This window comes from Ursus maritimus, unplaced genomic scaffold (genome assembly GCF_017311325.1).
Source record: "Ursus maritimus isolate PB19 unplaced genomic scaffold, ASM1731132v1 scaffold_18, whole genome shotgun sequence".
In the NCBI taxonomy this organism is placed as follows: domain Eukaryota; kingdom Metazoa; phylum Chordata; class Mammalia; order Carnivora; family Ursidae; genus Ursus; species Ursus maritimus.
In genome coordinates, this window is record NW_024424230.1 from 38,855,372 (window position 1) to 38,917,872 (window position 62,501).

Genomic DNA, 62,501 nt, shown 5'->3' on the forward strand with positions numbered 1-62,501 from the left:
GCACACCCAGGCTTCCCTGTCACTCTTAAAATATGGTCCCCCAGCTGAAGGCACCACTCCACGTAGGGTCTTCACCATTGAAAATAGCTTTCTTTTGCGGTTATTTTTTGTTCTCTGGACGTTTAAATCCTTATGCTAGTTTCATTCAGTTGAATAGAAGCCAAGGCAAGCATTGTGTTTGACGCATTTCTTCTCACCTCAGACTTTTGGATGGAAATAGAGTCACAGGTGCGGGTGCTGCAGTCTTGTCACATGGCACAAGGACGACAGGCACGAGGCCCCCATTTGCAGCCCTCCCGCCACCTTTTCCTGCTGCAGACGTGACTCACCATTCACATGACCTGTTGGTGATGAGCCTAACCATGGCTTAAGAATTTTTCTCACCGTAAATATCCAGGCACCCACTCACAGTGATTTTCTCGTTAGTTTAAAAAAAAAAATTATATATTTGCCACCTCTACTACAACCTTTTAAATCATAATTCACATATGTGTCATTGTCAATGTATTTTACTAACTTAAAAACTTTTTTTAAAACCTGGTGAAGTTAGCAGGTATTTTATCGAATTCATGATAAGAAATACTGCCATTTTTCTTCCTAACCTTCCTTTTCTATTCAGAAGTGACATCCGGGGGATAAGGGTCAGCTTGATATTTGGCTTTTACTTTTTTCTCACCTCCCTTTCTGTGTTTGCTTTTAAGCAGCGTTCCTAAGAGCGACACGAGTCCTTCCGAAAGCGCTCCTGTGTCCTGCTATCCCTGTACCCGCGTGAAAACTGATTCCGTGGACCTGAAGTCCCCAATGGGAAGTCCCTCTGCTGACACTCTCTCCTCCAGGCTCTCGTGGCCCAACCATTACTCGGGAGCGTCGGAGAGCCAGACCAGGAGTGACTGCCTGCTGGGTCCAAGCAGGAGTTACAGTTACCCCAGACAGAAGACACCAGGCACACCAAAGAGAAACTGCCCAGCACCCTTCGGTTTGGACGGCCACGAGCTCTCGGCCAGTCCCCCCGGCTCCGTCACTTCAGAATTCAGCGGCAGCGTCTCTGCCTGTCCCAAGTCAGCCAGCTACTCTGTGGAGAGCACAGACGAGAAAACACTGGCTCCTGGCCCAACAAAGCAGAGTATTTCGTGCCCTGCCTTACCCCCCAGGGCTCCAAAACCGGTGGAAGAGAAGGCCGCCTCGGACACTTCTCCTTTGCCTCTGAAAATTGATGGTGCTGAGGAAGACCCCAAGTCTGGGTCGCCGGACCTCTCTGAGGACCAGTACTTTGTTAAAAAGGGCATGCAGGACATCTTCTCCGTCGCCTACCCTTTCTCATCTCCGCTCCACCTCCAGCTGGCCCCCAGGTCCTGTGGCGACGGCTCCCCGTGGCAGCCGCCCGCTGACCTGTCGGGACTGTCTATCGAAGAAGTGTCCAAGTCGTTACGGTTTATTGGTTTGTCTGAAGATGTCATATCATTCTTCGTTACTGAAAAGATCGATGGCAATTTGCTCGTCCAGCTAACGGAAGAAATCCTCTCGGAGGATTTCAAATTGAGCAAACTGCAGGTGAAGAAAATAATGCAATTCATTAATGGCTGGAGGCCCAAAATATAGCCAAATAACCCCAGCTAGCATTGAACAAAACGGACAAGCGTGTGTGCTAGAAGGGGTGGGCTGGGACACAATTCCATGTTTTTTGCACTACAAACCTTCTCTGTAAATAGGGATAAGAGAAACTCTTACTATGCAGACTACGTTTTTGAATGGCGAACATGCTATTTTGTACATCAATAAAAATGCTGTACAGAACACTTAGAGGTGTGCCTTGTACGTCACTCAACACTCAACAGCTGCTAAAAGACAAAAGGCATGTTCAGAGAAGTAATTCTCACCCAAGTAGGTTTATGCGAGAAGGTATGATATTTATTACAAAATAGCCAAAGCTGAAAACCATAAGAATCAAAAAAAACAAAAAAAAAACAAAAAACTTTAAAAAAAAAACCAGTTTTTGAGCAACAGTTCTCTCCTTTGGGGGAATCGACTTTAGACAATTAACTATTCTGTGCTCTGTCGTTTGGATTGCTCAGTGCTAATTGTTTTACTCTTGTGCCTGAAAATGTTAGTAATATGAAATGACACTTTACTGTTTGTTTTATGCTTGGTGGGGATCTTTTCATCAAAAGGCATTTTCCAAAAGTCGTGTGTTGATAGAGGATGTATGAAATAATACAAATCATGACCACAATAATTCATCTGTAACTGCTGCTAATTTTATTGAGCAGTGGGGGGGGGGAAAACCCAGAACATATGCATATATGTGTATATATGTATACACAATACAAACATATGTTTTAAACATCACTAGTCTGATATTTTAGATAACATCTGTTCACTTTCAAAGATCCATTGAGGTTTGGGGCCATTAACAAAGTTGATTCTCTTAGGAAGAGTGGACAGAGTGATTCCAAAGATTCTCAGAACCCTTCCCCTCGAAGCTCAGTCTGACTCGGCTTCATCACTGCAAGCTTGGAAGAAATCAGCAGAGGGTTTGTATTAAAGAATTAAATTTGATCTTAAGCCCATGGGCGGTGGTTTGCATATAACACTTGGCATGCCGATGTCTGGGAAAATGGTAGTTTCTTGTCAGAGGGCAATTCATCTCCAGCTTGAGGGTCTTCTTTTCCTGGTGTCTAACAGCGAGAGGTCTGGAGAGCATTTCTCGGAGCGTGTTAGGTGGTCTCCACATGTTTGTGCTCCAGGAGAGCTCAGAAATCAGACTGACGACCTTCATCTTTTGAGTAATTTTTTTGTAAAGTATCAGTAAGTACACTTGTTTCGTTCATAAGCCTCTTCTTTCCTCTCTTCCAAAGAAACTACATTATCACCATACTTTTATTCCAAGAATTCCAGGACGTGATTCTGACGGGTTTTGCCAAATGTGATTAAATGTTCCAAAATATAATGGCCTCATCATCATTGTTGACTTTTTGAAGGAATGTAAATCTTAGAGAAGTGCTAGTTCTTCGAGCAAGCCGTCAGCCATAGCCCTGCCTCCCCCAGTCTGATTCTGGATGTGCGGACATCTGCGACTGAAGTCGGCCAACCAGCGGTCAATATGACTTGCAGGATTGGCTTCTATCTTTTTATCCACCTTCCTGCTCACCAGAATAAATAAACAAATGTAAAGACAAGATCCACGATCGCACAACAGGCAGTATGCACTATGGCTTTGTTTCTTGACGTTAAAGATGTTCTTAATCCATCTCCTGGTTTAGAATTGAGGTGAATTGATACCTCTTCTCATTTTCCATCCTAAATCTTTTTTTTTTTAAGGCATTTTTTCCCCCTTAACACATGTCCCAAAATGTAAATACTCTAGGTAAAATGTGTCCCATAAGGAGAGTATCCTGTACAATTTGTCAGACTGGTTAGTGCCCCTTCAGAAGTAACTGAAAAATCTATATGGAAGTGTCTGGTACTGCACTCACATGACATGAGACCCGTCAGTAATTTTCACGTTTAAAAAACATCCTTCTGTGTGAGCAAGCTTCCATAGCAGCATTAACCTCTCAGTGCTTTCTTCGAAAATAAAAACAGACAGGATGCAGTTGAAACACTGCATGTTTTTCTTTAGCACCTGACCCTTGGGCACAATTCTCAAATTCAGGTGGGAGGAGGCGTGGGTTCGGGTTTACTATGAAGGCTGCCCCACCTAAACAGCTGACTCCTTGTATGTTTCTCTTTTCTTTTTGTTTTTTCTTTTGCAAACACTTGACACAAATAGTTTCTGGGTTTTGTCCTGGCATGTTTCTATCAAGTTTGTATTGGTGGCAACATAGCGACTACTTGGGGGCAGGCGCTATGGCCTTTGGGTCATGTATTCAAATTTGTTGAGCACCTTTTATTGCCAGGCACACTGCTGGTATGACTCGATAATGCTGAAAAAAAAGCCCTCTTGGAGCTCATAATGTTTATATTTAAAAATCACAGTTGCTGAGACTGCATATGTCTGAGTGAGAGAGATGTGAAATCTTCTGGGCAGTTCGATGTATGGAGAGTTAAGTGTGTTCTGTCTTTAAAGAAGCCACAGATGGGAGAAATGGCAGCCTCTATTAAAAGGGGTAGGAAAATCAACACCACGTGATCGTGAAAACTTGGAATATGTTGGAGGCAGAAAGTATCTCAGACTCCCACTGGCTGATGTTCTCTTTGACCGATTCGGAATGTTTTTAACCGTGATAACTATCTTCTGGCATCTCTAAAGGCATAGATAGATGTAGTTGTCGTTCCTGAGCTGAACACTTGTCCGCAGAGGACCTTGGCACCCTGACTAGACAAGGTACGCACAGGCAGAGAGAATCATGGCAAGAAACGCAGCGCGGAGACCGGGAGGAACCAGCCTTTCCCTTCCAAGAGCTGCAGCTGCGCAGTGAGAAACCATGTAGAGAGATCCCCAGAAGCAGGACGTATTCTAACCAACCAGGTCAAGACTGAGCAGATCTGGCAGGTTCCTTCCAGTCAGTACGGTGACTGTGGGGCTCGGGGGAAAGTGTTTAAACAGGGCCCTTCTTGGGGTTTAAATTCATGGCCCCCATCAGAAAAGAAAATCAGCAATAAGCCAAACCAAGCAGCTAAGGTGTAGACTAGGGACCTAACTCATGCTGGAAGGGAGCACTCACGCACTCCCAGACCAATTCTTTCTCAGAATCTTGAAGTTGAGCTGCTCAACTTTATGAACTGTGAAATTTACATTTAGACTCTTTCACCCACACATACCATTCAAGTTTATGAAGTTGCAGCAAGCTGCCCATTCGACTAAATTGCTGTGTTTATTCTTGTCTCGTGTAGAAATAAAACAATCTTATGGGTAACTGTTATGACAATCCATTCCAACTGTTTTCAGACACATGCACAAGCACCCTCTGCTCACATTCCAGAACCACCTGCACACCATCCATCCAATTCCTTGAGAAGTTCAGGGGGTGGATGTGGATGGATAGAGGGTCCTTCATTTTCCAAACACTTTGTGTAACAAGTCACTACTCATCATGCCTAAAGAGCATAAAATTAACATTCTGAATAACAAACTGGAAAAACGGTTTTCCAAAGTACCTCGTGAACCATTGAAAGGAAATTTCAAGGTCAGTCCCCCAGGAAAGTTACATCTGCTGTTGGACACATGAGACTTTCAGAAACTATGACCATTCTGTCAATTCCCACTCTTGATCTAGTAATGTTAAGGCAATGGGCTGCTAGGCAAGAAGAGTAAAATGCCCAGACTGCAAATGATGGAAAGTGGGATTTTTATGCTGTGGGGTTGTAATATTGTGGAATTCTCATGGCCCCTTCTTGCCAAGTCACATTGCAGTTTAGTCTTTAAAACTTGGTGTTTTAAAATTTATCTCATTGTGAAAACCAGAAACAAGGGGTAAACGTGATTTCAGTTAAAACTATGTACAAATATGTTCTGTAATTTTGCTGCTCTAATTTTTAGGCTATGAATTTTGTAATGAGCTTATCAGATTACAAATTTCCTTTGTTTACAATCTCATGTAGTCGGGCTCAGATAATTTCTTAGTTGTCAACCTCTTCTCCCATTTTCATATTAAGTTCCGTTTAAAATATTGTTTAAGCTAAGCCTAAAAATTGAACTCAATTAATTAAAAATTGGGGGAGTTTTCCTTGATTTAAATGGAAAGGGTATATTCTTTTCAAAGCATTTTGTAACCGTCTTTATAGTTTCTTTGCTTGGAAAACTGGGGGTGTTAACTATCAGTTAACAGTTGTATTACTTTCCAGAGCATTATCTAATGGGCCCAATGTGTACCTCAAGTAAACATGGTATGTTATGTCTAAAAAAATTCATTGTTGATTTACATGGTTCCGAAATGTCTATAAATAAAGAAAATTTAAAAGTTGCTCCTCTTGCAATTCCTTAGTGAGTCGGACCTAGTGCATAGCTTTCTAGAATTCTCTTCCCCATCCTCATGAAGGAGATGAGAACGCATCTGAAGGGATTCTTAATGCTGCAAGCCCATTCGTTCCGTACTAAGAGACTGAAGACAATGGCTATCGAACAAAGAAGCAGCTGGGAACCAGGTCACTTGCTGGCATTCAAAGGAAACCCAGTACCTGTGTGGTCAGGAGATAGAACAAAAGGAAATACAGATGAACTGCCGAGCTTGAAGAAAAAAGAGAAAGAGTCCATGTTTGTATGGGGGACAGAAACAATACACATTCCTCTCTCTGGGGCTTAGACACAGTTGAATTTATGTAATTACAGCCAGCATAAGTGGTGAGAGATGGTGGGGGTTACTGGAGAAAGTCTTGAGTCTTCGGCTTGCTGCGACATCCACCAGTGAGTTTTACAGAGAAGCTGGCAAATGACAAGTGGGGGTTGCTTGGGAGAGCCTCTATTTTACTCGAAATAGCATGAAATAGCCTCAGACCATTTTGTGGAGAGGCTTTAGGGGAGGGTCAAGGGGTTGAGAGGCTAAAAGGAACCCATGTCCTGGGCCCAACAGGAACCCCCACCACCACCCAGCTTCATAATCCACAGAATCTTCCTGACTCTTTTACTAGACAAAGCATTCTCAAATCATCTTCTATTTAAGCCTTCAATCCTCTGTCCGGTTTCACAGGGGATAAAGCTTGTAGCTAAATCCATAGGTGGCCACTTCCCTGGATTTTGGGGATATGCACTGGAGGAACGTGTAGGGTTGAGCCTGTAGGATGGGGTTAGCTAACACATGAAGGATCTATCTCAAAGTCCTAGGAGTACTTATATAGATGGACACTAGTACATATGACTCCCCCAAACTGAAAATTGCAAAGTAAATTTGCGTTTAGAAATAAGTGGGGTTAGAGTCAAATATCCTGACTTTAGAAAAAGCCGAATCATTGAAAAGAATGATTAACTACTGGATAAATTCTCATTTCACTGAAATGAATTTTCACTGAATAAATGATAAATTCTCATTTCACTGAAATGAATTTCCCCTGCTCCTCCTTGCTTAGCTGACTCATACACTTCCTTCTAGATTTACCAGTACCATCCCCCAAAGCTGATTAGGTTTCACTCTGTGCTGACGTAGCTTCCGTGCCCATCTCTGTCCCTTTGTAAGCTATAAGCTCTTCGTATCAGGGCTTATGTCTCCATTGTTGTGTCTTCAAAAGTAGATGCTACTTGGGGTTCTACTGAATGACAGCATGAATACCCCTCACANNCCTGCTGCCAGCCAGGCTTTGTGCCATCAAGATCAAGAAGGAAAAGGGGAAAAAGGCACAAATGAAACTTGTATTGATCATAAGACTTCTGAATAGACTTTTTAAAAGAGGGCAAGATATGATCTCGTTTAGAGTCCCAGATCATTTGCATCGTTTGCCAATGAATTAATTTCCTTCTAACAGTTTAATTAAGCCAATGACTTCAATCTTTAATGGATATAAAACAAACTAAAAAAGATCAGTGTGTGCCCACAGACTGAGTGAAATATTGGTTCTAAAAGACACAGGCAATTGAATAGTAGATATGGTAGAGTGACCTAAGCTACGGTTTATTTTAGGACTACCAGCAGTGACGGGTGAAAATAGTCCGGCACCTGGCTGGCTCAGTTGGTGAAATGTTTGACTCTCGATTTCAGTGTTGTGGATTCGAGCCCCACGTTGAGTGTAGAGATCCATCGAAAGAAAAGGAAGGAAGGAAGGAAGGAAGGAAGGAAGGAAGGAAGGAAGGGAAAGAAAAAGGAAGGAAGGGAGAGAGAAAGAAAGAAAATGGAGAGTTTCTGTGTCCAGAAGCACAACTGTGCAGGGCATAGAACCTTGAAAATGATCTGGTCCCATCTTTTAACTTCATTTATTTTAAGTAATCTCTACACTCAATATGGGGCTGAAACTCACGACCCCAAGATCAAGAGTTACAGGCTTTACTTTCTGAGCCAGCCAGACACCCCCAACCTCTTAACTTTATAGGAATGAAGCACAGGGAGGGTAAATGACTCCCCCAGACCACATATGGTTTGTGACAGAATCAGAGCTAGAAATAGTCTCCTGGTTCCCCATTCTGTATCCATTCTATTACAACATTGTCTCCCAATTTCCTCGACTTTCATTTTTTTTAAATAATATTTAATTTTTTCTTGGGGGCACCTGGTAGAGCGTACAACTCTTGATCTCAGGGTCATGAGTTTGAGCTCCATGTTAAGCATAGAGATTACTTTTTTAAAAATTAATTTTTTTAGTGCAAAGAATTTCCTATCCTGGTCCTCCAACTTCTCTGTCTTCTAAGATCTTAAACTGATGATACCCAGCCAATGCTAGCTGGAAATCAAGAAAAACCTCTCCTACTTATAAAATGGAGGCTTTGAGCATGTCTCCTGCTTCTTGATCAAAAGAGATGACTCCATGGAGATAGTGAGACAGGTATAAAGTGAAAAAACGTAAAAAGAAAAAAGAAAAGAATAAAAGAAAGTGAGAAAGAAAGAAAAAACAGAAAACAAACAACAACTTACACATGGTACACACACCTTTCATCCCATTGTATCCAACATGCCAGCGCCTAGGAAGAGTTTACAAATTAGGACATGTAGTTGGAGAAGCAACTGTAGTACTAAACATGGCCACAGGATGTCGGGCTTTTCCAACCAGCTAATGACTATACAAGGCTTACTCCAGTCAACTCAGAGGGAGTGCAACAGTGAGGCAAGGACTAGTACAGAGTAAAACTTTTAGTCCCGCCGGTATTGGTGGTCTCCAACTTCCCCTCATTCAGTTTTCCAATTTCCTTAGCCAAACACATTGGAATCCTGAAGTCATGGAAACAGAAAGAAATGGCTCAAAAAAGATAAGAAATTTGAAAGTGGAGCGCTGTCGTTTTTCCAAACCATATGTAGGGAAGGAAAAATTCTTCCTCTACCCTTTGAAGTCTTCCAGCTGGACTAAGAACTAAATTTAACAGATTAACAGAAGAAAGAACCAAATTTGTATTATGTGCCCACAGAAGCCCCATAACAAAATTGAGACCTAAAGAAATGACCAAGGCTGGCAGGTTTTGTACTTTTTAGATAAAGAGACCATAAGTTGTAAGGACTCAATTAACTTTGGGAGCTTCAATTAGTAGGGAATTCTGAACAGAATTTGGACTGGGGCAGTAAATTAATAAAAAGTAACAAAGGTGCTTTTTTTTTTTTTTTAACTGCCTTCTTGGCTCTAAATTTCCCATCTCTGGTGATAAGGATGTCTCTTTATCTCCTGGCATGGGAAAGTAACTTTTTCATGGGAGACATATTTCCTGCTTTCAGGGGACAGCGGGTCTGACTGTCCTTCTTGCACCAGCTGCCTCTTACGTATTTAGAATAATCAGTATGCTAAAGTGGCACATTTTGGGGTGGCCTGCCCGTGGTTCCTACACATTTGTCCACTGCAGAGGGGTAGAGGAATTTTCAAAGTGCAAAACTGACTTGTCAGATGCCTTGCCCCTTCTTGGTTCTGAGTCTCTGGAATTTTGAAAGTGAATGGTGCTCATGAGTGAAAAAAAAAAAAAAGCTGTACCTCTTTTTTTTTTTTTTTTAATTCCATCAGTTGGTTTTGAGCCACAAAACTCTCAACCAGAAATAAAATCTATCAAGTATCATTACGTTAAAGCTGACTTCCAAGATAAGATTGGAAAAATAAATCTCCTTCAATTCTCCTTCACCTTAATCAAACCGTGAACCTACCTAATTGGTCCTGGAAGGAAGAACAAAAAAAAGATAAACTTTAACAAAGAAAACATCAAACTTCAGCTCTTGCATAAATATGTTTATGCTTCATTCTCTGTGCTTTTTACTAATTTTCAGTAGCACAGTTTTTGACAAGGTAAAGGAAGTCTCTCAATTCAACTTTTAAGGAGATGAACTTACAAATCTAGTGAACTACCAATAATTTCAATTTTTTATCCAAAGAAAACAAAAACACTAGTTCAAAAAGATATATGCACCCCTATTTTTATTGCAGCATTATTCACAACAGCCGAGTCATGGAAGAAACCTCAGTGTCCATTGATGGATGAATGGATAAAGAAGAAATGGTATGTGTGTATATATGTATATGTGTATGTATACATACACATATATATATAATGGAATATTACTCAGCCATAAAAAAGAACGAGATCTTGCAGTTTGCAACAACATGCATGACCTTGAAGGTATTATGCTAAGTGAAATAAGACAGACACAGAAAGACAGATACTATATTATTTCACTTACATGTGGAATCTAAAAAAAAACAAAGCAAATGAACAAGGCAACAAAAAAGTAGAAAGATACCCATAAATAGAGAACAAACTGCAGGTTGCCAGAGGGAAGGGGTGTGGAGGGATGGGCAGCGTGGGTGAAGGGGAGTGGGAGGTACAGACTTCCAGTCACAGAATGCATAGGTCACTGGGATGAAGGGTACAGCTTAAGGAATACAGTCTATAGCATTGTCACAGTGACGTATGCTGACAGATGGTAGCCACGCTTGTCATGAGGATAGCATAACATATAGACTTAACAAATCAGTATGTTGTATGCCTGACACCAATATAACATTGTATGTCAACTATACTTTAATAAAAAATAAAATAAAATTTTAAATAGATAAAATAATTTCAGTTTGAGTTTAGGTTGCCATCTTGAAATAGAATAATTGCCCAAGTTTTCATATAACCACCCTTCCCTGTTTTTACCACATGTCAGTGATTGGAGATGAAGGGCCATGGGACAATAGCTTTGTTCTGAGAGTTGGGGCACATGTCGCAGAAACACTGTTCTTCACATTGTAAAATGATCAGCTCTCCTGGTTTTGTGTTTCTTTTTATGTTACCCCTGTCCAACACACAAAAGCTCACACTTTTGGTTTCTCATCCACGTGAAGACTGTAGAATGAAGCCAGTTCACATACACCCTAGCTGGCCCCTTCTAAAGTTGAAAAAGTCTAGCAATGTAAGGTATCATTTTATCATTGAAGCTAATGCAATTCGGAGAGGTGATCTGACTGATCTCTCCTTGGGCTAGGATTACTCATGAACCCACTCAAAGTCTGAGTCCTGGACAGGACTTTAAAGACCCTCAAACACTGTCATGATCTATTTATACACGTAGAGATCTCCAGAGGAGAAGTTCCCGTTTCTACGTCGTACGGTCCTGGGTTCTTCCTTTTCTGCCTCATTTTGCAAATTAAATTGTCCACTCAGCTTTAAGGTATGTAAGTTATATCACAATTTTTTTAAAGCTTACCTATTCCTCCATGTGATTAATTATGAGTCGGGCCATTTTCTATTACATTCTTCTCCGGCCTGAGACTGTTCCTGTTCTTCCTAGTTTCCCATGATGAGAACAGCCCCTGACTTCTCACCAAGGTACAACACTGTTGTACACCAGTTATCTGGGGCACGGTTTGAAGACGTGAGATTTCTCTATACTAATTATCCTGGACGATAGAAGGAGGTGGAAATTATATGTGCTGGAAGAAAGAAAAAGACAACCTGTAGAGATATCACTATTTTAGTAACAGAAAGTACTGGGATCCATGAATTAGTTAATCATTGATAGTTTGTTATTTGGGAGGTTGAGATAACTCATTTATCTTTCACAGATAACTAACTATAAAAGAACAGCTTGAAATATGGAATGGAAAATGAAGTACATGTTCTCCTTATTCAGTTAACTATTTTTTTATATCTCACCAGAATTCAGGCTCGATGAAAAAAAAATGCTATTATTTAACCCTTGCCAGCTTTTTTGAGAGATGTGTTGTTTCTTTATATTTTTAGTCTTACCCTGGTGCCAATATTGGCCATTTTTAGAGCATTCATCTTCCATCCATAGGTTTTTATCTCCTCCTGACTATCACTCGGTGTCAGGGCTGTGTTTTGGTGTAGAAGATTGTCAAGGGCAAGTGGGCAGCGGTTGCTGGAGACAAGGATTCGATACCCACATCCAATTCCAGAAGCCATGTTCCGAGCTGTGGATTATCTCCCTACCAGAATTGTTTACCTTCTCACCTAGCTCACCTGCTCTCCTCACTGACCACTGCGGGTCTTACTGTTCACTGAAATAAAGGACCCCAGCTACTCTGTCTTCCCCCATTCTGGGTTTCTTCTCACACTTCTTTTCCTGGACCTTCTTAGATCTTTACCCAGACTTAGCCCGAATTTCACATTTCCCTGAATTCCTTTTAGGCCCTCTCGTTCTATCTCCAATTAGCTCATGAGGATGCTTTAAAACATTCTCTAACCTGATTTCATAAACATGTTCTTATCACAGCCAAAGAGGCCCACCAGGCAAACACTGGAGACTGGATTGATCTCATGGGCAAATGGAAGAAGAAAGGGCGATTGGTGTGGCATTGGATGGGTTCATTAACTGAAGTAATTTGGGGGAAGTGCCTACCATCATTCCCAAGAGGTAAAATTTTGCCTTTTAGGTACCAGATATATGAATGCTACAGTCAGGTCTGAAATTACTTTCGGTATCAAAAACATATTCACCAGCCAGCCCCTGACCCTTTGGCATGCCCCTAAGACACATGCCCAGTGTGTTTAGGGGAAAATGTGTCTCATTTGCTCCTCGGTTGACCAGCACTCAGTCATCCTCTGAGTCTCAGCCCTGGCGAATGCACCATGCCTGGCCAAGGCCACAGGATCGCTTCCTGCTACTCACCACCGCCTGGAGCTCCTGGGCACCACCTCTGGTTAGACAGCTGCTTCTGCAAACAGTTGTCACTCAAGATGTGCATACAGGCATTTCCTGTCCTCTTCTGGACCTTCCTCTCCCCAGCAGCATTATAAAGGGTCAGTGTCCAGGCTGCTCCATCAGCATGAGTTACAGGTGTGCTTTCTTATAATCCCAGGTGTCCAGCAGGTAAATACACATAAACATACACCCACACACGCGCTCTAGACAAATGTGCTCTCAAAGACTCACAGTCTAACCCATAAGGAAATAGACCCAATAACAAACCACAGACCTCTTCATAACTGCACCCTTAGCTACCCAAATGCTCTGCGAAAGCTCTGATATGCCACGCATAGAGACGTGATTATATTCTCGCACATGCTTCCACCCTATATCTTGAAGGAGGGTGTCTTTTTCTCACTTTCTTATTTTTATTTTAAGTAGGCTCTGTGCCAAATGTGGAGCCCAGTGCAGAGCTCAAACTCATGACCCTGAGATCATGGCCTGAGCTGACAGCAAGAGTTGGACACTTGACCTACTGAGACACCCAGGCGCCCCTCTAGTGAGGATAATTTTACACCTATGGAGTCACCTAGTCCTGAACTTGGATCAGAGCTTTGCTCCTTGTTATCAGTGTGACGACTGGCCTCATTATCTTACCTACAAAACAGAAATGGGAACAGCTCCCTCTTAGAGTGGTTATGGGAATTAAATGAGTTGATATATGTGATACCACTTAGTTCCAAGACTTCATTCTGTTTTAAAATAGAACTAAACCTGTTTAGAAATGAGAAAGAAGGTGGAGATGGGAATAACTTATATTTTTCTCCTGGCCATCCATTCATTTAGCAAGTGCTTTTTGAGCATATATTAAGTTTTTAGTACAGACCTGAGAAAGTCGCTCCAGTGCACAAAACACGTCCTCTGTCTACAAGCTGATGGTTTACAGTTAGCCCAGTAATAAAATCTTTTATTGAGTACTTAATGTGTTCCATTCATTGGAACTTAGGAAATCACACACATTATCTCATTTAATTTACACAGAAGCAGCAAGAGGTAACGACTACTGTTCTTCCCATTTTTATAGATGAGGAAACAGAGTCTAAAAGGGTCACTCATCCAAGACATCCATCACATAGCAAGTAAACGGCCGATCCTGGGTTTAAACCCACATCTTTCTGACCCAGCGCCCATGTTCTTATGAGAAGATGCAAGAAGGTGCTCTGGCAGCAAATAAGGAAGAACACCACTGTGTCTTGACTCAGTGTCTGAGTCATAGACTAAACAAAGGGAATATTAACTCTATGACTAATGACTGTGCTCCAGCTAGAATCTTTGCTGGACCTCCTTCTTCGTCAGGCAGCATCCCTCTGGTCCACCAGCCGCATGGGCCTCCTCAACCCTAGTGAGCCTGAGATTTTCCAATGTCAGAGGGCTCCCCAGGGCCGCTAGAGACCACACTTCAGCTGGTCGAGGGCTGGGGACAGAGGTTGTGCCCCGAGCGCCTTCAGCAGCAGCAGTGGGACAAGGATCGTAGCTTACGGGGAGTGAGGGAGACGTGGGATTGAAGATCGCATCCATGTTGTCCACTGGAGCAAGTGGATAGAAAAGAAGCGAGGAGCAGGGTGGGAAGGAAGTGCCGCGTCAGCTTCCGGTGGGCTGCATTTCAGACAGTCGCCCAGTCGAGGTTATGTTTGTTTGGCTGCACAGAACTGAAACCCAGCTACAGCGGCTTCATTGAGTGAGGATTGTTTTTCTCAAGTAACAAGAAGCCCAAAGAAGGCAGCTTAGTTCTTGCGCGGCTACCTAAGGAGGTCATCCAGGAACCAGAATCCTGCTGGTCCCCTGCTCCACCGCCCCCACCTGTGGTTGTCAAGATGATACCTTGGATCCTGTACGGACAAGCATTTTTCCTGACTTCCAAGCAGAAAGCAAGCTCGTAAGTGTGAAGAGTAAAAGACACGTGCCAACTGACTCGGTGTCTTTTTAATTAGGAAACGTATTTCCCAGAAGCGCCACTCCATAGATTTCCGCTTGGCTAAAACCAGGTCACGTGACCACCCTAATGGCAAGCGTCAGTCACATAGGTGAGAATTTCTAACCCTGAACTAATCAGGGCTCTCTGGGCAGAGGAGAAGAGCTCAGACATTGATTAAGCATCAGAATAACCTGCAGCATCTGCATAGGCCCTTGTGCAATACGTACTCATTGCCCCAGTGCTGGCTGTAGGAATGCGGGCCATCCTGCTAGAGAGATTTTTGATACATGAGTCAGAAGTTGAGGCTGGAACTCAGCTCTAAAACAAGTTAGACCATTAACGCTCTGGGATCGCATTCTTATTCTTGCCTGTATTTGCAATTGTCTCAAACCCATCAAAAATTTTTTTGAGAAATGCTGAATATTATATTTCACCTCCTGGAAATGCATAAGGCATATTAGTGTATTAAAGGCTCTGATAAATTTTCAATAAAAACTTGTTTGACTATATTTAACCCAACATTTCCCCACCATTCTCCAGACCGTGCTTGGGAAATGCTGATCCAGGCCAGTACCTTGAGATCACGTAGTTTAGTTCTTCTTGGCCAGGTGGTTCACTCATAATTAAGCTGTTGGCAAGATATAAGGAACATGGGATTTCCACCCCACAGGGTTGAAGGTCCAAAGCCAATTTCCTGAGCATGCAACGTGCAGTCTCACGGGGACTCGTGCTTGGAAATGCCCCACACTTGGGCTAATGCTCTGCCATTGCTGCCTTGAAATTAATTTTTGAACAAGGGGCTTCATGTTTTCATTTTGCATGGAGCCCGGAAAGCTATGTAGCTGATCTCAGACAACAGGATAAAAATCAGATATATATGATTTGTATTTTTAGCTTTTTCCTATTTCAGAAGAAGCAGTTGCCTGCTCATGTAAGTACGTTTGCCCTTCTTACTGACATACATAAACATATATGAAATTGTTAAAACATTAGAAGTGGGGGCACCTGGGTGGCACAGCGGTTAAGCGTCTGCCTTCGGCTCAGGGCGTGATCCCAGCGTTATGGGATCGAGCCCCACATCAGGCTCTTCTGCTATGAGCCTGCTTCTTCCTCTCCCACTCCCCCTGCTTGTGTTCCCTCTCTCGCTGGCTGTCTCTATCTCTGTCGAATAAATAAATAAAAAATCTTTTAAAAAAAAATTGGAAGTGTTCTCTCGCTCCTATTCACACCCTTCCCTGACTCCTGTCAAGGGGGATACGTCGAGTTTACATCAAACATAGTAAAAAAAGAAATTAGATTTATTGTTATCATAAATGGATATGAAGAGGAATTTAAAACAAAATCTTTTTAAAGTAAGACAATTGGGCTGCCTGCCTGGCACGAGCAGTGGGGCATGTGACTCTTGATCTTGGGGTCAGGAGTTTAAGTCCACACTAGGTAGAGAGCCTACTTAAAAAAATAAAAAATAAAAATAATTAAAAAAACAGACAAAGACTCTTTGAGTGTCTTGGGGAAGGGAATTGTGTTTTATTAATTTATATATGTTCAACATCTAACACAGTATATGGACCAGTACTAGGTGCCCAGTTGACTGGTGGGTCAAAATAGTGGCTGATGAGTGAAAGAATTTGACAAGATCCAACCAGAGCCTAGAGAAACTCTTTAAACAGCCAAAGCTGAGACCCAGGCCTCCAGGGCAGACTCTGGTGGAGCCCAAGATCTGATTTTTCTCTTACCAATCAGTCCTTTTGTCAAGTGTGTTTGAGGTTCTAGTTCTTAAACTTAGGCCATAGTAGGAACCAGCCACGTGACCATGAAGGACACGCCTCCCCCCCAACACACATGAGCACAAGCAGCAACCACCGATCTAACCGGTCCCTCACATTGAAAGAAATATCGAAGAACAGGAACAAAAGTCAAATAATCGGGGGCGCCTGGATGGCTCAGTCGTTGAGCATCTGCCTTCGGCCCAGGGCGTGATCCCAGCGTCCTGGGATCGAGCTTCACATCAGGCTCCTCTGCTGGGAGCTTGCTTCTTCCTCTCCCACTCCCCGTGCGGTGTTCCCTCTCTCCCTGGCTGTCTCTGGCTGTCAAATAAATAAATAAAATCTTTAAAAAAAAAATCAAATAATCGGAGCTACATTGGAGACCTTTTCCATTAAAACCGTCTTTGGGGGCACTTGACTGGCTCAGTGGGTAGAGCATAGAATCTCGATCTCAGGGTTGTGAAGTTGTAAAAAACAGAAATTTCTTTTGAAATCTCTGGATGTTGATAAGAATGATGTGATGATATAAACAGACTTACCCACAAGTCTAAGCAAGAAACAAAAGTAATAAAGAAGCTGAACTCTTTAGCCCAAAGCTCCAGGCACGTCTGCAGTTTTTCATTTATTTTTGTCCTGTTCTTCCACTTCCAGCCTAAAATGTACTTATCCCAACAACCCCTGTCACCGCAATCCCCATGAATGGAAGGCAACGAGGCAGGACAGGGGAGAAAAAGAAGTGGTATCTTCCACAAAGCAGAGGTGGTGAGTCAGTCTGCCCCTCAGTATAGGATAACTAATGTCTAACTTTATCTGACTTCAAAACACCTAAACAGAGTCTTGGGAACAGTATTGAAGAAATAAAATTGCCTTTAAGAAGCAAGAGCCGGACTTTCATTTCCTTGAAAGAGGAAAGTTAAGCCCAAAGGAAAAATAAAAAGGCAACGTGACTTATATATTAGCGGAAAGAGGAAAGGTGACGCTTTGTCATTATTTGTCATGTAAAATGGCAAGAAAATGACCCAACAGGGATTGACCTTTTCACTGGAAGGAAAGGGTTGGCATTTAGACTTCTTCTGAGTCAGGAACTGGGTCCTGTATGTCTTTACTCCTCACGACAGCAAGCGCGGCAGCGAGCTTCTGCTGGTAGTGGGTGCTCGGTAGTAACTGTCGGCTATTTCATGGATGAATAGGGTGGGCAAGTGCATGAGTTGGTTGGGGTTTAAACTCAGCAAATTCCTCTCTTTTCTTCTCCAGTGTTGCAGCAGTTTCTCTCTCCTGGTCTCTCCCCCTGATACCTTCCCACAGCCCTGTCCTCAATACGTTTGAACCAGCATGCATATCCTCGCATTAGCCATAAGAGACATTCTCCTCTAGAACGTGAACTGGGGTCTAAACCTTCCCATTTTGTCACTGGATTGTAGGCTCCCATGCCTTCTTTATCTCAGTCCTGGTCCCCCCAAGACTGGCCCACCTGCCTGCTTCTCAGCCTGCCCCCCTCTGCTCAGATGCGGTAACTATTTGTTGTTGGATCAACGAATGGAAACAAATGAACCATTTCAATCTGCTTTTGCCAGCAAACTTTTCCTTAAGTCATTTTTTTTAAAGGAAGATCAATGTTTGCCAAAAACATTAAATGTCTCAAGATACCTGTGTTTACCTGTTTAAGGCATCATTTTTGTTTTTAAAGTTGAAGCCTGACTTTAGTTTTCAGTCCAATGAAATAATCTGCCATAGCTTTAAAAAAGTACAAGGCGCCCAATTCTTTTAAAATTTTTGTTTTGTTTTGTTTTGTTTTGTTTTTTAGTAACCTCTACACCCAACATGAGGCTTGAACTCATGACCCCAAGATCAAGAGTTGCATGCTGTACCAAATGAGCCAGCAAGGCTCCCAATTTCCCTAGCTTTTGACTTTTTATTTACCTTTTCTCATTGAAAATGGTAAAATATATATATGCAACTTAATGAATATATAATTCTCTCTAAATTATAATATGATTTACTTTTTATAGTACGAAACATTAGCCTCTGTTAGGTCTCCTTCTTCCGCTATGTGAGCACCCAGGTGCGTTGTGCCAGATTTGTCCCAAAGCCGAGAGAGCGTCAGTAGTCATTGGAAGCATCTTGATTTCCCATAGGCCATTTCAGAAAAGATCTCTTTGCTAGTTCCTTCTTTGAAAAGTTTTGAGAGAGCACAAGTAGGGAAACAAAACAAAGCAAAACCACAGTATAGCGTTCTGTCAGAGATTTAGAGAAGACAGGCAAAGGTTAACAAAAATGGAAAGAAATTTAACTCATTCCATTTTATTGAAAGCAATTTCCAAGTAGCTTATCTGTTATGAAGATAACTTCATCCAAGCGTTTATTTAATAGTTAATTAGCAGCGTCTCTTAAAAGATCTCTCCAGCCTAGAAAACACGAGGCCATAATCCCAGCTAATAATATAAACTGATGAGTAAAGACATAGCACCTACGTTTTCAGCTGATGATGTGGCAAAGATCATGAGATTCTGCAAAACTCAATCTAAAGTGAGTTATAAATCGCACAAATACCAGCTAATGGATAATGAGATCCTATTCTAATGTTGATAATGTGCAATGTAAGTGTTTCCTGTTTCTTAAATAGGGTATCTTTGACCATTTAAACAAGTCTTTAGCACCAAGCATCCACAGGCATGAGTATATTAGAAAAGCCATTTTGTGTATGCTGCTTGGAGGTAATGAGAAAGTGCTTCTCGATGGGACACGCATAAGAGGAGACATCAATGTCTTATTAATAGGTAAGAGCACGCTGAGTTAATAGTGCATTGATAACTTATTTTTATTGTCCCCTCCTCACCACGCTTGTGTGACTCGATGATGTAATATTAGCAAGAAAACGAAAAGCCAAACTAGCACAATTACGGTGTCATCATTTTCTTGTACAGAAATGTGCTTGCCTTTTATTAGAAACATTTTTTATCCTTGAGAATATCATTTGACCTTTGTAACAAATATCCTGTCTCCAATATATCAATCCCCTTCCCCAAATTCCCCACTTGCCCCCCGACCTCTCCCCCTTCTATCTAGCCCTAAGTCGATCTAGTCAAAAACCCAACAAACACCCTAAAAAAAGTGGACTATTGTCTAAATCTCCCTCTTGCCTCCATTGTTCCCCATCTTTCCACTTTACCCTTTGAGTAAAGACTCAAAAGCCAGGTGGGGTTTAAGAAAGGATTTCAAGTGCTTGCATCTAAGAACCTGCAATTGGCAAATCTTGCCCCAATACATAATCCTGCTCCAATCCTGGGCACTTGGCGAGGCAAAAACACATGCGGGGGCACCTGGCTGGCTCAGTCAGTAGAGCACGAGACCCTTGAACTCGGGGTCATGAGTTTGAGCCCCTCTTTAGGTGTAGAGATAACTTAAATAAATAAAACACTATATATTTTTAAAAAATACATGTGATTCATGGTCTGCCTTTCTGTCTAGCTGTGGAGATGAGACGAATATAGTGGTTGAATATGCAATTATTAAATACTTACTCCATGCCAGGGATTGCCAGCCACAGACGAGAAGTGGAAGACACAAAGCTTGTCCTCAAGAGCTTGACAGGGAAAAATAAGAGGATACACTTGTAAAGAAATCAGTGCCTCAGCGTGCCCTAGGCTCTATGACTGATGTCTAAGTAGAACGTTGAGAGGGCTCACCCAGAACGTAGCAGAAAGGAGATTCGGAGAAGAAAAATATCACACAGGTGAGAATGGTGGTGAAGTTTTCAAGAGCACGACTTTAGCTTTCAACACTTCCCTGGAATGGTCACTTAAGGACTCATTAGAAAGTATTCCTAGGGCGCCTGGGTGGCTCAGTCCATTAAGCGTCTGCATTCGGCTCAGGGCATGATCTCAAGGTCCTGGAATCGACCTCCATGTCGGGCTCCCTGCTCAGTCAGGTGTCTGCTTCTCCTTCTGCCTGTCACTCCCCCTGCTTGTGCTCTCTCTCATAAATAAATAAAATCTTAAAAAAAAAAAAGTATTCCTGAAGAATACCTGCTTCCAAGTATTCCTTAGTATCTCCCACATTTGGTGCTGTGACATATTCAGATTGCCACTTAATTGTCACCTTCAAGAGACTTCACCAGATATCCTAAATAGTGTAGCCACCAGTCGGTCACTCACTTTCCCTAACCTTCGCATAACATTTGTCAAAATCTGTCTTTCCTGTGGGTTTATGCGTTGCCTATAAGCCCAAAGGAAGCCAGACTTTGTTTCATTGCTTGCTGAAGTCCAGTGCCTAGAACGGTATGCTCAAAAATAGTGTTGAACGGATGAATGGTAAATCACAGAATTTTCTCAAAACAGCCTTGAGGCCAGGTCTCCTTTGCTTTCTCGAAACTCCATATTCCACCCACTTTTCTAGCACCCGTATGAGCCCTCAGTCGATCAATATCCAGTATTGTCCCACAAGGTTTCACAGAATGCTCGTTCCGTCCTCGCCAATACGCTCTCCACGTGCTCCGATGCCTCAGATAAGGGTCAGAGCCAGAGCCCAGGCCTAGGACAACCACGGAACTCGAGCTAAGTCTGCACAAATATCAAACTATAGGAATACAATTTTTAAACAATAAAGAATAACAAACAATGTAAGAAAATAAAACGCATTCTGGATTATAGATGAGTGTTGTCTTTTTGCTTTAAGTATATGGTTTTTTTTAGTTCAAATGTCACGAAAAATTAAAATCTGGGATGATGTGTTTTGCTCATTTCCTAACATTTTATGTCAAACGGAAGGACTGCCAATCTGAGAAAAGGAAAAATGGCACAATTATATGTGATAGGCAAGTGAAAAAAGTGCCCTAAATATTACTGAGGCCTAGCTAGCCAATAACAATGACCCAAATGAGGTACTGTCTCTACTTTCAAGCTTCTCTCTAAAGAATAATTCTTTGATATGTGTTGTCTTTACCATGTCTTTGATTGTGCTAATCTATTCAATTCAATTCCACAAATATTTACTGTGTAGTCCTGAGAACTTGGAATGGGATGGGGGGAGGGGGTCGGGGAGGAAGGTAAGAAGGTAAAGCTGAATGGGGACCTCAAGCATCTTAAACCTAGTATCCTGCCATGGGTTCCAGAACATTTTTATGCAAACCTCCCGTATTTTAAAAGATTGTGCCTCTCTTCACTCGTGTTTTCAGTATCAAAATCGAAACAAGGTCAGAGCAAGGTGCCCTGCTGTTCCAGAAGCCTGCTCTGCCGTGGAGGCTCACCCAGCCCCCCATGGCGGCCACGCTTCTAGCCTTCCTGGTTGCCTTCTCTATGGGAAAATCAACAGAGCATCTGTTGCACTGTGCTTAGAAACAAAAACGTCCTCTGCTGTGCTAGGAGATAACATCCGCAGAAGGCTGAAAATTAAAATAAACAGAGGACTGCAGATTGTTCAAATTAGCCCACATTAAAGCCAGAGGAACACCTGTCATCTCGCTGTTGAATGAGAGTGTGGCTGCGGCTGATTTGAAAGGACAGACGACTGAATGACAAGTGTGAATGAGCCCTGGAAAAGGTGCAAAGTGAGCCACGGGGAAGCAAGGAATGCAGAGCAGATGGACAATTGGATGTGAACAGAAGGAGAAACGTAGAATTTTTGGGTTGAATTTTTGCAAAAGATGGCGATCATCCACATTTCTACAGATATACGCCTTTTTCTCTGTGATTTCGAAATCCTTCTGTTTCGATTTGCTGTCAGAAAAGGACAGTCAGGGGCCGCTGGTAAAATGATACAGCTGAGAACTCCATGGGTAGGGACACTGGATGTTTGCCATGAATCTCAGCACGCACTGCGTTACGTCGTAGGGTGAGTTGCATGGGCATTTTGTAAGACTCTAAATTCAGATACAGGCCAATGAAATTGGTCAATCAGTTAACAGAGCCTATTTCTAGGATGCTGAGGTCTGAAAGTACTATCCATTCACTGCCAGCTGGAAATGAGCTATCTAGGTGACGAAGCTTGCCATTTTAAGAACCAACGCTTTTCAATTTGAAACTGTTCGTTGAATGAATGCGTGGATGGATGGAATGGATTGCGCAGTTGCATCCAGTAGTAGACATTGGAAACAGGATCTCGGTGAACATATAAACACAAGTTCCAGTGTCGTACCATCACACACGGACACCCTGGGAGCTGGAATGTGAGTTGGGACCACTGCTTCACTGACACAGTCCTCGTGGGTAGACTCCGATGAACAGACAAGTCGAGAGGGCAGGTGGGATGGGCCAACCAAGAGACTGTCATGGATGGCCACCAAGGCACTCGCTGAGAGAGCACATAAAGGGGAAGCAATCAGGTTCCATGATCGTTAAAAAAGAAACAATACCAGGTTTCTTGGAGGTGAGGTGGCGTTTTGAGTTCTGCACATTATGAGTAAGTCCAATATTTTTTCTCTGGGACACTTTCATGGATTCATAGCAAAACCTTAGGAAAACCGAAATACAAAAGACAGACCCAAAGAATGATCCCTATGTAAGAGCCCTACGCCACCCTGGGAACACTGCCTTCAGTCTAGCGTGCTTTCAGAGAACACAGCCAGCTCCCTCATGGCTCAGCAGCAAGCCTCCACGAAAGGACACCCTCCCACCAGCCGTGTCCCGCTCGGCACAGGACAGGACAGGACAGGACACAGCCGCCCCTCCCCACCAGAGTCTGTGAGCACGAACAGCACTAGCAGGGATTTAGGCTTTCACTTAATAAAGAATGACTGTGCACAGTGGGTCAGACTCCGACCTAAACCCTGGAAGCACAATGACAAACAAGGCACTTTTGGTGTCTGCCTATTTAGTAGGGCTTGGATTCCAGAAAGCACTTGTCAAGTGTATCAGTTGCCTAGAACTGACATCATAAAGGACCTCAGGCTGGGTGGCCGAAGTAACAGAAATACATTGTCTCACAGGTCTGGAGGCTAGAATTCCAGGAGCAAGGCCCAGGCTGCGTTGTTTCCTTCTGAGGGTTATGAAAGAGAATCCGTCCCACGCCTCACCCCTGGGTGATTTACTGGAATCGTTGATGTTCCTTAGTGTGTAGAAGCACCACCCTGCTCTGGGCTTTCATCTTCACGTGATGTTCTCCCTGTGTGCATGTCTGGGTCCAAATTTCCTCTTTTTATAGGACACCAGTCATATTGGATTTGGGAGCCCACCCTACTCCAGTATGACCTCATCCTAACAAATTACATCTACGAGCACTCTGTTTCCAAATACGGTCATGTTCTGGGGGACCGGGTGTTAGGACATCAACATATAAAGGTTGGGGGACATAATCCAACCCATAACAGCAGAAGCAACACTGGTAGGAGCAGAAAAGGGCGAGTGATGGATGTCACATGCAGCTCAGCTCACGTGGGAAAGCCTCTGGAAATTCTCAAAAACTCTTGTGGAGGCCTTAGAAGTGGTGGGAGTTCTCACAGAAGCAAATGGAGGCAAAAGACAGAAAAATACAATTTATTACTTTTCTCCTTTTACTTTTTTTCCAGTTTTATTGAGATATAATTGACATGTCACATTGTGTAAGTTTAAGGTATACGACGTGATGATTTCACGCATGTATATACTGCCAAATGTTTACCACATAAAGTTAGTTAACACCTCCGTCACTTCGCATAATTACCATTCGCGTGTGCGATGAGAACATTTAAGATCTACTCTCCTAGCAACCTTAAAGTATTATAATACAGTATTGTCCACTATAGTCACTATGTACATTATACTCCCAGGACCTAGTCATCTTATAACTGGAGGTTTGTATCCTTTGACCAACATCTCCCCCTTTCCCCTCAACCCCAAGTTCCTGGTAAGCACCATTCTACTCTCTGTTTCTGTGAGTTTGGCCTTTTTATTTTTATTTTAAAGATTTTATTTTTAAGTAATCTCTACACTCAACATGGGGCTCAAACTCACAACCCCGAGATCAAGAGTCACATGCTCTACCAACTGAGCCAGCGAGGCACCCCGAGTTTGGCATTTTTAGATTCCACATAAAAGTGAGATCTTACAGTGTTTGTCTTTCCCTGTCTATTTCACTTCGCATTATGCCCTCACGGTCCATCCATGATGTTGCAAATGGCAGTATTTCTTTCTCATTACTGACTAACCCATTATATACCTACACCATATCTTCTTTATCTGTTCATTTCTATTTTGGTATTTCCAGATAGGGCCTACTATGAATAACGCTGCAATAAATATGGGAGTGCAGATAGAGTTTTAAGATCCTGATTTCATCTCCTTTGGATATACAACCAGAAGCGGGATTGTTGGATCACATGGTAGTTCTAGTTTTAATTTTTTGAGGAACCGCCATCCTGTTTTCCAGAGTGGCTGCACCGATTTACATTCCCACCAACAGTGCACGAGGGTTTCCTTTTTCTCCACTTCCTCGCCAACGCTGGTTACCTCTTGTCTACTCTAACAGGTGTGAGGCGGTATTTCATTTGGTTTTGAGTATTAGCATTTCCTGATGATTAGTGATGTTGAATATCATTTTGTGTGTCTGTTGGTCATTTGCATGTCTTCTTTAGAAAAAATGTCTATTCAGGACCTCTGCCCATTTTTTTTTTAAGATTTTATTAATTTTTTTGACAAAGGGAGAGACAGCCAGCGAGAGAGGGAACACAAGCAGGGGGAGTGGGAGAGGAAGCAGCAGGCTCCCAGCGGAGGAGCCTGATGTGGGGCTCGATCCCAGAACGCAGGGATTGGGCCCTGAGCCGAAGGCAGATGCTTAATGACTGAGCCACCCAGGCGCCCCCCTCTGCCCATTTTTTAATCTTTTTTTTTTTTTTTTTTGCCTTGGGTTGTAGGATTTCCTTATGTATTTTGGATATTAACCCCTTATCGGATAGTTTACAAATATGTTCTCCCATTTCATTGGTTGCCTTTGCTTCTCATTGATTGTTTCTCTTGCTGGGCAGAAGCGCTTGAGTTTGGTATGATCCCACTCCTTTACTTCTGCCTTTGTTGTCTGTGTTTTTGGTATTAGATCCAAAAACTTGTTGCAACCACTGTCAAGAACACTTCTCCCCATATTTTCTACTAGGAGTTTAATAGTTTCAGGTTTTATATTTAAGTCTTTAATCCATTTTGAGTTAATATTTGTGGGTGGTCTAAGATAGGGGTTCACTGTCATCATTTTGCATGTGATTATCCCGTTTTGCCAGCACCATTTACTGATGAGACTGTTCTTTCCCCATTGAGTGTTCTCGACTACCACGTCAAATGTTAGCTGATTGTATACGCAAGGATGACTCTCTGAACTCTCGATCCCATTTGTCTAAGTACGCGTTTTGATGACAGTATCAGACTGTTTGATTACTATAGCCTCATCGCGTCACCGGAAACAGGAAGTGTGATGCTTTCAGCTTTGCTCTTCCTCATGCTTGTTTTGCCAATTTATAGTCTTTTGTGATCCTATATGCGTTTTAGGATTGTTTTTTCTTTTTCGGTAAAACATGCGGCTGGAATTTTGACAGGGATTACGTTGGATCTCTGGATGGCTTTGGGTACTATGCACAGTTGAACAAGTTTAGTCCTTCTGATCCATGGACACTAAATATCTTTCCATTTACCTGTGTCTTCTTCAATTTTTTTAAATTCAAGTCTTAGTGCTTTCAGTATACATATCTTTCACCTCTTTGGTTAAATTTATTCCCAAATTTTTGATGTTTTTGACGCTATTATAAATAAGATTGTTTTCTTCACTGTTTTTGATGCTATTATAAATAAGATTGTTCTCTTTGTTTTTAATTTTTTCAGATATTTCGTTGTTAGTGTATAGAAGCTCAACTGATTTCTGTCTGTTAATTTTGTATCCTGCAAATGTACCAAATTCATGTATTAGTTCTAACAGGGTTTTTTTGGTGGAGTCTTTAGGATTTTCTACAAATAGGCTCACATCATCTGCAAACAGAGACAGTCTTACTTCTTCCTTTCTGATGTGAATGCCTTTTGGTTCTTTCTCTTGCATGATTGCTTGGGCTAGGACTTTCAGTACTATATGGAGTGGCAAGAGTGGGCACCCTTGTATTTTTCCTGATTTTTTTTTTTTTTTTGTGAGCAGCAAAGCAAGATTTATTGAGCAATACCAAAGTGATAGTACAAATCTCCGAGGCAGGGAGGGGGCCCAGGAGGGTTGCCCTGTCTCTTACAGGAAAAGCTTTCTATCGTTCCCCATTGAGTATGATGTTAGCTGTGGGTTTGCCATATATGGCCTTTATTATGTTGAGGTTACTCTTAATCTGACTTCATATTTTACTGCCCAGGCTAGGACATGGCACGTGTCTTATATGCTATTCTGTTTTCTTCTCGTTTTTCATATATTTTTTAATGTTTAGGCCTCTGAATTTTTTCAGATTCATTGCAGTGTATAGAATAAGTATAAATCTAAATTAATTTTTTCCCTATCCTGATATCCAATTACCACAATAAACTTTCTTTAGCAATGATTTGGGAAGAACTTGCAGTGAGTTTATATTGCATGATAGTCAAAGAATCAGGAATTCTCAATCCGCCTTTATCAGCCATATCCATCCAAACCTTCCCTGCTACCACAGGTTCCCAGGGAACTTGGGACAAGAGCTTAGGAACTTGGAAACCTGCTCCAAGAAATTGCAGGTAAGGAAGCACTGCTTGGATAGAACTGGGTTCCCGTCCAATACTCCCAGTGTCTCCATGCAATAAAGCTGAGTTAGAGCATGCAGCTTGGGTCTCCCAACAAAAGCCTGACCCCAACACCTAAGATAATACCACTTTCTGGCCAGATACCAAATATAGCAACACAATGATGTGCAGATACAGAAGAGAGACACCTGGCAGGCCCTGAACCCACTTAGCCAAGCGAATGGCAGGAGCTCAGGCATGGAGACAGAGAGTCAGAGAGGCCAGCTGAGAGCAGAATTACCAACTCACCCACCCCCAGCCTCTCTCCCCAGTTGTCATATTGCTTCTGTCTCACCATACATTAATTTTATAATATATGAACGATGGAAGAGAATCCCCTGGGCAATTTATCTTCTTTTAACCCAGTACTATAATGTTTTGGTTTTTATTACTTTCTAAAGTGTTTCAAATATGACAGAACAATTTTATGTAAACATATACATATTTATAAATTCATATTGAGTTCTTTGGTCCTCCATGTGACTATCAAATTGTCAAGTTCTATTTTCTATTCTGTTATAACTTCCACTGATAATACGTCAATGATGCATAAACCTATGTATTACATTCAGTTAGAAATTACTGTCTTCTGTATTTAAAATTCTCAACTGGAACTATTATATATCTGTCCATTTATTCTTGTCCTCTTATTTTTCATGTTACAATCTTACAATTTTATAAATGTTGTGTGTCTTGAGTTAATTATCAATAATTCAATATTTGCACAAACAAAAAAAGGAATCAGTGATATTATGATTCATAAGAAATTATCTGAATGACCAAAATGTATTTCTCATTATATTGGGTCCTTAACTATGGTTCATAATTCAGAGCACCCAAAATCGTTGGAATTTCCTGAGCTATTAAGAGGAACAGGAGTGGTTTTTGTCATAATAGTTGGTTTTTGTCCTCAGTTCTTGAAATTGCTTTAGAGCCATTACGGTGAAAAGGGTATCTAATTTATAAGAAGTCCCTTTCCACCACAGCTGAGTTTATGTTACTGAGGTGACGGTTGGAAAGCACCTAAGGATGGTGGCTTGTTGTATGGGGAAACAATCTTGTGATTAGAGGATCAGAACCTTCAGTCTCACCTCTTGCCCTGCTTCTGGCAAAGGGTGAGGTGCTGGAATTCGAGTTCAACTACCAATGGGCAGTGATTTAATCAATCTTGCCTATGTCACGGAACCGCCATAGAAACCCAGAATGACGTGGTTTGGAGAGCTTCTGGGTTGGTGAATCTGGTACAGAGAGAGTAGCATGCCCAGAGTAGGGAAGGACGCTCCACGCCCCTTTCCCACATACCTGCCCTTTTCATTTCTTCCATCCAGCGGTTCCTGAGTTATATTCTTTTAGAATAAACCAGTAATCTAGTAAATAAAAGGTTTCTTTGAGTTCTGTGAACCACTCTAGCAAGTTAATCAAGCCCAAGGCTGGAGTGGAGGTATGGGAACCTCCGATCTATAGGCCCTCGGTGGGAAGCACAAGTATCAACTCAGGCTTTCAACAGGCATCTGACTTGGGGGGTGAGGGGCGGTCTTGCAGGACTGAGCCCAGAACCTGTGGAATCTGATGCTGTCTCTGGGTAGATAGTTTGAAACTGACTTAAATTCTAAGACACCACCTGATGTCTTGAGAATTGCTTATTTGTGTGTGTAATCCCCCATCCCTATACACACACACACACACACACACGGATTGGAATTGAGTACAGAATCCAAATTATCATTTCATTCTCATTGTCTATTTTAGCGTGATGGCGTCCACATGTACAAATAATCTTGCATATTTATTTTACATATACAATTATAGGAACTTTTTACCTCTGATAATTTTTGATAGAGTCCTTTGAATTTTCTAACAATAGACTCATAACACCGACAAAATTAAAATGTTTATTTCCTTATTTCCCTTATAATTTGTTTTTCCTTTTCAACTATCATCAGAAGTCTGGGGCGCCTGGGTGGCTCAGTCGGTTAAGCGTCTGCCTTCAGCTCAGGTCATGATCACAGGGTTCCCAGATCCAGCCCCTCATTGAGCTCCCTGCTCAGCAGGGAGTTTGCTTCTCCCTCCTCTAGTCTCTCCTCCTAGCTTGTAGTCTCTCTCTCAAATAAATAAATAAAATCTTAAAAAAAAAACTATCATCAGAATTTTTGAGTTGTAACTGAAACTTTTCTTTCTTTTTTAAAAAATTTTTTTTATTATTTTGTAAAGATTTTATTTTTAAGTAATCTTTACACCCAATATGGGGCTCAAACTCACAACCTGGAGATCAAGAATCACATGCTCCACTGACTGAGCCAGTCAGGCGCCCTGCCTTTTTTTTTTTTAAAGGCACATTTTATTGGTCTTTTTTTAAAGTTTATTTATTTTTTTAGTAATCTCTACAGCACTGTAGGGCTCAAACTCACAACCCCAAGATCAAGAGTCACATGCTCTTCTGCCCCTTGTTTTCTTTTTAATAAGACTATCTCTGGGGGGCCTGGCTGGCTCAGTCGTTGGAGCATATAACTCTCGATCTTGGAGTTGTGAGTTCAAGTCCCATGCTGGGTGTAGAGTTTACCCAAAACAACAACGACAACAACAAACAAACAAAAAACAAATTTTAAGACTATCTCTACTCTTAAATTTAGCATTTTAATCATTTCTACAGTTTTTAAGATCAAATGAAAAGAACAATATGCAATTAACTATTAGAAATTCAAATACTAAACAGAGCCGCAGTCTTTCTTTTCTTTTAATAAATTAGAAAAATCTCTCTAAAGAGTAACTATTTGGAACATACCTCTGGAATCCCCAAATTTGGGGGACCATTAACTACTTTCTCTAAGTGAAGTTTTCAAGAATAATGCAGCCTGGGGACGCCTGGGTGGGTCAGTCAGTTAAGCGGCTGCCTTCAGCTCAGGTCATGATCTCAGGGTCCTGGGATCAAGTCCCACGTCGGGCTCCCTGCTCAGCAGGGAGTCTGCTTCTCCCTCTGCCTGCCGCTCCCTCTGCTTGTGCTCTTGCTCGCTCTCTCTCTAGCAAATAAGTAAAAAATCTTTAAAGAAGAAGAAGAAGAAGAAGAAGAAGAAGAAGAAGAAGAAGAAGAAGAAGAAGAAGAATGCAGCCTACCAATGGGGGCACGGGAGTCCTTTTTGTAGGCTGCTTGTAGGTTGGTAGATCACGTGGGTTATGAGTCAGTGGGCTCTCAGAGCATTATTTTCAGAAAATACTCCCATTCTGTCACTCAGAGCCATCAATTCTTTAGCTTTGCTTTTCCCTGTTCCTTCTCCTCTTGTCATTATAAATGGCCCAAGAAACTGTAACCTGCAGACAGACGCAGAGGCAGTGGCAGCCGAAAGAAGACCGAAATTGGACAGAAGAGTAAGAGTAGAAAATAGGTCAGTTTCTTGGGACTGTCAGAGCTTCCAAGGAGAGACACGTATTTGGCCCTTTTCTGATACGAACTTCATTTTTTATAGTACCCTAATATCGGCTCGGGAGCTTCCAGAGAGAGTGAAAATTAATGCATGAACTACTGCCAGACTCTGGAAGCCAGGAAGTGCCTTGTGAGCAGGGTGAGTCTGCGTCAGGTTGGCAGATAAGAGGCGTTCACGTTCACGGCACATCGCTGACAGTCCAGCAGCCTTATCGGCTCCCGCGTTATCGGCGCCGTCCTGACAATTCCAGGGTTCATTACATGAGCTCGCTTTCCAAGGCTCCATCTAAAAAGAAATGTTTCATAATCCTAGCTGCTCTAGGGTGTACCAGGTCGCCGTCATTAAGGTTTATGGTGACTGAGTCATTGCGCAGAGACGGGACATCACCCAGGAAAGGTAAGTTCTTGAGGACTTGGGGGTGACTTTTGTTTTGTTATGCAATTACCAGAAGAGGATGACAAAAAATTAAATCTCTCTATTGCGATCTTTAGAGGAAGAATGCAAGTAAACCCAAAAAGATCATGTCATATTTGAAAATAGCTAGAAAATGAAAACTTTAAAAACCCCACATAGCTAACTCGGCACTAGACTATATGCCCTTGAGGTAGTTCTATGAAAGATGCACAAGATTCCTTTTTTTTTAGAGCTTCTCCTTATACTTTAGACATCCTAATGTAGTTACTGGAACACACTTAAAAAATTAAAAAGGAGGGGCGCCTGGCTGGCTCAGTCGGTAGAACGTGCAACTCTTTTTTTTATGATTTATTTTTATTTTTATTTATTTGACGGAGAGAGACAGTGAGAGAGGGAACACAAGCAAGGGGAGTGTGAGAGGGAGAAGCAGGCTTCCCACTGAACAGGGAGCCCGATGCGGGGCTCGATCCCAGGACTCTGGGATCACGCCCTGAGCCGAAGGCAGACGCTTAACGGCTGAGCCACCCAGGTGCCCCAGAATGTGCAACTCTTGATCTCAAGGTCGTGAGTTCAAGCGGCACATTGCGCATAGAGCTTACTTTAAAAAAAAAAAAGATTAGAAAAGAACTATGGTACCTTCTCCGTCTTCCTCCTGCTCCTGCCCATGCGTGCTTCTCCTAAGCCTCTGGGAGGCCTGTCTGTGCTGTGCACATGGGGGTGGTTGGACAGGGGGAAGATCTCAAGATATTCTTTCAGAAGCTGTTATAGTCATCAGCTCTGGGACAAAAAGGCTTACTGAACTTCAGAAACTGGAACCCAGACCTTAAGTCTTAAGGGGGTCAAGAGCAGTTAGAAGCAGAGATGACAAAGGCCTCAGGTCCGAGGCCTTGACCTTGGATTGGCAAGTCAAACACATTCCTTGGTAAAACAAATTCCTCGGTCTGAGGAACCTCTCTGTAGTCTCAGTCAAATCTTGAGTCAGATTTTTACCTCACATTTCCAAACTAATGATTCTGCTTCTAATTTTGCTATGTAGGGGGTGAGGAGGGTGTCCCCACACCACCAAGCAATTATCTGGTGCCAGCTGGGTGTCCTACCACTCAATTCCAGCACCATCTACCAGACTATAGATCAGAGGTTCCGCGAACTCCTCCTTAAGTTGGATTAATTTGCTAGAGCAGCTCACACAACTCAAACGTGTTACTTACTAGATTACCAGTTTATTATGAAAGAACGTAATTCAGGAACAACCAGGTGGAAGAAATGCATAGAACAAGGTGTGGAGAAGGGGCTCGGCGCTTCCATGCTCCCTGAGCCCACCAGTCTCCCCCCACCACCTCATGTTCACCAACCTGTAAGTCTCTCCAGACTCTGCCCTTTTGGGTTTGTCTGGAGGCTTCATCACATTGGCATGACTGATGAAATCACTGGCCACTGGTGACTGATTCGACACCCCACCCCATGCCCAGAAACCAGGATAGGACTGAAACTTCTACCTAATCTTGGTTGGTTCTCCTGGCAACCAGCTCCTAAACTTATTTTCCAAAATCACCTCATTAACAGAGCAAAAGACACCTTTCCTGCTTTCACCATTTAGGAAATTCCAGGAGTTTTAGGAGCTCTGTGGCAGGAACCAGAGGAAGACCAAATATGTGTTTCTTAGTGTCAATCATTATATCACTACACACTTCCCAGTAGGATTTCTTTTCCATTTGTTCTGGGGATAGAGGGTGGATTTGGTTTGGTTCTGCTTGACGTTGACCACCTTAAAGATTTCCCTGCAGTTTTTCCAATAGCTGTGGACCTCAAAGACAGATTAGCTGCCCCATCGCCCACTCCGAGGTACAGCCTGCGGCCTCCCATGCACACAGCAGAACGGAGCAGCACAAGTTGAAAGCCAGTTGACCTAATTCTAGAAGTGATATTTCTTCTCTGCCAAATAAGGATAATATGGTGTCTAAATGGGGGTGTCTCAATCAGATGAGGGCCCCAATGTGGGACAACAATGATTGGGTGGAAGCTGGTGATGCAGGCAGGGACGAGAATTCACCTGAGGCAGAACAAAGGAGACAGAGTTGAGTGACTGCAGGGCAAGGGGGCAGCAGGCAGGACTGCAGAGGCCGTGGGTGGGCCGCTCTTAAAGAGGAAAGGTGAGGAGGTGTGAGGAGCTACAAAATGTCCCATTTTTGGTAACCGTGCCTGGGTGTGAGTAGCCCATTGGTCAGTTGGGGCCTCTGGAAATCTCCGGGTGGGTCACCTGATGGGCCTGCTGGGTTCGGCCAGGGGGTCGCTGTGGGCCCTTTCTATGTTCCACTGCTAGAGCTGTTTGCCGAAAAGTGGGCTCTACAGATAATATCACCTGCAAAATTGCCAATTAGACGCTTACAAAAAACTACTCTTAACTAATCCCCTCACCCTACTGCAGCCAGTTTACTGAAAATAACCCATTGTCATTCAAGACACGTCCTCCCGCCTCCCAACCCTCCCTCTTCTTACCCTCCCCTTGCATTTCCTCTTCTAACAATAGCCCCTCTTACTTACAAAGTGCTTGTGACGTGCCAGGCACTGTTCAAAGCACACTGTTCGAAGCACGTCACACAGATCATCTAGTCTAATTCCCACAACATTCTGAGAAAAGTATCGTTAGCGTTCAGTACAGAGGTGAGGAAATTAAGGCAGAGAGAGGTGAAGTCGTTTGTGCAGCGTCCTACAACCAGCGTGTGGTGGGATGGGAACCTAGACAGTCCGGCTCCAGAGCCTGCACCCTTACCCAGCAGCACCTGGGCGACACTGTTGCTAAAGGGACTTCCTATAACTTCTTTGTATTCCAGGTTTGTCTGAGAAAAGGAAATGCTGCTGTCTATAATCATTTCTTTTTTTTTTTTTAAGCTTTAATTATTTTAGAGAGAGACAGAGAGTGTGAGCTGGGGGAGGGGGTGGAGGGAAAGGGAGAGAGAGAATCTCAAGCAGACTTCCCGTTGAGGCTGCTGGGGGGTTTGATCCCATGACCCTGAGTTTATGACCTGAGCCAAAACCAAGAGTCAGACACTTAACCGACTGCGCCACCCAGGCACCCCATCCATAGTCATTTCTGACAGCACTCTTGACCTCAAAATTGCCCTGTTTAGATAATAAATTTTATCACACTTTTAATACTACCTACTTTGCATAGCTACTCTTTGTTGAGTGCTCACTATGCAGCGAACAACTTACACTTATTGTCTTATTAAAGCACATAAAAATCCCCACAAGGGAATTGTCCCTATTTTATGGCTGAGGAAACTGAGGCTCCGAGATATTAGGAAAGTTTCCTAGAATTATGTAACTACTATATACTGAGCCAGGATTCAAATCCAGGTCTATCTGCTACAAAAGTTAGTGTCGTTAGCCACTCTCCTAAAACGCCCCTTCTGAAAGGCAAGCAGCCAAGAAAAATCATCTAAAATGCCACTAACCAGGGCGTCTGGGTGGCGCCGTAGGTTAAGTGTTTGCCTTCAGCTCGGGTCATGATCCTGGAGTCCTGGGATCGAGCCCCATGTCGGGCTCCCTGCTCAACGGGAGCCTACTTCTCTCTCTGTCGGCCCCTCCTGCTGCTCCTTCTCTCCCTTGCTCACTCTCTCTCAAATAAATAAATATAATGTTTAAATAAATAAATAAATAAATAAATAAATAAATAAATAAATAAAATAAAAAATAAATAAAATGAGGTGTGTAAAGTCTACCATTACCCCCTGCATTTAACGCGTGCAGCTATTCGTAAAGGGTGGTTCACGCAACCCTAACAACCTCCCAAATCCTTTCGTGGGGTCACGGAGAGAAAAATATTTTCATATTAATACTAAAATGTGATGTGCCTCTTCTATGGCGACATTTGAACTTCTGGTACCATAGTATTTGTAAGTCTATGGTGAGATACCACCTTACACCCACCAGAATTGTTATAATTTTTAAAAATGGAAAATAGGGGCACCTGGCTGGCTCAGTCTGTAGAGCATCCGCCTCCTGAGCTCAGGGGTCATGAGTTCAAGCCCCGCATTGGGTGTAGAGATGATTCTTTAAAAAAACAACAACAATAGAAATGGAAAATAACAAATCTGGTGAGGATGTAAAGAAATTAGACCCCTTGGGCATGGCTGGTGGGAATGTACAATGGTGTAGCTGCCATGGAAAGCGTGTGACCAATCCTCAAACGGTTAAACCTAGAATTGCCATATGACTCACCAATGCTACTCCTAGATGTATTCCCAAAAGAACTGAAAATAGATGTTCAGGGGCACCTGGCTTTCTCAGTTGGTGGAGCGTAAAACTCTTGATCTCAGGGTCATGAGTTCGAGCCCCACACTGTCATAGAGATTATTTAATTTAAAAATATTTTAAAAAATAGATGTTCAAACAAAAACTTATAGAGAACGGTGGTGCTTGTATAACATTTTAAATGTACCAAATGCCACTTTAAAATGGTTAAATGGTGAATTTTATAGTTTTTAAAAATTTTATATATTTATTTTTTTCAAGATTTATTTATTTTAGAGAGACAGAGTGAGAGAGAGCAGGGGAGAAGGACAGAGGGAGAGAGAATCTCAAGCAGACTACCCACTGAGCACAGAGCTCAACTACACTCAGGGCTCGATCTCACAACCCAGAGATCACAACCTGAGCCGGAACCACGAGTCAGATGCTTAGCTGACTGGGCCACCCAGGTGCCCCTTGTATTTATTTTTTAATTTCTTTAAAGATTTTATTTATTTATTTGAAAGAGAGAGTGAGTGAGAGAGAGAGCACGAGCAGGTGGAGGGGCCGAGGGAGAGGGAGAAGCAGACTCCCTGCTGAGCAGGGAGCCCGATGTGGGGCTCGATCCAGGACCCTGAGATCAGGACCTGAGACGAAGGCAGACACTTAACGGACTGAGCCACCCAGGCATCCCCTATATTTATTTATTTTTAAAGTAAACTCTACCCCTGACACAGGGCTCAAACTGACAACCCTGAGATTAAGAATCTCATGTTCTAGGGACTGAGCCAGCCAGGCATCCTGAGAATTTTATAGTTTACAAATTTTTACCACAATAAAAAAAAACTGGGGGGGGAAGTAATCATGGGTAAAACTGCTAGTGTCTTAGCACAAATCGAGGCAGCCACACCAAACTGTCACTGGAAGTCATTGTAATTTTCACTGCTGTACACCCGCAGTAAATAAATAAATACATAATTTTAAAGCCAGTTTTACTTAAGAATGTCCCTAATGAAGCAGTAAACATTATTAACTTTATGAAAGCTTAACCATTGAGTATACATCTTTTTCGGCTATAAATATAAATTTTAAAAATATAAATTATATATATTACATGTATACATACTTCTACATAATTTATATATAATAATATATAATAGAATTTATATATTACATTTCTGTATAGCTATGTAAACATATTTATATGTAAGTAAGTATATATTATATATAACATATGCATTATATGTTATATTTAATATATAATTATAACCACATATTTTATATACTTCTATATATGAAATTGTAATACTCAGAGTAAGCACTATAAAAGCTATACAAAGAGATACACCCAAAAACACTATAGATAAATGGATAGATAGATATAGATAGACGTCCAATGTCATTAGTCATTAGGGAACTGCAAATTAATACCATAATGAGAGGTCACTACACACTTATCAGAATGGCTAACATAAAAATAGTGACAGGTGAAAGAAACCAATCTGAAAAGACTCCATGCTGTATGATTCCAACCCAATGACATTCTGGAAAAGGCAAAACTCTGGAGGCAGTAAAAGATGAATGGTTGCCAGGAGTTAAGTGGAGGGAAGGACGACTAGGCAGAACACAGAAGGATTTTTCAGGTGGTGAAACTATTCTGTAGGATATTATAATCAGTGAATCCATCTGTGCAAACCCATAGAATGTACCACGCCAACAGTGAATCCTAATGGAAGTATGAACTTTAGTCCATACTTCGGTCAATGTAGGTTCGTTGACAGCAATGAATTTGCCACTTTGGTGATAGTGGGAGAGGCTGTGGGTATGTGGGGGGGAAGGGGTATGTGGGAACTCTGTACTTTCTGCTCAATTTTACCGTGAATCTAAAAGTACTCTAAAAGAATTGTCTATTAAAAAAAAAAAAAAGACAGTGACAACACCAAAAGCTGTTGAAGATGCAGAGAAATGGCATTACTCGTATGCTGCTGGTGGGAATGTAAAAGGGCACAGCCCCTCTGCAAATCAGTTTGGCAGTGTCTTAAAAAACTAAACATGCAATTACCATATGACCCAACAATTGCTATCCTGGGCATGTAGCCCAGAGAAATGAAGACTTATGTCTCTATAAAACTCGTACATGAATGTTTACAGGAGCTTTATTTGTAATAGCCCCAAACTGGAAACAACCCAAATGTCCTTCAACAATGAATGGTTACACTGTGGTGAATCCGTACCATGAACACCACTCGGCAATAAAAAGGGATAAACTAGTGTGTACACGACCTGGATGAATCTCCAGAGAATTATGCTGAGTTAAAAAAAAATGCCCAAAGATGCTATACTGCATGGTTCTGTTACTATAACATTCTTTTAAATGACAAAATTACAGAAATAGAGAACACATTGACGGTCACCAGGGGTTAAACAGCGGGTAGGAACAATAGGCAAATGGAGTGGCTATTTGAAGGCAGCTTGAGGGATCCTTGCGGTAATGAAAATGCTCTGTATTTTGACCGTAACACTATTGATAACCCGGCCGTGACATCGTACCATAGCACTGCAAGATGTTCCCACGGAGAGAAACTTTGAGAAGGGTACAGGGATCTCTCCCTGTTGTTTTAATTTTTTTTAACAACTACATGTGAATCTATAATTATCTTAAAATAAAATTTGAATTAAAAAATTGACTGAAGTGAGCCTGTCACTACAAGGAAAACAGGATTTGTTGCCGATGATAAGATGTAAGCTTTCAAGCAAAAATCCGAATTTTGGAAAATTTGCTTTCGCCACCATGAGTGTCAAGTTCCCGAGACTCGAAGACTTTTTTTTGTTTATAAGATCAGTAGTGATATTAACTAATGTCATGTTTTGATACTGTATACTGAAACATGCCACAAGCTGGAGGCATTGCATAACTCAGTGAACCAGTAAGGTATTTTCTAAATGATCAATACGCGATATTACAAAATCACACATAGATGATCCATTCCAAATACAAGATTGACTGGTGGATAATACTAGCCTGCATGCAGAAGGTCATTGATACTGTCTCAGTTTCCAGTCCCAGCTAACCTTTAAGAAATTACCATTCGTCAACTTTTAACAAAGTATTCAAAAAGAGTATCCACAATTACCTGAAAAGCTATTTAAATACACTTGCCCTTTCCAACTGCATAGCTGTGTGAGGCTAGATTTGCTTTGTATCCTTCAATGAAAATAACGTATCACAACAGACCAAACGCGGACACATATGTGAGAATCCAACTATTTTCTATTAGGCCAGACATTACAGATTTGCAAAAGAGTGCAAAACGCAACCCCTCCTTTTGCTAAATTTTCTTGTTTTGAAAAATAGAGTTATTTTTCATTAAAATGTTATTTATTCTAACCTGTAAACATTGGGCTTATTATTTATTAATGATTAAGAAATACATAGTTTTACATTTTCCTGGTTTGAATTTCTAATAACATAAGTACTGATAAATGTGATATCCACAAGCAAAAGCTCTTTGGGGCCCTCGATCACTTTTAAGAATATTGAGGCTCCTGAGACCAAGAACTTGGAGAACCACTGTTCTGAGAGTTAAAAGTTTTCTGGTTGCTCTCAGTTGCATGTTCCAACAAATTCTAAACCCAGCTCACGTTCTGAAGAGTCTGTGTCAGAAAACAAGAGAGTGGCCAGCTTTGGCCAGAGGGGCGCGTGTTCCCGGAAAGGGAGCTGTCCTACCGCCCCTCCCTACACTGGGCCGGGACCACACGCAAATGCTGACATGGCAGGTAGATCATTCCCACTGGGTGTTTCCAGTGGTACACAGACAATCACAGGTGAGGCTACTGCACTAGGCCCCCCAAGGGAAGGATCAGTAATTTGGAAAGCTACCTCCAGCTATGGCGTTCGCTTTTATAGACAATATTATACTTCTCCGGGAACTGGAATTGCCTCCCCTCCTTTAAAAACAAAAATACAAACATTTCACCAGTTAGACTTTCACCAAAATAATGATTTATAGCATATCCAGCTATTTACAGAGAAGATCCATTTATAGATGAACAAGGCAGTTGGAATAGATTCGAGGTGAAATCCATGATGAAGAATCCTTTTTAATTTCATTTGCTGGTCGTATTGTTGAGTTAATCTTCAAAATGCATGCTGCTAAAAGGGGAAAGAACAATTGATGATTTAATTTCTAAATTTAAAAACTGTCATTTCAGTGAATCACAGTGAAGCAGTCTCATTTTTAAATAAAGTGCCATCAACAGGCTCCTGGCATACCCCCCAGCTGGAGGGCTGCCCCAGCCAGGTCTCCAGGAAGATGCACCGGCCTGTCTGGCTGGCAGAATTCTAAACCATTAGGACCAGCACACACTGCAGCCTCAGAAAGAAGGGCATTCTGATTTAAGACCTAAACTAAATCTGGAGGTTCCATTTTTAGTGAATTAACTGTAGAAATGTCTAGACTGGGGAAAATATAAGTTGATTTCTTGCTCTTGGGAATATGGTGGTTAGGTGTGTGTGTGTGTGCATGCACGCCTGTGTGTTTACTTAGCGGCCCTACAGTGTCCCTGATACTCTGATAATTCTCCCCTTTCTTGATTTAACTTGCTTCTTCCTCTCTCTTCTCTTTATCATTTTCTTTAACTCCTTCCAATATTTGCTTCCTAAGTCAGCCCTTTAAATAGTACCTCTATTTTCCAATTTCCAGAAGAATAACCTGGCAGCCCTATCTACTAGCTAATGTGTCCTTACTTCCCTGCCACTAGGTCAACCCTCAAGTGCATCCCTCCTGGCCCAGGGCACCGTGCCTGCAAGTACGGCTTTCATCAGGTTGGCCCATGAGGTCATCGGCTGATCTGTCCCTTTTATTTTGAGTCATACCTGTTTGTCTTTTTAAACAACACACCACAAAACACCTGTATGCATTTTAAGTACTTTTCTAACAAGCTTGTGATGAGCTGTAAATGCTTCCTGTCGTTGAGGAAATGTGACAGCAGCGTGTGTAAAAAAACTATTTGCTTTCTGTTTGTTATCATTGTCCATCTTTTGACTAACTTCACAAACAAATTCAGGGTCTCAATACCAGTTTGTCTACTTCAAAAAATCACTATTGCAAAATACAGTATGTCTTGAATAGCCATTTTTCTTCAGAAAATATGCTCTCGATTTAGCTAATTGAGGTATTTCTAGTTTCAGAGATACCCTCATTGGCATGTGTCTTCTTCAGTTTTGCTAGTAATTTTCAGAGACTATTTTGAATGAAATAGAACTGGAAGAATTTTATGGCTTCCCTTTTAAACACTGTTCAGATTTGACGCCATTTTCCTTGCGCTCCTGTGTGTGTGAGACTAGGAGTCCGTGTGCTCTACTACGGCCTGTGTAATGGGTGCTGGGGTGCACTGCTTAGTCCTGCCCTTCAAAATGAAGGCTTTCGTGCAGGACATGCCCTTGCCTGGGGCCCTGCCTCGCCCAATTGTCCGCTCCCTCCTAGGGGCAACCCCAATCCAATGGCTATTGATGTGGGGAGTACATTGGCTCGGCCTCCTTGCCTAAGTTCAGGACACTATCCCAGCTCCGTAGCGGGGCAGAGGCCTCAGCTGTAACCCCATCACCGTGTTCCGTGTCCCCTCACCCTCTGCCCTGTCCAGCTTCCCTTACTCTGTTACTCCGTGCTCCCAGGAACACTCTCTCTGGGGAAGCCAGTCTGAGACAGGGTAATCTCAAGTCTATTGTCATTTTAGAGACTTTCTGAGGCTAGACTTTAAACCCTCTACTTAAAAATCTTGCCTTGGAGTTAGTTGCTGCACATGGAGCCAGATGGATTGGAACCTTTGTTAATGGAAAAGCCTCAAACAGGTCGGCACCCCTTCTTACAAGCCTCAGCTCAACCACCTCCAAAAGACCTTTAGAGAAAAACCCGTACAGTTCACCGGTCCCCTCTACCAGGAAGGTTGGGACGTAGAGGCAAAATCAGTTTTGCCTTTCAGAAGGGTCACAGACCCCCACCTTAGAAAAAAATGTACAACCACACACAATTTTGGATACAGTTCCAGGAGGATATGAACTCCTTCAAGGACTCCGATTTAAGAACTGCTGATCTATTGTGAAGGTAACAGGAACTCATGGTTTCAAAGCTGTTATTCAGCATAGAAAGGAAAGAGATTCCTTTTTAAGCATATAAGAGAGTCCTAATTCTTCTTCATATGATTTCATCAGTAGGTTTTGAATCACCAACTATGAGACTCAACTTACATTTTGCAGAGTCATATCTGCCGTCTTTGAACTTGTCCTACTACGGTATTTCTTCCTGATGCAATAGACACTGACGAGGGTGACTATCAGCATCAGGACAAACACAGCGGCGGTGGAAGACGCAGCGATGACAATGGTGTCCCGGGTGGAGCCTCTCCTCTCACACCTCTCCCCCATGTACCACCAGTCTTCCCCTGACGGACACCTGCATGTCGGAACGGGACCCAGAGTTACGAGTTGATATTTCAGTCTGAAAATCTTCACCGTTGAAGGTGTGGGTCAACATTCAGGTCATTGACATGTGGAGCTCAACCAGAGGAGAATGCTTAGACCAGCTCCAGGAGGCCAGGCAAGGCCAGTGCAAAAGAAATGGAATTACTTCTCAAAACAGTGGCTCTAAGGTGGGAAAGGAAGGTAGCATAGATCATGGAGAAAATTTAGTTCTCATGGCTCAGTGCCTCCACCTCCCCCCGTACCCCTTGGCCAAGCTCATCCCAGAACGTCTGAGAACTATCTCCATCTAGAAAATGGGGACAGTTCCACTTCACCCCATCAGACGGTTGTGAGGACTTCATAAGACATATAACTCATGAGGACTTTTCAGGCAATTACAATATAATGCACTATTTCTTCATAAATAATTTTACTGTTCTTGTGGCCATCCAAAATCCCAAACGGAGAGCAAAAAATAAATATCCCATGAATTGTTTTGAGATGAGAACCAACTGATCATTCATGTAACACATCAGTGTTTAATCCTACAATGTGGAAAGGATAAAATTTCTAACAAGAGAATGCGGGGATCTCGTCCGAGGGACCCCTTACCTGCACCCGGCTCTGCCGTTCTGGACAATGCAGATGCCGTCGTTCTCACACGTGAAGTTCACGCAAAAGTCATTGATGGTGGAGGTTGGGATTGGCTCAACTGCTGTAGAATTCAGGTGGGAAATGTCTAAGGGGGGCAGAGGGAGAATGTGGATGGAAATCAGTTTGACTTTAACAAGCATTTGATCTTTAAGTCTCAAAATAGATGCTTAGGTTTCACAGGCAGTGAAATAATTAGTAAGTCAAAATCTAGATGCAAACGGAAGCTGGACCAGCCTACGGGGCTGTCACCGGAACCACATGCCTGCCTGGGCCTGTGCTTGCCTGAGCTACAAGGGGCCCAAGCCCTTACAACCCACCCTCAAGGGACAGACATGGAGACCAAAGCACAGCAAAGCAAGGTGATTGATGGGCTTGCCCAAGGTCACAGGTCTCTTGCTGGGTGGGGGGGGGAGCGAGCTGCGGGGTATTTGACACAAGCCACCAGGTCCCCCAAACAACCAGGCCTCTATTTGCTGCAGTGCGTTCTGTTGCTTCTCCTCCAAACAGGGTTGAACTGAATTGATAAACGTGGGACTTCTACTCTGCTACAGAAGATGATTTTTCCCTTGACACAGTTATTATTGAGTAATGTTTTCTAAGAAGTATCATCTAGATTTACTCTAATTGACACTGACATAAAAATTTCATGGGTTTTAATTGCACCACCTTTCGTCACAAACGAGATGCTGATTTACTGAGATGCAAGTGGGTCTTTAAGAGTAAATGAGTTAAAATGGTGCCACATAACACATGGAAACCACCAGTATTCCTGGAAAATGTATTTATTGGCTGCCATGGGTAAGAAATTTTAAAAGGTAATAGATTAATGCTACTACTGATAAAACATACGTGTGTGTGCTTATATAGGATACATAAAAATATATATGCAGCTTGTGTGCTCATATGTACATGTATATATGTATGTGGGTGTATATATATATATATATATTTGAAAAAACACATTAAAGACAGCTCATTTCCAGTTTAATTTCATATGCTTGTGTGATATTTCTATTTCTGGAACCCCAGAGTATAATTCTAGGGTGCATAGCTGTACTTTCACTTGTTTCTAAAGATTTCTGGCCTAAATTTTCCATGGCTCCATGTGGTGATAATTAAGTTATTTATCCTGGAATGGTCACAGTTTTTATTTAAGTTATTTTCATATTGTTAATGATTCATACCAAAAAAAAAAAAAAAGAAGAAGAAGAAAATCCCACTCATGCCCATTTGTTCCTATACCTAAAACTAGAACCCAGAAGAACACAGTAAATACTCAATGGCCACGACCACAACAAAAATAGCTTATATAAAACTATTTTTACTGACATACCTTCCACTGTCAGGAGGATATAAACATCATCTCCTTTTATAAAATCTCTGCTTTTCAGCCTCTTGTGGGTTATAAATGCACTGGTTCCAAAACCTCTCCCTCTGCTAAACTGAGTTCCATTCGGGAAAAAAGCCACTTCTCCCACTTTGGAAGGCCTGTCCCAAAAATAGTTTCCATTATCTGAAAAAACAATTTATATTAATGGATTGTGTTTAACATCATCATAGCTTTTGGTGGTAGGAAAGAACAGGCAATGTGAAACACAGTTAGGAGAGAGCTCAAAATAATTAAGTGATGCTATTGACCTGTGATGTAGTCCCTGGCAAGTCCCTGAAGCCTGTTCATTCATACTGTCCTAAAGAAAATGAGATTGCCTGGCAAGGAAGACTGCATTCTGGAATTGGTGTGGAGACATACCAAAAGTGTCCTGGGTGGGGTATCATACCTATACTCACTGGCCAGTGTAGAAACTCCCTTGCCCATTAAAATCATTCCTCAGTTGCCTGGAGTCATAGATAGTCCTTTTAACTAAGTGAAATCCAAATGTTTCTGGGAATTTTTTAAAATGTTATAATCTACAACATGGGGATCGAACTCACGACCCCGAGATCGAGTCACATGCTCTCCCGACTGAGCCAGCCAGGCGCCCTGAGAGAGTTTTTAATATTAACATAGAACAGTTCATCTCATTAACTGAATTATTCACCTACCAGAGCAAAGTCCTTCAGGGAAAGAAGACAGTGAGAAGCACTGCTTCTGGGAAAAAGTGATGACCCACCCAACTTTGAGCCATTTTCAATGTCATTCAGGGAAACATGTTTGCGGCGAAAAAAGTGAAGAAATTCTGAACATCAAGTCCCTACAATCCTGTTTGTGAATATTTCTTTTTTCCTATCAGATTAGTGGTTTCTCTTTTCCTATGTCACTTAGGTCGACTTTTTTCATATACAGAATTCAAATTTGGCAATAATATTCACCTTGCCATAATTTCATTTTTTATTAGGTTCCCAGAGTGCAGAGGATTATTAAAATTAGAAATGTGATCATTTGGGGGGGGGGGAGCTCTTCCTTTCTGAGACTGGGAAGATGGGGAATCATGTCACCATTGGCGAGTCCTCCAGAACTCTTTAATAAGTTATAATCCCTTCTCAGAGCCTTCCCAACACTCAAGAGCACCTGCTCAACGTCTTCCTTCTCATCAGGAACCATCCCCTTCTACAAGAGCTGCATTGTGTTTGACAGCCCTGGTGGCAAGGGGGTGGTTATTGTCACTATCTCAGTTTTATAGCTGAGGACACTGGGGTTCCAAAAGAGTATTTGCTCAATTTCACCTAGCTGAGGAGAAGCAAACCTTGGAATTGAACCCAGGCATGCCAGACTCTAAAACCAACACCTGAACAACTGGGAATTCAGGTATGGTCAATTGCCAGGAATAACATCCGTACCTTCTGTATGTTTTGGGACATTCCCAACTCACATTCCTGACAGTGTCCTGCCTGGAGGACTCTCCCACAACTGATGAAGCCCTTCCCCTCAATATCTTCTGTTCCTAAAACTTGGGGCTCAATCCTCCCTAGGTACCTGACCATGCAGTCTCTCATTCCCAAATCATCCATCCCTCCTAGCGCAACGATCACATATTAGCAATAAAGAAAATGAGTCACAAACCGGTGGTCATAAATGGGTCTGTAGTTACACTCCGCTGGTTGGACATACGTTGTCGAATGTCAGGATTTTGATCCAAGAGTGTCATCGTGGCTTGTTGCCAAGGACACGGCCATTGTAATTGATCATCATTGGCTCCAGAGATCAAGTGGAAATATATCCCTGCATTAGTCAAATCACTTAGGTGCAAGTAAATCTGAAAGGCATAACCTTTGGGAGAATAAAATGGAGGGCTATAGAGAGTTCCACTTGAGCTGCCAATAAACTGCGTGAAATTCTTTATATGCCAGATATGATGAGGGCACTGTGTTTCCGAAAGATTGATGTCGTCAATAGACAGGCCACCCAAGGATGCACCCGTGCCTCTGACCCCTTCAAACACCACTCTGAACTTGTTGGTCACTTTCAGTGTCACGTGGTAGAGTTGCCAGCTCCCAATGGGTATCTCTGCAAAAGAGACATTATTATTCCAAAGCAAAGGACTGAGCATCATGTGCAAATCAACATTGGAGTTTTTAACCTTCACAGAACAAATGATCATCCTTGAGCTGCTGATGCTACAGGTCTGCAGTGTGTTCCTCTCACTTCTCCAGCCCAGGCCCGTTCCCTTCAAGGGAGTTCTGTGGTGTCAAACCGCTCTCTGGAATACCTGGATGCTTAACTACTGTTTCTCAGATAGGTCACCCTTTCCCAGCGAAGGGTGCCCAGACAACCACATCTAACTTAGGAGTTCTCCATGCCCTGTCCATGAGTTACCTCCATTCTATGTTACCTAACACCAGCATCTACACTTGTACCCAGGATTCCTGTGAGACTCGCCCAAAGCCTCATGTAGAGTTTGATTGAAATACTTCGTTCACATGCAAAATTTTCAATCAACATTTTGGTTGTATTAAACAGGAATCCACCAAACCCCAGAAAGCCCACACTTACTGTTCACTGCTCAGATCATTTACTAGTGACTCAACGTTTTAAATACGTCGTCATATTTGAGACCATCATCTTTCTCTGCACCCTACACTTCCCCCTTCACTACCATCCCTATCCTTAGCTAGCAGGCTATGCTATCTTGTCTTATTTTCTTGCATCACATACCCAAACAGGAAGCAATACATTTTTTAAAATTTCAAAATCCCCCAGGTAGAGAACAACTCAGGAATTCATGTTGAACTAGTTGTAACACAACGACTTAAAACTTAAATATATTGGCACTTAATGTGAAATACAATTATGTGAAAATAAGTTAGAAATATCCAAATTAGAGAAAATACTATTATCGTGGGTCGACTCTGGACTGAACAAAAATCTTTCATGAGACCTTCCACTTCATTATGATCAGCACTATCCATTTAAATTCTGGACTCCTAAGCACATTTCTTAAGTACCTTTCGTGCTACTGTTTATGGGAGGAAAATGGTATGACATATAGCATAATGTAGATCGATTTTATAATAGGTTTTACTCAATTCATTCAAACCAAGGAGTCAATATGTGGAGCAGACAGTAGCAGAATTGGCAGCAGGGAAATTTCTTAACCACCTGCTTTTATAGTTGGTCAATGTGACCCACCTCTCTGACACGTGATTGGAATGGAGTGTTGCCCTCTCTCCACCCAGGAATTGCTCCAGAAGTTGCACTTAACCCAAATCGTAACAATTAGAATTCTTTGCTGGGATTTATTTTTTTTTAAAGCTAGAAATTAGAGGAAGAGTCCCTTTTCCAGTCTGATGGCACATTTGATAAAAATGTGAGCTGGGAAGTGAAATATCGAAAGCACCAGTTTTGGGGACAAAGCCCATCTGAGATAACATGAGAGGTCCCCAGCCATGTTCACGGATAGGTCCAGGCCTGCCTGAGGCCAGTTCCTCCCTCGTCCATCCCACAATCTCTTTACAGGGAAGCAGTAACTTCCCATTTTGCCTAAACTAGTTTTCTTTGTATTTTTTAAAAAAGATTTATTTATTTATTTGAGAGACTGAGTGGGCAGGGGGAGGGGCAGAGAGAAAATCTCAAGCAGACTCCCTGCTGAGTGCGGAGCCCAACGCGGGGCTCGATCCCACGACCCATGAGAACACGACCTGAGCGGAAAACCAAGAGCCAGATGCTCAACTGACTACACCACCCAGGCGCCCCTCTCTCTTTGTATTTTTATTACTTGCCAAGAACTGACCTCCTCAGTGCCACAGACTCAAAGAGTGAAGATTACCTCACTCTGAACCAAGATAGTAAGAATGTTGACATCGTACCTTTTATTTCTTCCACAGGCGTTAAAGTACCGACCACATTGTCTGCAGAATACTCCCTGGTGTAGATGTTCAGTTGGTCGTTTTCACTTCCACTGTTATATAAATAAAACTGCAAGCACTGAAACCCTCGTTTGGGGTATAACGTCCGGCTTTCCAGCACGGCCGTGCCCCCCACGCTTACAGAGCTACTGTTGAAATGCATGAAGAAACCGGAACCTGTTCAGGAAACAAAAGCGGAATTGACAAAGCAGATACGAGGGCTAGGACTGCGTGTCTTGTGGGCACACGAGTACGACTTAGCGCCCGTGTGTGCAGAGCGCTGTCTGGGCATCAAGTACAGTTGCACAAGCAGGTGGTTGATAAAAGACACCTCAGGCCACCTTTTCCTTACTATAGCTTTCAAAAGCAGAAAAAAGGTATCACCTTCTTGGCCTCATCTCTGTCCCTCTCTCTTTCTCTCATCTTCTCCCTCCCTCCTTTCTTTCCTCCTTCCGTCTGGCCTGTGGAAGACCACTATCCACTATCCAAATCTGCATTTTAAAAGAAAAGGATATTTTTACTGACATATATTTGACATAGAGCACTGTGTAAATCTAAGGTGTAAGACATGCTAACTCGATACACTTATACACTGTAATACGATTGCCACTGTAGCTATAATTAGCAACTTCTAACATGTCACATAATTATCCTTTTTTTTGTAGTTGGAATAATTAAGTTCTAGTCTTGCAAGTTTAGTGATTAGAATATAATATTGCTGTCTATATTCCCTGCGTGGTGCATTAGATCTCCATGGCTTCTTTACAACTCCTTGTAAGTCTGTACCCTTCACATCTGCTTTCCGGCCCCCCGCCCCTCCAAGAAAGAAAGAGAAAAGGAAAAGCACTCTTTGCTGTTAGGGACCCCAACCGCTGCCTAGACTGGCTGAGCTGTCATGCAACGAACGGACCCTGTTCTGAGTCTAGATTTACATCTTTGTTGCCAGGAATGAACAAATAAATAAAAACTGAGTACTTGGAGCCAAAGAAATGACTGTTTAATTTAAAACAAAATTATGACGGAAAAGGATACTCATCTGAATAAAATTAAATAAATGGTACTTTGTCTCTTTATTTTCAGGATTTTTATAACAAGAGCGTGTAATCACAACCAGCTGAAACTCTGAAACTGATTAATTCACAGCCTTGTGCTGTTCACTGGGAAGTCTCCCGTATCTCGCGAGCTTTGAGAAAACCACCGCACTACCCTGGAGATAAGAGCCCTTCCAGGAGGTACGGTCCCCTCCTGCTGTGGGCACAGACAGGGAGAGGCTTCACAGAGCCCAGCTCTGACTCACAGAAAGAAGAGAAGGGTCAGAAAGGAAATGCAAAGAAATGAACCATGTCCGTATAAGGCATAGGACTGTTTCCTTAGTAGCAACCGAATGTGTTACCATTAAAAATTCTGATAGAACTTAGAGATAAAATCCCAGTCTTTCATAGCAAAGGAAAATGCTGGGGCCACCGAGTGTAAAATCCAGAAGTATCTCACTCCCCTTACCTTTGCACTGGCCCATGCTGGAGTGATCACTCTCTGGCCCCCTGGGAACCTCGGACACCCACTGCCAGTCAGCATTGTCACCTGAACTTTGAATCATACCACACACATTTTCCAGTTCAAAATTGCATGAGTCCATAAAGCTCAGGGAAGTGGCTACAAAAGCAAAACAACAATTATTGGCACTCCTCCAACATGATAATCCCAAGTAATAAAAACCGACTTTGTCGCGGAAGTACTAGGAATACCAGGATGGCGTTAAAGGGGACACCTCACTGGTTCTGGGGGTAGTGGTTTGAAGACCTCTTGATATCCGCAAAACCAAGGGAGTAATCAACTCTGTGTCTCTGAATAAGCTGTCTGCCCCAAGATGTTTTTCTTTCATTATCTAATTTATAGGAACCTGAGTCTACACTCCTCTAGTTATCCAGATTATTAAACTGCAACACAGATGATTTGATCCCATTTGTATCATGGCTCCTCATTAAAAAAAATTCACATGGGGCATGTTACTCTAGGACCCAATTTGTGTTTAGATCTGAAGGACAGAACTTCTCAGAAGAAAAATGTGGCCTCTAAGCTGTGGATTGGAATTTGTGTGCTCTTATGTTGTTTTTTTTTAATATCGAACTTCAACTATAAAACTATAATTATCAGGGGCGCCTGGGTGGCTCAGTCGTTGAGCGTCTGCCTTCGGCTCAGGGCGTGATCCCAGGGTCCTAGGATTGAGTCCCACATTGGGCTCCTCTGCTGGGAGCCTGCTTCTTCCTCTCCCACTCCCCCTGCTTGTGTTCCCTCTCTCGCTGGCTGTCTCTCTCTCTGTCAAATAAATAAATAAAATCTTAAAAAAGAACTATAATTATCAAACAAGTATCAAACCATCACTTCAGAAAAGCCAACAATGCTCAGCAAAATGGCGCAGCGCAAAATTTTTCCTACACACAGAGAGACGCAGAAGGCATTTCAAAGAAGCTGCCACGTACTGCAGTTATACAGTCGATTCAACTTTAAGAGATCATAGTCGCTGAAATCCATCCGTTGGCCGATCACATCCATGAAGTCGGAGATTCTTGTGACAATTGTTGGCTCTGTTCCATTTTGGAAAGCAGTCTTACTGTAGTGCATTACCGAGGTGTAATCATAGGGAACGTTTAAGGAGTCTGATACTAGGTCATTGTAGGTGTTAAAATTGTGCTCTCTGCCTAAATGATAAATTTGAGAAGATCTTTAATTATTTGATGCTCACAACATTTAGCTTTACCTTCTTCTAAGTTTCAATCATCTCCCAAGGTTGGACATTAACATTTAGTGTAAGGCTCTAGGAACTGCTAACAGAAAGGTAGATTCTCAAAGGTGGTGTGGAGATAGTCAAGGTCACGGGCAGGTGCTGATGGGAGGGTGGGGGCACCCAAAGTAGATGGAAATGGAGGTAAGAGGACTGGGAGAGGTGTGGTGGAAAGGCACCTGGGAACAACACAGACGGGAGTCATCAGAAGGAACTGATACAGCCGGCAATTTCATGGTTAATGGAACATGTGTGCAAGTTATACAGTTGCAAGTACATGTAGGGAAGATGCCTAGTTGTTTCGCATCACACTGACGGGCAATGACTGCAACTTGAAATAGGGGTGATTTTGTGGAAACAGTGAGGTGGATCTGATCTTCAAAGCTCATAGAAGCAAAACATCAAAAGATCAGTTTTTCCATTATTAACAGTTGGCGGGAGAGGGCACATGCTTAGAAACTCAGTTTTTAACAACAACAACAACAACAACAAAAGTAAGAAAGCAAAAGAAACGTACCTGACAGAATTCTGTCCCACATTATGCTGACGTAGTCATCCCGGTCCGAGCGAGACTGCTCATGCCAGAATCCCAGCGCGTGCAGGAACTCGTGCTGAACCGTTGCGATTCTGTCGCAGTTCTCCCCAATGGAGAGTTCTTGCTTCCCCATGTGCCTGTTTCCCACTGAAGACCAGCACCTTACAGGAGCGTTCACAGGACAGGGGGAGAGGGTGTTCTCATGACGTCTCAAGTAAAATCCCCAGTGCCCACCTAGAAGCTTCGCTCTCATGTCAGGACAATGCATTTCTCTCATAACCCTGACGAAGGTATGAGAAACCCTACAGACCAGACGGTATTTGGAGCTCTGGCCCTGGCACCAACTATTACATAGGAGCAAGTCCTCCCCCAGTCAACCTAGTCCTGATGTTTTCCTGGAAATTTCTAGGTTTTTCACATTGTCCTTGGTATGTGGGTGATCGCTAATAAGGCGTTATAGGTACAGCAACCCCGCAGAATTGCTGAGCTCTGGGCAAATAACACCGTCAGTTGAACTCAAGTAGAAAGTGCAGTTAGGTTAAAATAAATTGAAATACACGTGCGCGCACACACCCACACACGCGCTCTCCTGGAAGAGGGAAAGGAGGAGGGTGGAAGCTACAAATGGCTGAAACTCGCTGAGTTGTGGGATGGATGGCATGTAACCCACCCTCCCTGTCTTAATACGGTTGCGGGTATGAAAATATTATTTTCATAGCTAGAGACGCTAAATGCTGTTTGTCTTCTACTCCCCAGCAAACAGCTAAGGAAGCCCCCCACCCACCTCAAGGTCAGGGCCTAGGGCAACTGCTGTGACAGGTCACAGCTGCAACGTTCTCGCTTGAACCCCGAGAAGACAAGCTCTCCATCTTACCCGCTGCCCTTGAACACTGATATATAGTTAGCTTCTCCAGCCCAAGGCTTGAAGTCAATGCATGTTTTTAGGCGATAGCGTTCAAATGCATTAAGGATAACTCCCTTTGCGTTCATTTCTGTTGGAAGAAAACCAACAACAAAAAAACACGCGTATTAAAATTATCACCATTAAATGATTCACCGTGGAAACAGGCTCTGCAATATATTATTTATCATGAGTCAGTCCCTTCATGAATGTGAAGTGTTTTATTTTTACCAAATTTAGTATTCTTTACAAATTAAGTATGTATCATATGCAAGTATTTTATTGTTCTTCAGATCCCTGATTTTGCCCCATTTTTATTTCTCTGGAACCTTTAGAGAGTACAGAACAACCGAAAAGACATTTCCTTGCCTCAAAGAACATATACCTTGGATCACAGGCAGCCAGAGTGAACACTCACTGTCACAGGCTTCTTCTGAGAAACTATAGTGTGTATTTAAAGCCCCACAGCAGAGCTTTTAATTTGAGGACCTTGAGACGGGAGAGTCCATGAGTATGCTGCAACTGTGTGTGAAGCATCTGTATTTATATCACCTGGTTCTGTTCTGTGTCTGTATCATCTATCATCTGTATCAGTCCGTATATCTGCAAAGTCTGTTTCCTGGGGAGACTGTTCATGAGCTTCTCAAGCGAGTTCAGGGCCCACATTAGGGTTAAGAACCGTTACTTCAGGGGCGCCTGGGTGGCTCAGTCAGTTAAGCCTCTGCCTCCGGCTCAGGTCATGACCTCATGATCCTCAGGATCCTCGGATCCTGCTCCGGGCTCCCTGCTCAGCGGGGAGTCTGCTTCTCCCTCTCCCTCTGCTCCTCTCTCTCTCTTTCTCTCTCTCTCTGTCTCTATCAAATAAATACAATCTTAAAAAAAAAAGAGAGAGAACCATTACTTCTGAATGAAGAGGGATGCTAACAGGTTGGATAGACATGGAGCGTGAAAGCCTCTGACAAAGACATTCAGGAAAAGAAGCTCAACTGTTACCCCTTTCAGGGCAGCTGCATCTAACAGCCGGTAACACTTGAAGTGTAAGCGAGAAGACTAAAGCAGACTTTTATATGTTGACAATTTAATGTGGTTACTATCCAGTGAACCCTTCATAGCTATTTACTAACCCTTCACAGTTATTTTCTTTTGCTACCTGTAAAAGTGGCCTTGCTTAGTGATTTCCTTGGAGTCATTTGGATGACTGAATGTCATGGTCTGAATTTCAGAAATGCAAGGAAATACTCTTCTCACTTTGAGCATAGAAAGCAAGTTCAACGCTACAATATTAAACAGAGATAAAGTACTTTCTGAGAAAGAATCAAAATCATAGAATTAAAAAATGACCTATAAAAATTTGAAATTTAATCATGTTATAAAACTAGTACAAAATGATGCTGTAATATTAAGTTAAAAAAGCAGATCAAAAAATTTAAACAGGGACACCCAGCTGGCTCAATGGGTAGAGCATGCGATTCTTTTTCTTTTTTTTTTTTAAAGATTTTATTTATTTGACAGGATAGAGACAGCCAGCGAGAGAGGGAACACAAGCAGGGGGAGTTGGAGAGGAAGAAGCAGGCTCACAGCAGAAGAGCCTGATGTGGGGCTCAATCCCATAACGCCAGGATCACACCCTGAGCCGAAGGCAGACGCTTAACCGCTGTGCCACCCAGGCGCCCCAGAGCATGCAATTCTTAACCTCGGGGCTGTGAGTTCAGCCCCACATTGGGGGTAGAGCTTACTTTAAAATAAACAAACAAATAAATTGAATTAAAAATAAAACAATTTAAAAAACTTTAAAACACTATGGTTATACTCACGTTAAAGTGTACACAGTTTGGACGGTAAGATTTGGACTAAATTTTTTACCTAACATGTTTGATTTATATACATGTATCAGTTTATTTTTCTATTTTTATTTTTTAATTTTTTCTTGACTTTTTCTATCTACTCTTGGTTTTTCATTTATGTTTCCGGCCAGTGAGGGCTGGCCAGATAACTTCTATCAGATCCTCCATCTATATCAATTCTAGAAAGTTCTCCTCCTGAGCTGAATTCTGATCTTGGCCATCTTCTCCCTCAATACAATCTTCTTGGGCCACTCAATAAGATCCAATTATCTAAGAAGCACCTGTTATATGCAGGGCATTGTGGGAGGTGCTCATCCATACCCGTGGCTTCAACCATCTCCCACAGCCTAATAACACCCAAATGCCTCTCTATCTTTAATGAGAAGGTCATACACTGATTTATATGATCTCCCCACCACAGTGGGCCTGATACATTTCAAACTCTGCATGCCAAATGCTAATTTCTACCACACTTCTCTATTCTACCCTCTTCAAGACATATTCCTCATTCTTGATACAGGCACTACCATCCAACTGGGTGCCCAAGACTGAATCCTGGGCACCAAGAACTCTTTGCCTAGACCCACCTTCTTCTTGACCTCTTGCAGTCAATCACCAAATTTAACAAGTGTCTCCTAGGTCTCCCTTAGAATTGTCCATTCTCGCTTATCCTCAGTGAGAGAGTCTTGGTTCAGAAACTCTCAGTCTTTCCCTGAATTTCTTCTATAGTCTCCTCATTGATCTCCTTACTTCCTTTTTGCCCCACTAACGGTATATCTTCTACACTACAACTAGTACGATCACAATCTCACATCCACGTTAAAACCGTGGGAGGTTCCCCATCAGTAGGCACCCCAAGTTACTTAACAGGGGAAAGACTCAAGTCTTTCCTGCCTACCTGTTCAAACTCATTAACTCCCCACTTCCAATCTAAATTCCAGTTAAGGGTTTTCTCCTTTCCTCATGCCTCTGCACGTAGTGATCCATGTGCCCAGAGCACCCTTCCCTTGCCATCAGAGGGGGTCCTGGCCCACATGATGCCTTTCCGCAAATTACAAAGAAGCACTTCATCTGGGCAGATGCGACCAGTGTTGCCTTGGCAGGTGGATAAATAGCACTTCATGCAAAGTAACAAATGCCTCTTGATGAACAAAATGCAAACTTGATTTCAGTCCAACTATCCCCCCCCCCAGCAGGCACCTATGTGTCGTGTACAACTTGCATAATTTTCATGGCAGCCTTGCCACACAGTGTCAGCTTCTTCCTGATGCATATGCCTTTATATCTAGGTTGAGTTCAATGCCCCTCCAATGTGCTCCCATAGCTTTTGAATATATATATCATTAAGCAAAATGTTTATTCCATTCTATTATAATTAACTTTTTTTTTTTAAGATTTTATTTATTTGACAGAGAGAGACAGCCAGCGAGAGAGGGAACACAAACAGGGGGAGTGGGAGAGGAAGAGGCAGGCTCTTAGTGGAGGAGCCTAATGTGGGGCTCAAACCCAGAACGCTGGGATCACGCCCTGAGCCGAAGGCAACTGCTTAACCACTGCGCTACCCAGGCGCCCCTATTATAATTAACTTTCGGCATATCTGAATCTCCACTAAAATGTATGAACTTTAAGAAAAGTTTCCCAAAAAGCAGTTCCCAAAGTGATTCTGGTAACTGGCGCCATAAATAAAATGAGGACCATGCTTAGAGTTTTCCATTACAATTAAATTTCTTCTGTAGGAAAGCTGTCCTTCGTTTTGAATTAGAGTCTTCTGACTCTTTAGTACTGAAATATTCTTTATTTTGAGGGGGGAAAAAGATGGCGGAGGAGTAGGGGACCCTTTTTTCAGCTGGTCCCCTGAATCGAGCTTGATATCTACCAGATCATCCTGAAATATTCTTTATTTTATGAAAAGATGATGATAAAGATAGTGGGTTCTTGTAGTTCCTGACTTGGCAAAATAAAATGTTGGTAAAACAATGCCAGGTCCTAAAGTTTTCTTCGTTTGTTTCATGCTTTTTAACTCACATGTAAAATCTGAACATATGAAAAACCACTGCTTTCAAATAAAAACTAGCTCCCTGATCTTTATGTCCCCAGTACACAATACAGTGTATGTTCTCCTTAAATATTGGTTGCATTAATCCCTTTCTTGGTCAGAATTCAGCAAATATTTCAGACAAAATCATTTTAAGTTCTTTTCATTGTTCATTTTGCTTATTTTTATAAGTAAATGTCCATGGCCCCATAAAGCAACAAACAAACCCTTAAAGACCAGATGAGCCTACCGTTGAAAATACTGTGACTATAGGGCAGCTGGGAGGGTCAGTCGGTTGGGTATCTATCTTCAGCCCAGGTCATGATCCCAGGGTCCTGGGATCAAGCCCCACATCAGGTTCCCTGCTTAATGAAGAGCCTGCTTCTCTCGCTCCCTCAGCCTGCCACTCCCCTTGCTTGTGCTCTCTGTCTCTCTGTGTGTGTCAAATGAATGGATAAAATCTTTAGGAAAGAAAGAAAGAAAGGAAAGAAGGAAGGAAGGAAGGAAGGAAGGAAGGAAGGAAGGAAGGAAGGAAGGAAGGAAGGAAGGACTGTGATTATATTCTGTCAGGAACATATATCAGTTACAGATACTCCAAGGTGTATACTAACCCAAGCTATTGTCTAGAACATACGGAATGGTATGAGGCCATCTGTATTCTTCTCCAATGATAGAATTTCTTTCTTGTACCTGTCAAAAATAAATGTGAAGGGTTAATTCAATGAATCAGGCAAAAACTTAGGAAACAATGAATAGTTAATCTAGAAATAAATGAAATTTAAAATGGAAGAAAATAAGTAAGTTTAAGCAGGATACATTTAATAGTAGTGGGGGGTTGGTCTGGTTCTGAGGTGGGAATAACACTTGGTATGTTCTAATCTGTTTTGAGGCCAGTAGCCTAGTGAATTGGGAGAGAAAAAGGATAAAAGAGAAGGAGAGGAGATGGACGGACAGATAGGCAGGAGGTAAATTATGCAGGTCTTGAAGGATGTAGGTAAATTTGTATATTATTCTACATGCAGTAGGAAGCTGTTGAATAGTTTTGTTGTTCTTTTAAAAAAGATATTATCTATTTATTTGAGATAGAGAAGGAGAGGGGAAGCAGAGGGAGAAGGAGAAGCAGGCTCCCCACCGAGTAGAGAGCCCAATGCAGGACTCAATCCTGGGAAGCCAGGATCATGACCTGAGCTGAAGGCAGACGCTTAACCGTCTGAGCCCCCCTGTTGAAGTGTTTCAAGCCAGGAAGTGAAATGGTGTCATTGTCTGTTTAAAAGACCACTTTGCTGTTGGGGGAGCATAGAGGGTGGGGACAGGGACAGAGTAGAAAAGATTGTAGGGGAGCAATATTTGAAATAGAAAGACAAATTAGGAGAACATTGGGTTATCGGGGGCATGCGTTGCAGATAGAAATGACAGAACTTGCTAATGGATCAGATGGCGGGGTGAGAGAAAGGGCAGAAGCAAAGGTGACTCTAGGAGTTTTTACTTATTCAGGGCAGTAGGGGGATGACTGCTAAGAGGGAAGATCTGGGAGGAGCAGTTTGCATGAAAAATCCGAGTTCAGTTTAGGACGCCTTACATTTGAGGCACCTCGTAGACGTGGAAATGGAACCGACCAATTGGCACCTGGATAGACCAGTCCGGTGTGCAGCAGAAGGAATGGATGAGAGCCACGCATTTGGACTCAGCAGCATAAAGATGACATGTCAAGGCCGGGCACAAGGTGAGATCGAGAAGGAGAGTACAGATAGAAGAGCCCAGGACCAACCGTTCGATACCACAGCTCTGCTTCTTGAAGTTCCCAGTGGGAGGTTGACTTAAACTATCTGTAAGGTACCGACGTGCGTCTGTGCACCATGTGCTCTTCAGGCATAGATTTGGGAGGGTCTGTACTTGGCAACACTATCTTTAGCTGTCAGGATAGAAGTTTCAAAATCTATCTTTTACGGTAAAAAGTGAGATTCATTGATGATGTTTACAAATTCAGTTTAATTTTGTTTCGACTAGATTAAATCAGTGAGGTTCTATTTAAAAATGAAAACATCATATTATTCCAATAATGAAAATCCATCAGAGCAACAAGACCAAGGCGTACATGGTGCGTGATGGTGGCTTTGACCACACAGAAATCTGAGGAATGGGTGATGAAGACACAATTATAGGAGTCCCTCAGAGTATAACGTATTCATTAAATAAGTCTGTCACCGTGACTCTGCACCCTTAGAGATAGTTGGGCTTCACAAAGCCCACGCTGGCCAACAGTTCTCAGATACTCTGTATTTTGGTTTGCAATAATTAACAGAAGATTCCTTCTTTGCTTTGATTCAACTCACCCCGTCAAGTCTGATGTCTCCCTCAAAAAGGTCCAGTCCCAAATCTGAGAGGGAAGATAAAAATTCATGTTAGCAAACTGGATTCAAACTCTCCACTTAATAAAAAATATTTTTAAAAATTCACGGACCTTCATTGATATCAAATATATCTTGATCGATTCCACCATCTACATCTTTAACTAAAGGAACAAAGAAAAACACATTAAACATTATGTTTATGAAAGAAGACAATCTTCATCAATTACCAAATTAAAAGTAAGTAAGGTTCTTCTGCCTCAGGTAAGTGACTACTAGGTTCTGATTCAATATACATTGATTGATTGATTAACTGAGAACCTCCCATGAGCCATGCTTGGGACTATGGGGCTTTTGCGTATATGTTCTTATCCTATCCATATCCCTTGAACGTCAGATGACTTCCAGAATAAGTAATTGGTCACTCTGTATAATATTAAACTTAATAAAGACTAGACTAGATGATTAGATTAAATCGAAAGCAAATGTTTAAAGTTGGTCAAACCAGTGCGATCTGCCCCATCTATCCCTTGCTAGTAACATACCTTGGAACTCTCCAGCAAAATTCCTAATTTAAATTTGATTTACTTTTTTAAGTTGCAAAGGAGTGGATAATATAGCCAAATCTCGAAGTGTATAACAAAACAGGATGGACATCAGGTCTATCTGAGTTTATACAAAATAGCAAAAGTAACAATAGCAAGCTTTGATGGGATGTGTTGGGTCAATCACTGTGTTTGGACTTTCCTATATCACCATTTCTTTTTCTGCTGGGTATGTGGAGTCCTAGAGCAGAAACAATAAAACTTTCCTCAAGAAATCAAAAGAAGGAAGTGTTCGATTAAAGTTCAAAGCAATTATAAAATTATGCATATGCAATTATGCATTGTGCTTGGCATTAAATTTGTCCCTAAGTTCTTCTGTTTTGTTGTTCTGTTATCCATGTAAATTTCTTTTACTATAACTTAAGAGCAAAAACTCAAAACAGACTCACCAAAGTTTTCTCGAGTTGGCTGAGAAACAAACATAAAAAAAGACATTATTATGACGCCCATGGCATAAATGATCTTCTTGGTTCCAATTTATATCTAGCAATTTGTGGGGTTTTTTAAATTAATATTGTGGATTGCTTTCTGGCTTATATCCAAGACATCTAGTCTAGTCTGGAGTCTAAAATAACTTTTTGACCAAAGGGTCTTCTTATTTCATATAAAAAAATGAAACTGGCTGTTATATGAATTTGAAGGTGAAAGAAACAAGAAACCAGCTTCACAGATTGAAAAGAAGGCAAAACATAAGACTCCAGACCCCAGATAAGCATTCACCTTAAACATGGTTCTCTAAAGGATTCATGGAGCAATGTTTGAAAAACCTATAATTTATCCCCATTGTTGAAATATTATTGTAATTTGTAACAATCCCTTCTAAAGAAATTTTATTGAAGATCTCATTAATCATGGTTTTTTTCACATTTTTCTCAAGACTCTGTTTTCAAAGACAATACCAAATGTTTAAGAAAAAAAATCAATGGGTGTACTTAGCAATTAAAAAAAAAAAAAAACTAAAAAAAACCCCAAACATCTGAAAATAGGTTCTACAAGTGATCAAATGAAAAACCCAGAATACATGCCCAATAGAAAAACTTAAGTAAACCTGAGAAATGTCTTAGTGAAGTCTAGTGAAAAAGCTCGTGGGACTGGCAGGCAGTAGGTCTGAGTTATACCCAACTCATAGCAGGTCAGTTCACCCTCCTGAAACTCAGACTATCTGTGAAACAGGTTAACATGGCTTACATATCCAATTACAGAATCCTATGGACTGTTCTGCAAGCAATGGAAATGAACTGATTGGGTAGTTTACCCTTCTTTTTGATATTAAGAAGTGCCTTATCTGTCTTACACTTTGGCCACACAAGGCACGCTCTCAGAGGAATACCAGTGCACCGCACACTGGTAACGTATTTGTGCGAAACTGCAATTTTAATGTGTCTTAAATGTTATCTCTTGTTATCAATGCTGTAGATCCCATTTACAGAGAATCAACTCAATATAATAAATTATTTTTAAATCACAACTAAAGTTTTTCCCCCTAGGCATTTGAAACTTCATTTAAAACCCTGAGTTGGTCTGTGGTACAAACTACCTGTCACTGTCGCAAGATTGGTCGAAACTGACAAAGAAACAGATGAGAAACCCCATGCTACAAAACTGTAAGGGTTTGCTTTGCCTGTGACATTCATCATTCACTCCATTCGTGGCTCACGTTACCGCAACAGCAATATGCATTTCACTCAGCAGTAAAAAAGGAATGGTTGTCAAATTTCACATTTTCCATGTTATCAAAAGAAAATGTTACATAAAAATGAAACTAAAAGAAACATATAATTTTATGTCAATGTCCCTGAGTCTTTCTCTCTGGTGGGGGAGGGGGGACTGCTTCTCACTCCCTATGACCCTCCCTGTCCCTGCTGGCCCCAAAGTAACACTCATTTCATTAACATTTTGAAATTCCTAAAAAACAAGAAATGAACAAACAGGCAATCGGCCCCCAACTTTTCTAATCGTTTTCCAAACGTTGCTTCCTTACCAAGCCAGGAACCTCGAGGAGAACGGCAGAGAACAGAAACCAAAGCAGGCCCCGCGAATCCATGTTATCGCTTCCAGTTGGAACCACAAGCTGTGAAAGTTAGAATAGCATTTACTTTTTAAAAGGCAAACATCATAACTTCTAGCCTTTGATCTCGATGATCCATCTTGCAGGTCAGCTCGCTGTGGTAGTAGTACCTGTAATCAGAGAGTTAAAGTCCAGTATCCCGAACACAGCCCTGCAGAGCTGGCTTTTTTTTTTTTTCTTGTTTCGGTCACCATTCAGTATCCAAGTGCGTGGCTGACACCTGTTAATGAAATGAGTTCTCTACTATGTACATACTTGCCCCCAGGATTACTAAGGGCTATTCGAGCAAAAGAAAATATCAAATTAATTTTTAATCTCAATCTTTCCACCAGTAACATTTCTTTAAAAGATTTTATTTATTTATTTGAAAGAGAGAAACAGAGAGCACGAGCAGGGAGGAGTGGGGGGGCAAGAGCAGAGGCAGCGGGAGAAGCAGGGTCCCCGCTGAGCAGACAGCCCAAGGCGGGGCTCCATCCCAGGACTCAGGTCACGACCTGAACTGAAGGCAGACGCTTCACCGACTGAGCCACCCCGGCACTCCTCAGACAGTAACACTTGTGAGGCTCCTTCTGCTCGTCTAACCCTGCCCTGCTTTCATATATCCAGTTACGTCCATGGCTTTTTATCGTTCGTTCCTTTAATAAAAAGTCCATTGAGTTACAAAATCCACTTACGTGCTAGGAAACTGACGTATTTGGTAGTTAGATATAAAGTAGCAAAATAGTGTATCTCGCTCCTGAAAATTCCCATCAAGCAAACTCAAGGGGTAGGGTAACAGGCTAGGAATGGTCACCTGTTTCCTGACAAACTAATGTTCCCAACCCATCTCTCCATTCTTCCTCTTTCCTTCTTTTCTTGGGATAACTTCTCCTTAAAGACAGCTCACTCTCTGTGTTCCCACGATTTCTCTTCTCAACTTAAGCGTGACGCAGATTCATGTTTTTGAGACACCCGTGTTTCCTCCAACATATTCTTCCCCACTCAGGATTGGTCTTTGCCCCACTTTGCACTAATAGAAAGGATATGGAAAGACGTGGTAAAGACAAAGGACTTGGGAGGATGCTCTTTGCACTCAAGCAAGTCATTCCCACCCTCTGAGGCTAGAATAAGTGTTCAAAGGGAAAGTTAAAAATGGTAGGTAGGATCAGTTCCTCGCTGGCTCCCTGGGATCCTGCAGACAGTTTGTGGGATGCAAAATCAAATGGGCCTGTTTCCTGGCTAGAGCTACAAGGAGCCAAGAACACTCTACAAAAGAAAGCATGTCTTCAGAGGAAGAGAATAACTCCTTGGAGATAAGAGTGTCACAGCAGTATCAGAGAAAGCCAGCAGGCCATGTGGAAAAGAGTAAGACTGTCTCCACAGTGGGCTGCATAGAAGGACAGCCAAGGACCAGACAGAGGGATGGACATCTCAGCCGATGTCTGTGAGGACAGATGCCATTGGGACCAGATGGGGCCTTGGGCTATTAAGTTTAGGCACAAGCCTAAGGGTAAAAGATGGGAATCCTCAATTGACTGCAATTAAATTTCTCCCACTTATGTGGATGCGGACCCAAACAATAATTACAGTTACAGAAAAATAAAGACATTTATTTTGCACATCTGCTTTTGAGAGCTATGTGTAGCTGAGACCCCTGGCCGCAAGCTAAGTGTAGGAACAGACAGCTCACATGTGAAGTTAGGAAATCGAAAGCAGGGAGGTAGGATGCAGTCATTCCTGGAACTGCTGTAGTCTGTCTTGAACTCCCCCTAACACAGCATATGGACAACCTCACTAGGAATCTCATGGACAGGCATGGGGGTATGGCTGAAATCCAT

The 62,501-nt window shown here is 42.1% G+C and overlaps 2 protein-coding genes across 3 annotated transcripts in view; one reads left to right on the top strand and one right to left on the bottom strand.

Moving 5' to 3' along the window:
• GAREM1 (GRB2 associated regulator of MAPK1 subtype 1) overlaps positions 1–1,796 on the top strand; it is a 193,442-nt gene extending 191,646 nt beyond the window's left edge. The window contains exon 6 of one of the 2 annotated variants that reach the window (XM_040632611.1): positions 702–1,796. In XM_040632611.1, the coding sequence (XP_040488545.1) occupies positions 702–1,599 (898 nt within the window). In that variant the 3' untranslated portion in view covers positions 1,600–1,796. The remainder of the gene's footprint in view (positions 1–701) is intronic. The other variant, XM_040632612.1, reaches the window with a different exon arrangement.
• A 36,626-nt stretch (positions 1,797–38,422) lies between these two features.
• Positions 38,423–60,660, bottom strand: MEP1B (meprin A subunit beta). Its single transcript, XM_040632380.1, has 15 exons — positions 60,598–60,660; positions 59,006–59,024; positions 58,125–58,175; positions 57,997–58,040; positions 56,275–56,353; positions 51,758–51,875; positions 50,866–51,044; positions 50,047–50,265; positions 49,067–49,219; positions 47,528–47,743; positions 45,285–45,728; positions 43,617–43,796; positions 42,242–42,368; positions 41,417–41,621; positions 38,423–39,322 (listed from the first exon to the last, which is right to left on the bottom strand). The coding sequence occupies exons 1-15, from the start codon at positions 60,658–60,660 to the stop codon at positions 39,308–39,310; spliced, it is 2,112 nt and encodes a 703-aa protein (XP_040488314.1). The 3' UTR covers positions 38,423–39,307.
• Between the last annotated feature and the right edge of the window lie 1,841 nt (positions 60,661–62,501).

Excerpts from the sequence above, each read along its gene's own strand:
- MEP1B (XM_040632380.1), bottom strand. The coding sequence starts at position 60,660 with ATGGATTCGCGGGGCCTGCTTTGGTTTCTGTTCTCTGCCGTTCTCCTC. Across the intron at positions 56,354-57,996 it reads GAGACATCAGACTTGACGGG|GTACAAGAAAGAAATTCTAT; the intron begins GTGAGTTGAATC and ends TATTTTTGACAG. Across the intron at positions 45,729-47,527 it reads GCCTGTGGAAGAAATAAAAG|AGATACCCATTGGGAGCTGG; the intron begins GTACGATGTCAA and ends TCTCTTTTGCAG.